This window comes from Aulonocara stuartgranti (assembly GCF_965226115.1).
Source record: "Aulonocara stuartgranti genome assembly, chromosome: 22".
NCBI lineage: Eukaryota > Metazoa > Chordata > Actinopteri > Cichliformes > Cichlidae > Aulonocara > Aulonocara stuartgranti.
Genome location: NC_138957.1, coordinates 35379418 through 35451506, shown reverse-complemented (window position 1 = coordinate 35451506; position 72089 = coordinate 35379418). Strand labels below are relative to the sequence as shown.

Sequence of the window (72089 nt, the reverse complement as noted above, 5' to 3'; positions counted from 1 at the left end):
CCCCTGGCTTCTGCTCCGCAGCTGCTGAGTGAGCCCTCACCTGGGACTCTCCTCAGCTCTTACTGGAACAGTGGCGCGGCTGCCCCTCTGTTGGTCTTCCTTGGTCTCTTGTGTTCTGGGGGCCTCTGGATGTCTGGAGTTTTGATCTCCTCCATACCTGCTTCATGCCCTGGAGGACGGGGCTGTGGCTCCCCACACTCTCTAGCAGATCGTTACATGGAGAAACCTTTGGAATGCAAGCATGCTGATCCACACAGGTATGCACACAGGTGTACACATGGGTATTCACAGACGCGGACTACAGCTTTATTGGCTGCTGCCTCAAAGCACACTGTGCGCTGTCTATCTTGCGTGCTGCACAATATCGTTTATTATTTAGTATCTACTGATATCTACTGCTAGCTAGTTAATTGTGATGGTGCCGTTTTTTTTATTTTATTATGTTGCTCTTTGTTGTTTGCTTTCTCTTCTGTTTTTTTTCCTCCATACAGGTGACCCAGGTGTTTTGTTTTTTTGTTTGTTTTTTTTTCTTTCTTCCCCCCTTCTCACCGTCTCTTCTCCCCTTTGGTTTTCTTTCTCTCCCTCTCTTTCTTTCATTCTCTCTCCCTGTCCTATCTCCCAGTCATGTCTGTCCCATTTGTAGCAACTGAAAATAAAATAAATTCATAATTATAATAAAGGTCAATCAAATGGACCAATATGGCAAGGCCATGATGATCCACTTGGTAAAATGAATCCGCTTGGCATCTTTCTTGGCCTTAAGACAACAATTCTGATGGCTAAAGATCCAAACGGAACACACAAAAAAAAAACCTGTAAAAATGATTGATCTACTGATAAAGACACAAATTATTTCAAGTCCCAGTTGGATTCAGAGCATTTCCATAGAGAGTGTCTGTACATTAGTAGCACCAGAGTCCTGGTCACCACGACTCAGTCTGGAGCAGTGAGCTCTGCTCTGGGGAACACTGTCACCATCAAATGGACCAGTCATAAGGTCTAATTATCAGACTGTTTAGCCTAGCCTCAACAGAGGGATTGAATATCCTCCTAAACTTTCCATTTGTTACACTAGCACTAAAACATCAGGGATTCCAGCTCGTTTTACATCAAACTCTGACTTCACTCTGACTGTCAGTGGAGTCCGGGCTGAAGAGGAAGCAATGGTAAATGGTACATGGACTGCTTCTTATATAACACTTTTCTACTCTGCTTGAGCAATCAAATTCAGCATTTTACTCTCACCAGTCACAGAGTCTAAAATATTTGAAACTGTAGCCTTTTGTGTTTGTCACTGATCAATATCTGAGTAATATTATTCATAATTAGGCACTAACACACATGGTGTCTTGATGCACGCTCAATCATCCAGGTAATTAAAACCCACAAAGTAGTGTTGGACGTAATGTTTTCAGGGGGAGAAACGTTTCGTCACTCATCCAGGTGACTTCTTCAGTCTCAGCTGACTGCAGGTTTCTCCAACCTTAGAAACAGTGCATTTGCATAATGACTGAAACCAGCCCACTGAAGGAACAATGGGCTGGGAGGTCAGTTCCTTGATCATTAATATGCAAATTGTCATGACCATTAATCAACAGCCACTGATCAATGGCCATGAGTAACACACATGGTCTGGTGCAAAGATTCAGCATAAGTTCTGATGATGTGCTGCTTATGTTTTTATGCTGTAATCTTTATAGTGTAGTACAGAGCACGATGAAGAAATGATGACTTTTCTTCGTGCAAATATTTACCAACTGTATTACCAGATTTTAAGTACGTCACACAATAGCCTGCCCAATCCTCACAACCAAAGCTTGCTCAGCATAAGATGCACAATGTAAAACTTTTAAAAAATGCTTTTAAAAATAATCAACAAAACACAAATTGCTGATTTTATGAATAACTCAATGGATTAATTAAAAAGAGAAAGAGGGAAAAAAAGATGAAATTACAGCAGACAGAAATACCAAATCACTGATTCTTGAACACAGAGTAAACCTTTTATAATGGACAAGGGCATTTCCATGATTTCCATAGAGAGGCACTTTGCATCAGCAGCACCATGCTCCAGTGCTCTGGGAGAGTTTATAGTCCTGAGAGTTGAACACTGGATGACTGACAGCTGTCCTTCATCACAACAGAAGCCACAGAAATCATCCTCATCAAAAACATGACTTTGATCTGCGTCCTCATCTGGACTCTCCTCTGCTGCTGCTTCACAGGTAAAGTCCAGAGAATCAAACTCCTCTCCTCTATCAACATCTGTCCCTCTGAAATGAAGCCCACAAAACCATGAAGCTGCTTTATGTTTTTGTCTCTGTGTCCTCAGAGTCCAGAGGACAGATCACAGTGACTCAGCCTGGAGCAGTGAGCTCTGCTGTGGGAGCAACTGTGAGCATCAAGTGTACGACCAGTCAGGATGTTTATAACAACAACTACTTACACTGGTACCAACAGAAAGATGGAGGAGTTCCTAAACTGCTCATTTATACTACTAGCAGTCGAGTATCAGGGATTCCAGCTCGTTTTACAGGCAGTGGATCAAACTCTGACTTCACTCTGACCATCAGTGGAGTCCAGGCTGAAGATGCAGCAGTTTATTACTGTCAGAGTGCTCACTATATCAACAGTCAGTGGGTGTTCACACAGTGAAAAACAGTCGTACAAAAACCTCCCTCAGTCAGACTGAACAGAAACTGAAGTGACTGCTGCAGCTGGAAGATACTGCAGAGACTGATACAGTTCACTGAGGACACACACACACACACACACACACACACACACACACACACACACACACACACACACACACGCACACTTATCTAAGACAAAGTGAGACAATGTGTGATATGTAACATGTAATTCTAATGACTTTCTACCTCACCTACACCGCTTCTCTGAGATTTTAAGCACTTTCGGTCCCTAGTTATAACAAATAGTTATTAAAGTTAAATAATTTTCTCAAAGATCAGTAAACCTTTTGGCTGACGAAAACAAAAAATGTGCATGCTTGCACTCTCTGTAATGTACAGATTTCTGTACACAGTTTGGGAACAGGAATCAGTCAACCCAACCACTCAGCAGGCACCTGTGAGGGACGAGAGAGAAACACCCACACATACATCCTCTGATGGGAAGAGTCTGTCACGGCGGGGTGCGCCGGTGTGAAGAATGAGGTAGACCCAGATGCAGACACGGTGGAGACAAAACGTAGTTTCAAAAATAAAGCGAGCCTTTATTGCAGAAGAAAAAACATCAAACTAGGGAAACTAAGGAGACGATGAACACTGTGTTAACAGAAGGCTGTGACACTCAGTGAAAGAACTACAACAAAACTATGAACACTGAGTAAACTCGGACACACAGCGAAACAATGAGGTAAACCTATGAATACTGTGGTGAGGTTAACAGACGATCTGACACCGACTGAGCAGAAACACACGGATTAAGTACACATAAGGAATGATCAGGGGAAGCGGAATCACATGGGAAACAGCTGACAACAATTAACATAATGACAGGACAGGGGACGTGAAGCTAAATACAATAAACACAAAACACAAGGATCCTTCAAAATAAAACGGGAAACATAACGAGACCCAGACATGACTGGAACTAGACAAACAAAGAAAACTTGGACATGAAACATGACAGATAAACACACGAAGACTTAACACAGAAAACTTCACACAGGGATGAGACAAATGGGGAGCTTGAAAAATCATGAATTAAAACTGTAACCCAGGCGTGACAGAATGTAACTCGATAAACTGAAATGAAACTAGACTGAAAGGAAAAAGAAAACATCAAGAAACTCAGAATACTGGGTCACATGACCCAGGACCATGACAGAGTCACCCAAATAAACACACACACATATGACCCACATGATTTTCGATCATAAGAGGGGTAGAAACGTGAAGGCCACAAGTTCAGTCTGTGGATTTTACCTTCAAATCCAACAGTATTAATTACTATTAATTACTCTCAGTACAGTCAGGCTGACACAGCTGATGACTTGGACTCGGGGCTTCCCAGAATCCCGGGATGGAATGAAACTAACAGCTGGTCCGTTGTCCGAATCGAGTGGGTACATGCAACATACAGTGCCACAGCTCGGACGGGCCACAGAGCCAACAGCCTCTTAGTCCAAACCTTCAGTGGGAGCTGAGTGCAGCTCAACTGAATGAGAGAGGTGGAAGTCCGAGAGGGCTTTCTTCAAGAAGGCAGGGTTGGGCCGGAGGACCACCCCCTTCCCATCTGGCAGCCACCTACAACAGTCACTGTGGACCGACAGCGCCTCCAGCTCACTAATTCATCTGGTGGAAGTTAGGGCCAGAAAGAAGGCAGTCTTAAGCGATAGCCACTTCAACTCAGCACTTTCCAGGGGCTCAAATGGAGGGCCCCAAGGACAAAGTCCAGGTCCCAAGGGGGAACTGAGGACCCTGGCCTTGAAGCTGTTAGGTGCAAAGCAGTGTCAGCGTCACTGAGTGCTGAGCGACCAAGGCGAACTGCATCCAAGTTTTCCAAGGGAATGTTTTTTTTTCTTAACTAAGCATTCTGTCGTTATCAGTTTTAGTTTTCTTCTGTGGTTTTTCAGGCCTTTTTAGTATCGTGCTGTCCAATGCATTTATTCCTTTTACGAATGAACCAGGTGGTTGATTCGGACAGTCCTAAAGTTTCTGCTCTTATGTTTATTTTGTTATTTCCTGTGGTGATGATCTCTTTGGACCTCATATGGAGAGTAATTAATTATCAATACATGCAATTATTTTACTTAAAATCAATCAATCATCTGTTTAATTAACAGGTCTTATCTGTCCATGAACTGGCTTTAAAAAACAAAGACGTATCCTTGTGGCAGTCTGTTCAAACACATTCCAGATTTTAGAAAACTGACTTTGAGACCTTTATTCAGTGGTATGTTAATTTGATCGATCCATTATTAAACAGCATTATGAGACTGGTCCAAGTCTGTGTTGGAGTCAGTCTAGGAAAAAAGTCACACCAAAAGGTTCATTGCCTCAATGGTGTCATTGATCACTTTTATAGCAGTAGCTGAATGAATGTTTAATTCTGCTTTTAATCCACATTACCAGATTGTGTATCAGGAGAAGGCTTAAAGGTCCTGGATAAAGTAATAAATAGAATAATAAAAAGCTACCAACCCAATTACATCTCAAAACATGTTGGAAACCTGTGAATTCACATCGCAAAGACTAATTATGCAGTTTTGCTGGAGTCAGTTCATTTCCATAGAGAGGCACTTTGCATCAGCAGCACCATGCTCCAGTGCTCTGGGAGAGTTTATAGTCCTGAGAGTTGAACACTGGATGACTGACAGCTGTCCTTCATCACAACAGAAGCCACAGAAATCCTCCTCATCAAAAACATGACTTTGATCTGCGTCCTCATCTGGACTCTCCTCTGCTGCTGCTTCACAGGTAAAGTCCAGAGAATCAAACTCCTCTCCTCTATCAACATCTGTCCCTCTGAAATGAAGCCCACAAAACCATGAAGCTGCTTTATGTTGTTGTCTCTGTGTCCTCAGAGTCCAGAGGACAGATCACAGTGACTCAGCCTGGAGCAGTGAGCTCTGCTGTGGGAGGATCTGTGAGCATCAAGTGTACGACCAGTCAGGATGTTTTTGTTTCTGGCAGCTCTCACTGTTTAGCCTGGTACCAACAGAAAGATGGAGGAGTTCCTAAACGTCTCATTTACTACGCTAGCACTCGACAATCAGGGATTCCAGCTCGTTTTACAGGCAGTGGATCAAACTCTGACTTCACTCTGACCATCAGTGGAGTCCAGGCTGAAGATGCAGCAGTTTATTACTGTCAGAGTTATCACTGGCTGAACAGTCAGCGTGTGTTCACACAGTGAAAAACAGTTGTACAAAAACCTCCCTCAGTCAGACTGAACAGAAACTCGATGTAGTTTCTTTAAAAACATTATAATCTTACTTCCAACTTGCAGTCTGGTTCCTCCACCAAAAGTCCACCACAGTGATACAAACTCACTGAGCCGCTGCACAAAAACCTCTGACTGTAGAGAGACACGGCTCTCTGACTCTAACAGACTAAATTAAAACCAAAAGCTCTCAAGAGTTAACCAGACATATATATATCTCAATAATCCTCAAGTCAACTCTGATGTTTTATATTATTTGTTAATATTGATTTTAACATTTATTCTGAAGCTAACTTTGTGTCTTCATGAAAATTGATCTAAAAACTATTTTAATGATTTTTGTTTTCTGGCACACTGAACAGAAAAGTCAAGATAACCACAAGAAAGAAATCTGATACAATAAATGAGGTTTAAGTTCGACTTACTTCCAACATCCAGTCTGGTTCCTCCACCAAAAGTCCACCACAGTGATACAAACTCACTGAGTCGCTGTAGAAAAATCTCTGAGACACGGCTCTCTGACTCTGAAACAAACAAACTCAACCATATGAATTGTTTTTATCATAGCTTTATAACATATTAATAGTATAATTTTAAAATAAAATAAACACAATAAAATAAAGTTCCAAAATTATAATTTGAGAATTTACATTTTATAGTTGTTAAGATACATCACTACAAAAGCTCCCTGTCACAGCTGCGGGTTTTATTGGAAGGACCCAAACGCAGACTCAGATTCAGGGAGTGAGTTTTATTTAACGTAAGCGAAGCACATAACAGGAACGGGTATGGCGTGAACAAATGTCACTGGAAAATGCCTTTCATTGTTAATAAACTTGCTCACAGCTACGCTGTCGTCCGTGCTTGCGTTTGGGTCCAAATCCTCCTCCAGACGATCTGCCTCCCAGATTGTGACATGCTACCTCTATCAGCAGTAACATTATCAGTAAATACCAGTGGCCCAGCTACACTTACAGCCAAAACCATCAGTGCCATAACTTTGTCTCCACCATCTTTGACAGATGTTGTGATTTGCATCAGATCAGTTTTTCTCCTTTTAATTTTCTCTTCCAGTCATGCTGAAAAAAGTTCATCTTTTAACTGTTTTTGACCTTTTAAATGTTTTACTGGCAAAGTCTAATCCAGTCTTCCAGTTCTTGAGTGTAACTTGACAGTAATAAAGTTTTTTTTCTCTATGTTTGATTTAGTTTGTCAGCTGATTGATGATTTCCTGGACCTCATGCTGATACATGCAAGCTCACCTCTTGAACTCAAAATACTTTGTTTCCTCATTATTCCAAGATGAATTACAAAGATAATCTTGTTTCCCCATGAAATGGTTTGTAGTAGACAGTCGTTCAATTACTTTGCACCATTTCCCAGCATCCAGTGTTTATTTCAGAATCCAGCTATCCTCTGTTTCCATTTGAAATTGTAGTTAACACCTTCAATCAGTAGCTCTTCTGTGTTGTTTTAAGTGCAGTACTGTACAAATGGCTGGTGAAATTCTCCAAGAGCTTTGCTGTTTTCAACATAATGTGTAATAACAACCTCATTATAATATATATTGTCATACCAAGAGTTACCTGGGTTGCCACTCTGACCAAAGAACACGTGTTGTAAATTTAAGCATTTGCTTCAAACGTCATTAATTCATCATCTCATAGCATATGGCTACTTTTCCCTCTGTGGATCAATCTTCTGACAGACGTTTTCCTAGAAATAACTCCATTACATAAGCAGTCTGATTTGTTGTACTTCTTTAAGTAATAAAGCTTTTTATGAATCTCAATAAAAATATAAATATTTTTATTAATTCAATGCTTTCATTCAATGAAGGCAGATGTTTTTGTGTTATTTATTTTAAAGAACTCAACTATTCTTCATCCCAGATAATCTATAAATTCTTCCTCTTTTACCAACTCTGCGTCATTATAAATTAAACAACATAATATGTTTTCAATCAAAATAGCTTTCATTGGTCTGTGACCAAGTGTTCTGTGTTTAATTTATATTTCTTGATTATTGTTATTCATGGTTTTAGTTCTCTTGATGATAATTTGTTTTTCTTTTCAGAAGAGTGACCTTGTGTTAAGATGGACACTACGGATAATATTCATTACAGTTGATCATTTACTATTGACATTAATAAATGAATAAGCCGTTCTGTTAAACACTGAATGACTGATCATTCAGTTATGAGTCACCGATATAATTTCCTAAATTAGCTGTTGGGCCAACAAATTTATATATAAAAAAAAGCATCAAATGAAAGTTATAAAAATATTGATGATGTCACACTTTCTATTTCAATCTGTGATCTTATCTGACAGGATTCTGGAGAGGCTGGAGCTTTACCCAGCTGTCCCAGGGTAAGGGGCAGGTTACACATTAAGTGTAACTGTAATCCATAAACTGCAAATTAAATTTTGAGTAATTTTTAATATCAATTAATAGGAAACTAAGCAAAAACAGAAAAGACATCATTAATTCAGACAGAAAAAGCACGAAGGATTTCATTGTGTCAGTCAGATGATTTCCATAGAGAGGCACTTTGCATCAGCAGCACCATGCTCCAGTGCTCTGGGAGAGTTTATAGTCCTGAGAGTTGAACACTGGATGACTGACAGCTGTCCTTCATCACAACAGAAGCCACAGAAATCCTCCTCATCAAAAACATGACTTTGATCTGCGTCCTCATCTGGACTCTCCTCTGCTGCTGCTTCACAGGTAAAGTCCAGAGAATCAAACTCCTCTCCTCTATCAACATCTGTCCCTCTGAAATGAAGCCCACAAAACCATGAAGCTGCTTTATGTTTTTGTCTCTGTGTCCTCAGAGTCCAGAGGACAATATACAATGACTCAGCCTGGAGCAGTGAGCTCTGCTGTGGGAGCAACTGTGAGCATCAAGTGCACGACCAGTCAGGATGTTTATAACAACGACTTTTTATCCTGGTACCAACAGAAAGATGGAGGAGTTCCTAAACTGCTCATTTATCGTGCTAGCACTCGATATTCAGGGATTCCAGCTCGTTTTAAAGGCAGTGGATCAAACTCTGACTTCACTCTGACCATCAGTGGAGTCCAGGCTGAAGATGCAGCAGTTTATTACTGTCAGAGTCAGCACTATCCTAACAGTCAGTGGGTGTTCACACAGTGAAAAACAGTCGTACAAAAACCTCCCTCAGTCAGACTGAACAGAAACTGAAGTGACTGCTGCAGCTGGAAGATACTGCAGAGACTGATACAGTTCACTGAAGATAAAGGCAGAGGTGGAAGAAGAACAGCACATAAGCAGCAGTATCTACAGAACAGTGTGGAATATTCCAAGGGACACAGGATAGATGTATCTTCTTCCATGAAATAATCTTCTTTTGTCATTTCTTAGTATTTGAACAAAAAGATAACAAAATGAACAAAGAACAAGACTGGATGTGCCTATAACTGAAGAAGAGGTCAGAGCTGCCATCTCATCAATGAAAAATGGGAAATCGCCAGGCTTGGATGGCTTCCCGATTGAGTACTATAAGAAATATATTGATATTTTAGCTCCAGTCTTGCATAAAGTTGACCTTGAGGCACTAAAAATAAGCTCCTTACCGAGTACATTTAATGATGCACTAATCTCCCTTATTCCTAAAAAGGATAGGGATATATCAGAGCAAGGGCAGAGTTTTGGTTTTGGCATTGGTGGGGACGAATAATTCAACCACTGAACTCTGCCCCGTTTCTTTTTTTCTCCTTTTTGTCTTTGCTTCTTCATAAAAAAAGGAGAAATATACTTGCCTACATATCCTATTCTGCATGCTTTTAAACCATTTAAAATTACAATTCATAGTTTTATATGTGAATTATATAATGTTAAATTACTATTAGACAAATGACTAAGTATTTTAGACTTTAGTTATTTCAGCCATATAACGTCTCTTATACATTAGCACTGTATAGGAATTTCTTTTACTTATGTATTAATCACATTATTTTATTGTATGATGCCTTGGCGCCACTAGATTTTAACAAGTCTCACACTCATACAGTAAGACAAATGGTGGGGGTCTAGTAAGGAAGTTGGGGGAAGCAGACACTCCACAGGAAGAATCTTTTGTCTCTTTGGGAGGCAGCAAGGGAGTGTGAACCTTAAGGTGCGAAACAGCTGTGTACTGCCTTTTGTTCCTGGAGAAGGCATTTAACTGAGAGCCATGCTGGGCTCAGGGAGACTCTGCTGACCGTCTGCCCCGCGGTCATGCAGGGACTTCATCAAACTTGGTTGTGTGTTCTTTGTGTGTTTGGATTATAGAATGTTAGCTACCGCTCACCGCTCGTCTGCAGGCTTTATTTAATGGGAAACTTCCACAACAGCACTAAGGGAACACTGAATGACCTGCTGGTTTTTGTCCATAAAACTACTCATCTAAGATTATCACAAAGTAAAAGATCTCTCAGCAAAATAACGCAACGTTTTAGGCACTATTGCCCCGATCAAATCAGTGAGCTGGGATTTTCTAAACATGAACTACTGTTACAGCAACAGACATGGACTACTGGTCCCCCACACAACAACTCAATGTCCACTATGTGAAGGAGCCAAACACATGTTTTCTCCTCTCGTTAAAGTTAAATGTCACCACTATTATTGTCTGTCCGGAAACAGGCCGGGGGTGTCCAAATTCAAAGACTGCGTCCACCTGAGGACCCGGTGTTGTGTCTAGAAGTAACTGTCTGCCAAAAACTGACTTCTGGTATTTGCCAAAAAGTGATTGCTTGTATTTAAACTGCTATAAATAACTTGTTGGTCTATAATATGTGAAACATAAGTCAAATGTATCCCTCATGAATGATATCAAGTCATCTTTAGCAACAAACAACATTCCTGTAACAAGGTAGAAGCTGCATTCAGTTTTTGGCAGTGACTTTTATGTATCCTTTATTTATGCAGTTCAAAAAATTCTTGTTGACTTTAAAAATGTCTCTTTTAAGAGTAATCTGGCCAAGATGCTGAAATTGCAGTAAATGCAAAAATAGTTCTGTAAACATAATTTAAGTGGACAAAAGGAAGCTGATTCATTATAATGTAAGTAAAATAACACAGTTACAAATATACTTGAGAAACAGGTATTTTTTTCATTTTATATATAACCCCTTTGTAATACCTGTTCATCAAAGTCTATTTAGCAACATACGTAACAACATTACATTCTTTCTATCGGGTTTGTTTTTCTTTACTCGAAGAGATCAAATTATTGGTGGGGACAATTCAATAATCGCTGGATATTGGTGGGGACATGTCCCTTCCGTCCATGCCAAATCTACGCCCTTGTATCAGACCCAGCAAATTACCAGCCAGTAAGCCTTTTAGGAGTTGATTGCAAAATTTTGACAAAGGTTTTGGCCTTCCACTTAGATCAAATGTTACCAGATATCATCAACGCTGATCAGGTTGGTTTTATTAAGAATAGGTCTTCAGGTGATAACATTACAAGACTTCTATTATTATTTCAAGCTAGCCCCGGTTGCGGCCTTGTCGCTCGATGTCGAGAAGGCTTTTGACCGGGTAGAACGGGGCTTCCTTATGACAACCCTTGCAAGGTTTAGGTTTGGGCCTGGATTTTGTAACTGGGTCAAAACTGTATATTCAAGTCCAAGGGCAGCAGTTTTGACAAATGGATTGGTGTCAGAGTTTTTCCATCTCACTCGCAGGACCCAGCAGGGGTGTTCTTTGTCCCCGCTGCTCTTCATGATATTTCTGGAACCACTGGCCTTAGCTATTCGAGCTAACAGGGGTATCAGAGGTATTCACGCAGGGGGTATGGAGCACAAGTTATTTCTATATGCTGACGACATCTTAGCAGTATTAACGGATCCCATCCAGTCACTACAAGCGCTACTCGCATGCGTTGAGTCATTTTCAAGGTTGTCAGGTTACAAGATAAATTGGTACAAATTGGAAGGCACGCCACTATCAGCATCATGTCACTCTAGATCCATTACTGCATTCAATTTTAAGCATGCACCTTCAGGTATGAATTATTTATGAATATTATCAAACCCCAAATTAGAGGATATTATGCTTATGTGTTTATGTCTAACAATCTAAAAACAGAGATATGTGAAAACTTGAGGACTACATGGCAGAGATATATATATATATTTTTTTGCGCCTGTCCCGTTTGATTCTTTTGCCATCAGAATTATTGTCTAAAGGCAAAGAAAGATGCCCAATGGATTCACTTTACCAAATGGACCATCCCAGCCTTACAGTATTGGTCCATTTGATTGACCTTTGTTTTTATTATTTATTTTATTTTATTTTCACTTGCTGCACACGGGACAGACATGACTGGGGGAAAGAAAAGGGAGAAAGAGAGAGGTAGGGAAAGAAAAACAGCGGGGAAGAGGAACGGTGATAAAGGGCAAAAAACAAAAACCAACAAAACAGACAAAATACATCTATCAATCACCTGGATCACCTGTTGAGAGAGAAAAAAGAGAAAACAAGCACAAAAAGAGAGAGCTATATAATAAACAACATCATCGCGATGATCTATGGGAATATAACAGTAAGTACTAAATATTAAACATTATTGTGCAGCACGTAAGATCGACAGCGCACAGTGTGCTTTGAGGTAGGAGCCAAAAAGGGTGTAGTTTGTATGTGTGAGCACCTGTGAGCGTGAGCGCGGCAGAGATATTTCAGTCATGTAATTTGTAAAGAAGATTGGTGTAGAATTTTGTCATTCTCTGATAAATATATAAGAGAGGCCAGGGGTAAATTTACTCAGTACAAATTAATAGATGCATGGTACTTCACTCCTTCTAAACTTTATAGAATGGGAATCAGTCCCAATAATATATGCTGGAAATGTAGCTCAGATCCAGGGACATTTATGCATGTTATTTGGGAATGTGGGAAAGTTGAGAGTGGAGTATCGGAGCCCCTCGTGGCCTCACAGGTCACAGAGCCCACCTTCTCCCACTGGTCTGCAGGCAGCATCAGGGTGCTGCTCCAGCTGTAGAGCCTGTCTGTCTGCAGCGCCCCGGGGCTCCTGCTCACTTCCCAACCAATGCCGCTGCATCTGCGGCCGTCAACGATCCAGGACAGACTCCAGCCTGAGGAGAAGCCCTTGTTGGCCAGACATGTGAGTGTGGCATTCCCCTGCTCCAGCTCCTTACTCGAGCACTGTCAGGGTGGGACAGACATCACCTAGGAGACACCAATCAGCTTAGAGAACGGGTAACAGGTAGTTTCTGTCAGATGTTTTTCTGCTCCAACAGTCACTCACACATTGTTTCACTTCCCTTTAAGAAACCTCTCAGCACAGAAATATGTCCAAACCACATACAGAAGCAATAAGTGCAACATTTTACAAACCAGTGTCAAAGTCACAAAAATGCAACTCACACATGATTTTAAGTGTTACATGAGTTTAGAAAAATAATTAATCACTAAAACTATATACTTGATAAACAGAGATATTTACTATACATTTAACTTTAATCTGAATATGTCTTTAAGTTTAGTCTGTTTAATTTTATTTGAAGAATTTTTATTCAAGTAAAGTTGTGTTTATCCACAACTTACTATGAAGAACATTGAGAAAAAATCATTGAAGGAACTGTTTTATTGACAGGAAGTAGGTAAAAATTTCAAACATAAATTTAGACGCAAATTTCTGTCAGCCTCCTTGATATATCAGGAAAAACAACAAAAAAAAGTTTTGATGTTTTTCTCTCACCCAACAGTCAACAATTGAAGCAAACAAAAGGTATAAACTTGCATCCAACATCCAGTCTGGTTCCTCCACCAAAAGTCCACCACAGTGATACAAACTCACTGAGTCGCTGTAGAAAAACCTCTGACTGTAGAGAGACACGGCTCTCTGACTCTGAAACAAACAAACTCAACAAATCATTCACTCCCTGTGTAATTCTGACAGCTGATGAATCATTCTTTAGTAAAATTACACAGCCTTTATTTTAATTTTTCCATATTGTTTACTCATTTTAATCCTACGTATAAAAAATGTTAACACGTGCAATATTGTAAAAAAAACAAAAAACCTGATCCATCGATCAACCATATGACAAAAGTAAGTAAGTCAGATTTTATTTATGTGGCACCTTTCAAGACAAGGATCACAAAGTGCTTCACAACAAAATAACAGAGCATTAAAGAACAAAGTTTACTAAATTCAAGTCTAATAACATGACATTTGGTTGCGTCTGCGTCCACAGATCTCAGACTCAGAGGGAGAGAGTTCCAGAGTCTGGGGTCACTGTGGTAAAAGCTCTGTCTCCTTTAGTTTTCAGCCTCGTACGATGTACAGTAAGCAGACCCTGATCACAAGAGCTCAGGGACCTGCTGTGGCTGTATGGCTGAACAGTTTAATGATGTAAGCTGCTGCTTGCCCAGGAAGAACTCATGAAGACAGAGTCCACTTCAAGAGTCTGATTCTGAGTTCAACAGGGAGCCTGTGCAGCTGGATGAACAACACTGTGGACATTGGAGCGACTTTATTCTTACAGAAGTGAACAATTAATTACAGTGATGAAATAAATGAATAACAATTTCCAGTTCAGGGGATGACATAACGGTCCTTAACTTAGCAATTTAAGGGAAGAAACAAGACAGAACGAGAGATTTGAGATTTTAAACTAAATCAATGCAGAGTCAAGAGTTACCCCAAGAGTCCAGACTAGTGATGGTAAGTTTGATTCTTTTTACTGAATCGAGCTTGAATGAGTCACTCACCAAAATGAATCGGGTTTTTTGAGTCACTGAGTCAGTTGCCCAAAGAGTGCAAAAAATGTACATTTTCACTCAAACTTAATTTGTTTCTCTTTTCATGTAAATCCTACTGCTAAGATGAGTGACTGAAAAAGAAAAACAACTATTTTTATAGAGCAAAAAAGAGCAAAAAAAATTAAGATTTCTAAAGGGAACATTTATTTTATTTATTTTTATTTTATTTTATTTTATTAGTATTTTATTAGTGTCAAATAGCTATGGAGAGCATCCTCACACAGAACATCACATCCTGGTTCGGGAACAGCTGTGTGAAGGACCAAAAAGCTCTCCAGAGAGTGATCCGTACAGCAGAACGCCGCTGCAGGATTGCTCTCCCCCCGCTTCAGGACACCTACACCAGGAGATGCCGGACTAGAGCAGCGCAGATACTGAAGGACCCGTCCCATCCTGGCAACAAACTGTTCCAACTTCTGCAATCTGGAAGAAGGTTCTGCATCATCCAGGCAAGGCCAGAGAGACTCAAGAGGAGCTTCTATCCCTAAGCCATCCGGGCCCTAAACCATAACTGGCTGTTGTTTTTTTCCAACAATTTTAATTATAAGCTAGATATATTTCTACTAATGAAATTAGTTTGCAAACAGCAACAGGGATGAGTCAGTGAGTCAGTTGGGGTTGTGAATCATGATTCACGAGGCAGTAAAGTGATTCTCGAGTATTGAACGATTCGTTCATGATTCGCACATCACTAGTCCAGACACACGATTTAAATGTGATTAAATGGTGCAAAGGACTTTCATTTCACTGGGCACAAATCTGTCCAGGTTAAGTTAAGTTCAACCCCAAACCATTCTTCAAAAAATACTTATATTCAATAACATGTGAGCTGATAGATCCAAGTCCCTGTGTGAGTCAGTCAGTTCATTTCCATAGAGAGGCACTTTGCATCAGCAGCACCATGCTCCAGTGCTCTGGGAGAGTTTATAGTCCTGAGAGTTGAACACTGGATGACTGACAGCTGTCCTTCATCACAACAGAAGCCACAGAAATCCTCCTCATCAAAAACATGACTTTGATCTGCGTCCTCATCTGGACTCTCCTCTGCTGCTGCTTCACAGGTAAAGTCCAGAGAATCAAACTCCTCTCCTCTATCAACATCTGTCCCTCTGAAATGAAGCCCACAAAACCATGAAGCTGCTTTATGTTTTTGTCTCTGTATCCTCAGAGTCCAGAGGACAATATACAGTGACTCAGCCTGGAGCAGTGAGCTCTGCTGTGGGAGCAACTGTGAGCATCAAGTGTAGGACCAGTCAGGATGTTTTTGTTTGGAACAACAATCACCGTTTACACTGGTACCAACAGAAAGATGGAGGAGTTCCTAAACTGCTCATTCACTCTACTAGCATTCGAGTATCAGGGATTCCAGCTCGTTTTACAGGCAGTGGATCAAACTCTGACTTCACTCTGACCATCAGTGGAGTCCAGGCTGAAGATGCAGCAGTTTATTACTGTCAGAGTCTTCACTATCCTAACAGTCAGTGGGTGTTCACACAGTGAAAAACAGTCGTACAAAAACCTCCCTCAGTCAGACTGAACAGAAACTGAAGTGACTGCTGCAGCTGGAAGATACTGCAGAGACTGATACAGTTCACTGAGGACACACACACACACACACACACACACACACACACACACACACACACACACACACACACACACACACACAAAATGAAGTGATTCATCACAATTTTGTGTCCTACATCGCATGTATGTTGTGTTCAACTTTCAAATATATATTTAACTAAAGAACAAACGTGGGCCATTAACAGATACCAGGATAAGTCCTGTTCATGACCTTTGACCTTAGAGCAAACACTGAATCTATATCAAGATAAAATAATCTGAATCCAAAAAGCTGAAAATGTTCCTGATCAGTGAGGCTCAAAATAAAAACAACACACCTGTGAATTTAAGTGTAAACATATCATCAAACATGAACATGAGTGAAAAAGCTGTTATTGAACCGAAGGTGTTTTTTCATATTTTGTTCATGTCATCATTCATTTAATCTTCTCCGTGTTCGTCAATGAAATTAAAACTTTGTTCTTCAGATTCTTTCTAAGCACTCCTTGCATTCGTTGACTCTCCTGTCTGTGAGTTCTCCTCAGAACAAACAGCTCATTAGAGACACTAAAGACTCTTTCTTCTTTAGACTTGCTTTGTAGTCTGGTGAGACTGTTTCCGTGGTAACCAGGTCCCAGCATTGCTTCATGAACCAGTTTGTCTGGTACAGGTGAGCAACACCACCAACAACCTACCACACACATTTAAATAAACATAAAAATAACCTGTACAACTTTAAAACTCCTTTTTCAGCTTTTGCCAAAATGCAGATCTCCTTAATGGTTCTTTCAGCCTCTGTTTTATTTTACCAGTGTAAAATAAAGACATCATGTTGGAGTGCAGAGTTGGTCTGAATTCTTCTAAATGAAACATATATTCATCAAGTGCAGGTTTGTAGATTTGAATAAAATTAAATGTCTGATTCAACCAAAATTCACTTTGCAAAACATCTTTATTACCTAAAACATGAATGTTGTCATTATGAGAAAGAAAATAACAGTTTTAGTCTTTATTTGTTCTTCAAAAAGAAAGATGGAGAGACAGTTACAGAGTTGAGAATGAGAGCATTAAACCAGTATCAGGTTGAGTCAGGTCAGGACTGGGGACACTGGTCTCTCATCAGTGGCTCTGAGACCAGAGCCTGGCAGCCCTGGGTGGCCTCACAGGTCACAGAGCCCACCTTCATCCAGCGGTCTGCAGGGAGCCTCAGGGTGCTGCTCCAGCTGTAGAGGCCGTCGTTCTGCAGCACCACGGGGCTCCTGCTCTCCTCCCAGCTGATGCTGCCACTGCCATCCACCTTCCAGGACAGACTCCAGTCTGAGGGGAAGCCCTTGTTGGCCAGACATGTGATTGTTGCAGTCCCCTGCTGTAGCTCCTCACTGGAGGGGGGCAACACTGTCAGGACGGGACGGGCATCACCTAGGAGACACCAATCAGCTTAGAGCACAGGGAGCACACAGCTGTCAATCAAACCACAGACAGTCGGACACCTTTACTGTAAGAGCTGATTTTCTCCGTTAAGAAGTTTCTGTCAGGTGTTTTTTCTGCTCCACCAGTCATTCACTCACACATTGTTTCACTTCCCTTTAAGAAACCTCTCATGCATATCAGCACAGAGAGAATCATCACACAGTTTGAGCTGAAATATGTTCAAACTACACTGGAAATAAAAGAAGCAGATGTGGAAACATTTACAAAACAAGTTTAAAATCATCAATATTGTACATGACTGACATTAATATTAACTGGAAACAAATAAATAGAATAAATTAATTAATTCAGCGAAACGAAATGCTCTTCCTGTATATCTAAAACAATTTTTAAAATTCACACAAACTCAAAGTAATTTCAAACAATACTTGAAAGTTTTTCTTCTTTATATTATTGTTAGATTTTTTTTCAGTTTAATTTGACTGAAATGTAGACATAATATTTTGACAGAGCAGATCTGAATTATCCTCCACGACACAAGAGGATGATAAAAAATTCCAGCATCAAACTTATTGTAAAGCTACGTGCTTTTCTCTTAAAATCAGAAGAGAAATTGTTAAATGCACTTTAATAAAAAGACAGTATTTGATAGTAAACCAGAATAAACTTACGTCCAACATCCAGTCTGGTTCCTCCACCAAAAGTCCACCACAGTGATACAAACTCATTGAGGCGCCGTACAAAAACCTCTGACTGTAGAGAGACACGGCTCTCTGACTCTGAAACAAACAAACTCAACAAAATCATTCACTGTTTGCACAGCAGCCACGACTCAGCTGATGTGACTTCTTCAAATACCATCATACAATGTTAGTTTAAATACAGTTCAATCCATGAGCTTTTGGACGATCACATTTTTTTGTCCTGTCCCGTTCGGCACTGAAGCAATCAGAATTATTGTCTGAAGGCCAAGAAAAATTCTCAACAGATTTATTTTCTCAAGTGAATCAGTGCCATACTGGTCCACTTGATTGATCTTCATTATTTTTTATTTTTTATTTTTTTAAATGATTAGAATTGGAACAGATATAACCGGGGGATCGTAAAGACAAAGACAGATAAGAGAAGTTTAAGAAAAGGAGAGGGAAAGAAAAACAGAGGGGAAGAGGGACAGTGAGAAAAGACAATGAAAACCCATGAGATCACCTGCTGGAAGAAAAAGAAGAAAACAAGCAAAAAGAGAACAACACAGTAGGGAGACCACAGCAACAACCTAGATAAGCATAAGTAAGAGTAAATAATAAAGACTGAATGCTACTGAGCAGCACAAAAGACCGACAGCAGACGATATGCTTAGAGGCAGCATCCAAGGAAGACGGTGAGTGTCTGTGCACACCTGTGTGCGTGAGTGCGCTTGTTTCCAAAAGGTTTCTCCATGTAACTATCTAATAGTAATTGTGGGGAACCATAGCACTGCCCCCCAGGACATGGAGCAAGCACGGAGGACATCCAGGACCCAGATATCCAGATTCCCCCCAGAGCACAAGAGCCCAAGCAGGACCACTGGAGGGACAGCCGCCTCCCTCCTAGAAACAAGCTGGGGAGAGCCCCAGACGGGTGTGTGTGGGGGGGCGGTGAGATGGAGTCTAAGACCCAACCAGACATATAAACATAGACAAAGCTCTTCATAAAACATGCCTCATCCACAGACATTCGTATAAACACTAAATCCTATGCCTGAGTGCTTTCTATCTAGCATTGAGACAAATGTTCAGCATTTTACTCTCACCAGTCAGAGAGTCTAAAATATTTGAAACTGTAGCCTTTTGTGTTTGTCACTGATCAATATCTGAGTAATATTATTCATAATTAGGCACTAACGCACATGGTGTCTTGATGCACGCTCAATCATCCAGGTAATTAAAACCCACAAGGTTGATTCTGTTCATCTGGACGCAGCGTTTTCAGGGGGAGAAACGTTTCGTCACTCATCCAGGTGACTTCTTCAGTCTCAGCTGACTGCAGGTTTCTCCAACCTTAGAAACAGTGCATTTGCATAATGACTGAAACCAGCCCACTGAAGGAACAATGGGCTGGGAGGTCAGTTCCTTGATCATTAATATGCAAATTCTCATGACCATTAATGAACAGCCACTGATCAATGGCCATGAGTAACACACATGGTCTGGTGCAAAGATTCAGTATAAGTTCTGACGATGTGCTGCTTATGTTTTTAAGCTGTAATCTTTATAGTGTAGTACAGAGCACGATGAAGAAATGATGACTTTTCTTTGTGCAAATATTTACCATCTGTATTACCAGATTTTAAGTACGTCACAGAATAGCCTGCCCAATCCTCACAACCAAAGCTTGCTCAGCATAAGATGCACAATGTAAAACTTTAAAAAAATGCTTTTAAAAATAATCAACAAAACACAAATTGTTGAGTTTATGAATAACTCAATGGATTAATTAAAAAGAGAAAGAGGAAAAAAAGATGAAATTACAGCAGACAGGAATACCAAATCACTGATTCTTGAACACAGAGTAAACCTTTTATAATGGACAAGGGCATTTCCATGATTTCCATAGAGAGGCACTTTGCATCAGCAGCACCATGCTCCAGTGCTCTGGGAGAGTTTATAGTCCTGAGAGTTGAACACTGGATGACTGACAGCTGTCCTTCATCACAACAGAAGCCACAGAAATCCTCCTCATCAAAAACATGACTTTGATCTGCGTCCTCATCTGGACTCTCCTCTGCTGCTGCTTCACAGGTAAAGTCCAGAGAATCAAACTCCTCTCCTCTATCAACATCTGTCCCTCTGAAATGAAGCCCACAAAACCATGAAGCTGCTTTATGTTTTTGTCTCTGTGTCCTCAGAGTCCAGAGGACAGATCACAGTGACTCAGCCTGGAGCAGTGAGCTCTGCTGTGGGAGCAACTGTGAGCATCAAGTGTAGGACCAGTCAGAATGTTTATGTTTCTGGCAACAACCACTTTTTAGCCTGGTACCAACAGAGAGATGGAATCCCCCCCAAACGTCTCATTTACCATGCTAGCACTCGAGCATCAGGGATTCCAGCTCGTTTTACAGGCAGTGGATCAAACTCTGACTTCACTCTGACCATCAGTGGAGTCCAGGCTGAAGATGCAGCAGTTTATTACTGTCAGAGTCTTCACTATCCTAACAGTCAGTGGGTGTTCACACAGTGAAAAACAGTCGTACAAAAACCTCCCTCAGTCAGACTGAACAGAAACTGAAGTGACTGCTGCAGCTGGAAGATACTGCAGAGACTGATACAGTTCACTGAGGACACACACACACACACACACACACACACACACACACACACACACACACACACACACACACACACACACACAAATAAATGCTTTTTATACCTTAGTGAGGACATCTAGTTGACATAATGCTTTCCCCAGCCTCTTACCCTAACCTTAAAAATGAATCCTGAACTCTAACACCTAGCTTAAATCTTAAATTAACTGTATCCCTTACACTAAACCCACATTTTGAGCCTTGTGGCTATTTAATAATAGGAGACCAAAAAAAAGGTGACTTGACCATGTCTTCACCCGAGAAAGTCTTGGGTTGTCAGTGTTCTTTGGGTCATTATCTATTTGCACTGTGAAGTGCTGTCCAATGACTTTCCAACTACTCCAATGAGTAACATTGGCTCCAACATCTTTGACAGATGATGTGATATGCTTCAGATCAGTTTTCCTTCTTCATCATTTTCTTTTCCAATTATGCTGATAAAATTTCATCTTGGAACTGTTCCTGATTTTTCTGTGTTTTTCTGGCAAAGTCTAATCCAGTCTTCCAGTTCTTGAGTGTAACCAGCAGTTTGTAACTGGTAAGAGTTTCCTTTCATGAAGATGACTCTTGATCTCTTGGTAGTAGACTTAGACTATGATACAGCCACCTGGGGCTACTGTAGCTCAGAAGCATCCATCCAATGCATCCATCTCAGTCTAAATGTGTTTGAATGTTGTATAGAAAGCATTCCAGTAGGAAAAGCATACAAAAATGTTCTTGTATTTCTTTATGGGTGAATGAGCAGAAAAGCACTATAGAAAAACCAGTCCATTTCCCCCTTAGAGAGTATTTTAGACTAATGAATATGACGTGTAAAGTACTCAAAATTAAGCTGTGGTAGAGTTTTTTCCCTTAAACTATGAATTCTGTCCTCATTCGTCCTCAATTGCTCAGTTATTTTTGAGCCTCTGAAAAAAATAAGTAAAAAGAGGAGTATCCTTGTGGCAAAGACGTCCACATGTTATCTGCTCCAATATAGGACCAAATTTAGAGAACTTACTTTGAATTTCAGTAAAATGTTAATTTGATCGATCCATTACTAAACAGCATTATTTGACTGATACAAGTCTGTGCTGACTTAGAGTCACAGCAACCAAAACAAAACTAGACCAGGGGATGTTAAAATATACTTTTCTGAATAAATATGAATCATATCATTTAGATGATTTTACAAATGACTCTCAAACCATGTTGACTGATCGAAATGACACCTGTGAATTCACATTGTGATGACTGCTTGTGATGAAATCCTGTTGAAGTCAGTCAGATGATTTCCATAGAGGCACTTTGCATCAGCAGCACCATGCTCCAGTGCTCTGGGAGAGTTTATAGTCCTGAGAGTTGAACACTGGATGACTGACAGCTGTCCTTCATCACAACAGAAGCCACAGAAATCCTCCTCATCAAAAACATGACTTTGATCTGCGTCCTCATCTGGACTCTCCTCTGCTGCTGCTTCACAGGTAAAGTCCAGAGAATCAAACTCCTCTCCTCTATCAACATCTGTCCCTCTGAAATGAAGCCCACAAAACCATGAAGCTGCTTTATGTTTTTGTCTCTGTGTCCTCAGAGTCCAGAGGACAGATCACAGTGACTCAGCCTGGAGCAGTGAGCTCTGCTGTGGGAGGAACTGTGAGCATCAAGTGTACGACCAGTCAGAATATTAATAGCAATAATTTATCCTGGTACCAACAGAAAGATGGAGGAGTTCCTAAACTGCTCATTTACTACACTAGCAGTCGATATTCAGGGATTCCAGCTCGTTTTACAGGCAGTGGATCAAACTTTGACTTCACTCTGACCATCAGTGGAGTCCAGGCTGAAGATGCAGCAGTTTATTACTGTCAGAGTCTTCACTATCCTAACAGTCAGTATGTGTTCACACAGTGAAAAACAGTCGTACAAAAACCTCCCTCAGTCAGACTGAACAGAAACTGAAGTGACTGCTGCAGCTGGAAGATACTGCAGAGACTGATACAGTTCACTGAGGACACACACACACACACACACACACACACACACACACACACACACACACACACACACACACACACACACAAAATGAAGTGATTCATCACAAATTTGTGTCCTACATCGCATGTATGTTGTGTTCAACTTTCAAATATATATTTAACTAAAGAACAAATGTGGGCCATTAACAGATACTAGGATAAGTCCTGTTCATGACCTTTGACCTTAGAGCAAACACTGAATCTATATCAAGATAAAATAATCTGAATCCAAAAAGCTGAAAATGTTCCTGATCAGTGAGGTTCAAAATAAAAACAACACACCTGTGAATTTAAGTGTAAACATATCATCAAACATGAACATGAGTGAAAAAGCTGTTATTGAACCGAAGGTGTTTTTTCATAGTTTGTTCATGTCATCATTCATTTAATCTTCTCCGTGTTCGTCAGTGAAATTAAAACTTTGTTCTTCAGATTCTTTCTAAGCACTCCTTGCATTCGTTGACTCTCCTGTCTGTGAGTTCTCCTCAGAACAAACAGCTCATTAGAGACACTAAAGACTCTTTCTTCTTTAGACTTGCTTTGTAGTCTGGTGAGACTGTTTCCGTGGTAACCGGGTCCCAGCATTGCTTCATGAACCAGTCTGTCTGGTTCAGGTGAGCAACACCACCAACAACCTACCACACACATTTAAATAAACATAAAAATAACCTGAACAACTTTAAAACTCCTTTTTGCCAAAATGCAGATCTCCTCAGTGGTTCTTTCAGCCTGTGTTTTATTTTACCAGTGTAAAATAAAGACATCATGTTGGAGTGCAGAGTTGGTCTGAATTCTTCTAAATGAAACATATATTCATCAAGTGCAGGTTTGTAGATTTGAATAAAATTAAATGTCTGATTCAACCAAAATTCACTTTGCAAAACATCTTTATTACCTAAAACATGAATGTTGTCATTATGAGAAAGAAAATAACAGTTTTAGTCTTTATTTGTTCTTCAAAAAGAAAGATGGAGAGACAGTTACAGAGTTGAGAATGAGAGCATTAAACCAGTATCAGGTTGAGTCAGGTCAGGACTGGGAACACTGGTCTCTCCTCAGTGGCTCTGAGACCAGAGCCTGGCAGCCCTGGGTGGCCTCACAGGTCACAGAGCCCACCTTCATCCAGCGGTCTGCAGGGAGCCTCAGGGTGCTGCTCCAGCTGTAGAGGCCGTCGTTCTGCAGCACCACGGGGCTCCTGCTCTCCTCCCAGCTGATGCTGCCACTGCCATCCACCTTCCAGGACAGACTCCAGTCTGAGGGGAAGCCCTTGTTGGCCAGACATGTGATTGTTGCAGTCCCCTGCTGTAGCTCCTCACTGGAGGGGGGCAACACTGTCAGGACGGGACGGGCATCACCTAGGAGACACCAATCAGCTTAGAGCACAGGGAGCACACAGCTGTCAATCAAACCACAGACAGTCGGACACCTTTACTGTAAGAGCTGATTTTCTCCGTTAAGAAGTTTCTGTCAGGTGTTTTTTCTGCTCCACCAGTCATTCACTCACACATTGTTTCACTTCCCTTTAAGAAACCTCTCATGCATATCAGCACAGAGAGAATCATCACACAGTTTGAGCTGAAATATGTTCAAACTACACTGGAAATAAAAGAAGCAGATGTGGAAACATTTACAAAACAAGTTTAAAATCACCAATATTGTTGTCAGATTTTTTTTTCGGTTTTAATTTGACTGAAATGTAGACATAATATTTTGACAGAGCAGATCTGAATTATCCTTCACGACACAAGAGGATGATAAAAAATTCCAGCATCAAACTTATTGTAAAGCTACGTGCTTTTCTCTTAAAATCAGAAGAGAAATTGTTAAATGCACTTTAATAAAAAGACAGTATTTGATAGTAAACCAGAATAAACTTACGTCCAACATCCAGTCTGGTTCCTCCACCAAAAGTCCACCACAGTGATACAAACTCATTGAGGCGCCGTACAAAAACCTCTGACTGTAGAGAGACACGGCTCTCTGACTCTGAAACAAACAAACTCAACAAAATCATTCACTGTTTGCACAGCAGCCATGACTCAGCTGATGTGACTTCTTCAAATACCATCATACAATGTTAGTTTAAATACAGTTCAATCCGTGAGCTTTTGGACGATCACATTTTTTTGTCCTGTCCCGTTCGGCACTGAAGCAATCAGAATTATTGTCTGAAGGCCAAGAAAAATTCTCAACAGATTTATTTTCTCAAGTGAATCAGTGCCATACTGGTCCACTTGATTGATCTTCATTATTTTTTATTTTTTATTTTTTTAAATGATTAGAATTGGAACAGATATAACCCGGGGATCGTAAAGACAAAGACAGATAAGAGAAGTTTAAGAAAAGTAGAGGGAAAGAAAAACAGAGGGGAAGAGGGACAGTGAGAAAAGACAATGAAAACCCATGAGATCACCTGCTGGAAGAAAAAGAAGAAAACAAGCAAAAAGAGAACAACACAGTAGGGAGACCACAGCAACAACCTAGATAAGCATAAGTAAGAGTAAATAATAAAGACTGAATGCTACTGAGCAGCACAAAAGACCGACAGCAGACGATATGCTTAGAGGCAGCATCCAAGGAAGACGGTGAGTGTCTGTGCACACCTGTGTGCGTGAGTGCGCTTGTTTCCAAAAGGTTTCTCCATGTAACTATCTAATAGTAATTGTGGGGAACCATAGCACTGCCCCCCAGGACATGGAGCAAGCACGGAGGACATCCAGGACCCAGATATCCAGATTCCCCCCAGAGCACAAGAGCCCAAGCAGGACCACTGGAGGGACAGCCGCCTCCCTCCTAGAAACAAGCTGGGGAGAGCCCCAGACGGGTGTGTGTGGGGGGGCGGTGAGATGGAGTCTAAGACCCAACCAGACATATAAACATAGACAAAGCTCTTCATAAAACATGCCTCATCCACAGACATTCGTATAAACACTAAATCCTATGCCTGAGTGCTTTCTATCTAGCATTGAGACAAATGTTCAGCATTTTACTCTCACCAGTCAGAGAGTCTAAAATATTTGAAACTGTAGCCTTTTGTGTTTGTCACTGATCAATATCTGAGTAATATTATTCATAATTAGGCACTAACGCACATGGTGTCTTGATGCACGCTCAATCATCCAGGTAAGTAAAACCCACAAGGTTGATTCTGTTCATCTGGACGCAGCGTTTTCAGGGGGAGAAACGTTTCGTCACTCATCCAGGTGACTTCTTCAGTCTCAGCTGACTGCAGGTTTCTCCAACCTTAGAAACAGTGCATTTGCATAATGACTGAAACCAGCCCACTGAAGGAACAATGGGCTGGGAGGTCAGTTCCTTGATCATTAATATGCAAATTCTCATGACCATTAATCAACAGACACTGATCAACGGCCATGAGTAACACACATGGTCTGGTGCAAAGATTCAGCATAAGTTCTGATGATGTGCTGCTTATGTTTTTAAGCTGTAATCTTTATAGTGTAGTACAGAGCACGATGAAGAAATGATGACTTTTCTTCGTGCAAATATTTACCAACTGTATTACCAGATTTTAAGTACGTCACAGAATAGCCTGCCCAATCCTCACAACCAAAGCTTGCTCAGCATAAGATGCACAATGTAAAACTTTAAAAAAATGCTTTTAAAAATAATCAACAAAACACAAATTGTTGAGTTTATGAATAACTCAATGGATTAATTAAAAAGAGAAAGAGGAAAAAAAGATGAAATTACAGCAGACAGGAATACCAAATCACTGATTCTTGAACACAGAGTAAACCTTTTATAATGGACAAGGGCATTTCCATGATTTCCATAGAGAGGCACTTTGCATCAGCAGCACCATGCTCCAGTGCTCTGGGAGAGTTTATAGTCCTGAGAGTTGAACACTGGATGACTGACAGCTGTCCTTCATCACAACAGAAGCCACAGAAATCCTCCTCATCAAAAACATGACTTTGATCTGCGTCCTCATCTGGACTCTCCTCTGCTGCTGCTTCACAGGTAAAGTCCAGAGAATCAAACTCCTCTCCTCTATCAACATCTGTCCCTCTGAAATGAAGCCCACAAAACCATGAAGCTGCTTTATGTTTTTGTCTCTGTGTCCTCAGAGTCCAGAGGACAGATCACAGTGACTCAGCCTGGAGCAGTGAGCTCTGCTGTGGGAGGAACTGTGAGCATCAAGTGTAGGACCAGTCAGAATATTTATAGTAATTGGTTATCCTGGTACCAACAGAAAGATGGAGGAGTTCCTAAACGTCTCATTCACTCTGCTAGCAGTCGAGAATCAGGGATTCCAGCTCGTTTTACAGGCAGTGGATCAAACTCTGACTTCACTCTGACCATCAGTGGAGTCCAGGCTGAAGATGCAGCAGTTTATTACTGTCAGAGTGAACACTACATTAACAGCCAGTATGTGTTCACACAGTGAAAAGCCATCATACAAAAACCTCTCTCAAGTGCAGAGACTGATACAGTTGACTGAGTACACACACTCAAAGAAATACACTGGTTTTCATATCTTAGTGAGGATATCTAATTGACATAATGCTTTTCCTAACTGCTTACTATAACCTTAACCATCAAAAGTGAATGCCTAACCATAACCTAACTGTAACCCTGACACTAAAACCACTTTTTGAGACTCAAATGCCTTTAAACTCGTTTGGGACGAGCGTTTTTCCCCATAAGTGACTGTTGTTCTCCACAGTATAGTGGCATGCCACACGTGTAACGCACATTACAAAAAAAATCAAAAAAACAAAAAACAAAACATGTGGGGAACCTCCTCTAGATGTCACTGTTGGTGTTTCTGGAGTCAACAAACATAGTGTGTATTATTTCATCAAAAGAAGTTTATTGGTCTCCATCACCCTCAGATTTACAACCAATCATGGGGTAGATGAAGGTAATGACACGTTCTGTTACCAACAGAAAAATGGTGAAACTCCTAAAAAGCTAACTTATAATGCTGACACTTGAGCTTCATGACCTTTGACCTCACTCACACTTCACAGAGGTTTTAAGTTTCTTGGAACCTTATCCCAACTTCACATAAATAGGATTGTTAGAAAGGTGTAAAAGTACACAACACACACGATGATTGTGCTCACTATTATTGCGTTTTACTGACAGTTATGAACTCAAGGAACACAGTCTGTTCCAGTCCAGCTCTCCCCGTCCCCGCTCGACTCTGTCTTCACTATATAGAGAAACAGAAAGAGACAGCGTCATCAGTCAGTCGCCACCACCTGTGGCTCACCTGCCTCCCGGTACCGCCCCCTTGAGCTCACTGTACCACTCCTCCCCTGCAGATGAGCCAAGGACCACACCTCCGCCACAGAAGGCAAATCAAATACACCCATTTTGTCTCTCTCTGTTATGGACACAGATGTACAGATTTGTATACAGAGTAGCATGAAAGACTCAAATGTAAGCACTCAGTAAGGTGCAGAAAAGTGCTGAACAATCATAAATTCTAAACAATCAGTTGTTTGTTTCTGCTCATTAAATTCTGTAAGAATTAGAAATGTGAAGGTCCCAAGTTCAGTCTGAGGATTTTACCTCCAACAGCAGCTTTTATCCAGGTACATGTTCTTGAACTTAAAGTGTCCGTGATGATAACAGAGATTCTATCATGATGGGTTTTATTACTTAATTTTATTCATTTGAATAAAGCTGGAATTCAGTTGTGTAATTGTTTGTAATTCGTGATTAAAAAAACATCAACAGCAGTGAACAACGATGCTTGATCTGCCCCGCTGTTACATGTCACATGGTTGTGATCATAGCTACAGAAAGAGGTGTTATAGGTATTGCTGTCAGAGATAACAGCCTCGTTTAAAAGATACTGATTGTGTCTGTTTGTGTTTTATAAGAAGTCCTTTGAAGCAAAGAGCAGTGACTGTACCTCCACATGTCTGAGCTCCTCACTCTCTGAGACTAAGCTCAGCTACTCTACAGGATGAACCTGTGACCTCGTTAATTCATATTTTAAATTAATCCAGATATATTCTTACTAAATATTATGATAAACATGTGAATCCATCAATGAACCATAAAACAAAACATTTAAATAATAGAAAAAATTTTGGAATAAGAATATTCTGAAGAACAAACTGATATATCTGCTCAATACTACGATGGATTGAATCATTCCTGATATACAGCATCGTCAGACTGATCCAAGTCAGTCAGTTCATTTCCATAGAGAGGCACTTTGCATCAGCAGCACCATGCTCCAGTGCTCTGGGAGAGTTTATAGTCCTGAGAGTTGAACACTGGATGACTGACAGCTGTCCTTCATCACAACAGAAGCCACAGAAATCCTCCTCATCAAAAACATGACTTTGATCTGCGTCCTCATCTGGACTCTCCTCTGCTGCTGCTTCACAGGTAAAGTCCAGAGAATCAAACTCCTCTCCTCTATCAACATCTGTCCCTCTGAAATGAAGCCCACAAAACCATGAAGCTGCTTTATGTTTTTGTCTCTGTGTCCTCAGAGTCCAGAGGACAGATCACAGTGACTCAGCCTGGAGCAGTGAGCTCTGCTGTGGGAGGATCTGTGAGCATCAAGTGTACGACCAGTCAGGATGTTTATGTTCATAGCAACTATCAGCGTTTAGCCTGGTATCAACAAAAAAATGGAGGAGTTCCCAAACTGCTCATTTACTTTGCTAGCACTCGACAATCAGGGATTCCAGCTCGTTTTACAGGCAGTGGATCAAACTCTGACTTCACTCTGACCATCAGTGGAGTCCAGGCTGGAGATGCAGCAGTTTATTACTGTCAGAGTTATCACTGGCTGAACAGTCAGAATGTGTTCACACAGTGAAAAACAGTCGTACAAAAACCTCCCTCAGTCAGACTGAACAGAAACTGAAGTGACTGCTGCAGCTGGAAGATACTGCAGAGACTGATACAGTTCACTGAGGACACACACACACACACACACACACACACACACGCAACATAAAGTGATTCGTCAAAAATGTCCTACACACCTGTGAATTAAAGATTTTATTGTAAACATATCATCAAACATGAACATGAGTGAAAAAGCTGTTATTGAACCGAAGGTGTTTTTTCATAGTTTGTTCATGTCATCATTCATTTAATCTTCTCCGTGTTCGTCAGTGAAATTAAAACTTTGTTCTTCAGATTCTTTCTAAGCACTCCTTGCATTCGTTGACTCTCCTGTCTGTGAGTTCTCCTCAGAACAAACAGCTCATTAGAGACACTAAAGACTCTTTCTTCTTTAGACTTGCTTTGTAGTCTGGTGAGACTGTTTCCGTGGTAACCAGGTCCCAGCATTGCTTCATGAACCAGTTTGTCTGGTACAGGTGAGCAACACCACCAACAACCTACCACACACATTTAAATAAACATAAAAATAACCTGAACAACTTTAAAACTCCTTTTTGCCAAAATGCAGATCTCCTTAGTGGTTCTTTCAGCCTGTGTTTTATTTTACCAGTGTAAAATAAAGACATCATGTTGGAGTGCAGAGTTGGTCTGAATTCTTGTAAATGAAAAATATATTCATCAAGTGCAGGTTTGTAGATTTGAATAAAATTAAATGTCTGATTCAACCAAAATTCACTTTGCAAAACATCTTTATTACCTAAAACATGAATGTTGTCATTATGAGAAAGAAAATAACAGTTTTAGTCTTTATTTGTTCTTCAAAAAGAAAGATGGAGAGACAGTTACAGAGTTGAGAATGAGAGCATTAAACCAGTATCAGGTTGAGTCAGGTCAGGACTGGGGACACTGGTCTCTCCTCAGTGGCTCTGAGACCAGAGTCTGGCAGCCCTGGGTGGCCTCACAGGTCACAGAGCCCACCTTCATCCAGCGGTCTGCAGGGAGCCTCAGGGTGCTGCTCCAGCTGTAGAGGCCGTCGTTCTGCAGCACCACGGGGCTCCTGCTCTCCTCCCAGCTGATGCTGCCACTGCCATCCACCTTCCAGGACAGACTCCAGTCTGAGGGGAAGCCCTTGTTGGCCAGACATGTGATTGTTGCAGTCCCCTGCTGTAGCTCCTCACTGGAGGGGGGCAACACTGTCAGGACGGGACGGGTATCACCTAGGAGACACCAATCAGCTTAGAGCACAGGGAGCACACAGCTGTCAATCAAACCACAGACAGTGGGACACCTTTACTGTAAGAGCTGATTTTCTCCGTTAAGAAGTTTCTGTCAGGTGTTTTTTCTGCTCCACCAGTCATTCACTCACACATTGTTTCACTTCCCTTTAAGAAACCTCTCATGCATATCAGCACAGAGAGAATCATCACACAGTTTGAGCTGAAATATGTTCAAACTACACTGGAAATAAAAGAAGCAGATGTGGAAACATTTACAAAACAAGTTTAAAATCATCAATATTGTACATGACTGACATTAATATTAACTGGAAACAAATAAATAGAATAAATTAATTAATTCAGCGACACAAAATCCACTTCATGTATATCTAAAACAATTTTTAAAATTCACACAAACTCAAAGTAATTTCAAACAATACTTGAAAGTTTTTCTTCTTTATATTATTGTCAGATTTTTTTTCAGTTTAATTTGACTGAAATGTAGACATAATATTTTGACAGAGCAGATCTGAATTATCCTCCACGACACAAGAGGATGATAAAAAATTCCAGCATCAAACTTATTGTAAAGCTACGTGCTTTTCTCTTAAAATCAGAAGAGAAATTGTTAAATGCACTTTAATAAAAAGACAGTATTTGATAGTAAACCAGAATAAACTTACGTCCAACTTGCAGTCTGGTTCCTCCACCAAAAGTCCACCACAGTGATACAAACTCATTGAGGCGCCGTACAAAAACCTCTGACTGTAGAGAGACACGGCTCTCTGACTCTGAAACAAACAAACTCAACTAAATCATTCACTGTTTGCACAGCAGCCATGACTCAGCTGATGTGACTTCTTCAAATACCATCATACAATCTTAGTTTAAATACAGTTCAATCCATGAGCTTTTGGACGATCACATTTTTTTGTCCTGTCCCGTTCGGCAATGAAGCAATCAGAATTATTGTCTGAAGGCCAAGAAAAATTCTCAACAGATTTATTTTCTCAAGTGTATCATTATGGCTTTGCCATACTGGTCCACTTGATTGATCTTCATTATTTTTTAATTTTTTAATTTTTTTAAATGATTAGAATTGGAACAGATATAACCGGGGGATCGTAAAGAGAAAGACAGATAAGAGAAGTTTAAGAAAAGGAGAGGGAAAGAAAAACAGAGGGGAAGAGGGACAGTGAGAAAAGACAATGAAAACCCATGAGATCACCTGCTGGAAGAAAAAGAAGAAAACAAGCAAAAAGAGAACAACACAGTAGGGAGACCACAGCAACAACCTAGATAAGCATAAGTAAGAGTAAATAATAAAGACTGAATGCTACTGAGCAGCACAAAAGACCGACAGCAGACGATATGCTTAGAGGCAGCATCCAAGGAAGACGGTGAGTGTCTGTGCACACCTGTGTGCGTGAGTGCGCTTGTTTTCAAAAGGTTTCTCCATGTAACTATCTAATAGTAATTGCGGGGAGCCATAGCACTGCCCCCCAGGACATGGAGCAAGCACGGAGGACATCCAGGACCCAGACATCCAGATTCCCCCCAGAGCACAAGAGCCCAAGCAGGACCACTGGAGGGACAGCCGCCTCCCTCCTAGAAACAAGCTGGGGAGAGCCCCAGACGGGTGTGTGTGGGGGGGCGGTGAGATGGAGTCTAAGACCCAACCAGACATATAAACATAGACAAAGCTCTTCATAAAACATGCCTCATCCACAGACATTCGTATAAACACTAAATCCTATGCCTGAGTGCTTTCTATCTAGCATTGAGACAAATGTTCAGCATTTTACTCTCACCAGTCAGAGAGTCTAAAATATTTGAAACTGTAGCCTTTTGTGTTTGTCACTGATCAATATCTGAGTAATATTATTCATAATTAGGCACTAACGCACATGGTGTCTTGATGCACGCTCAATCATCCAGGTAAGTAAAACCCACAAGGTTGATTCTGTTCATCTGGACGCAGCGTTTTCAGGGGGAGAAACGTTTCGTCACTCATCCAGGTGACTTCTTCAGTCTCAGCTGACTGCAGGTTTCTCCAACCTTAGAAACAGGACATTTGCATAATAACTGAAACCAGCCCACTGAAGGACCAATGGGCTGGGAGGTCAGTTCCTTGATCATTAATATGCAAATTCTCATGACCATTAATGAACAGACACTGATCAACGGCCATGAGTAACACACATGGTCTGGTGCAAAGATTCAGTATAAGTTCTGATGATGTGCTGCTTATGTTTTTATGCTGTAATCTTTATAGTGTAGTACAGAGCACGATGAAGAAATGATGACTTTTCTTCGTGCAAATATTTACCAACTGTATTACCAGATTTTAAGTACGTCACAGAATAGCCCGCCCAATCCTCACAACCAAAGCTTGCTCAGCATAAGATGCACAATGTAAAACTTTAAAAAAATGCTTTTAAAAATAATCAACAAAACACAAATTGCTGATTTTATGAATAACTCAATGGATTAATTAAAAAGAGAAAGAGGAAAAAAAAGATGAAATTACAGCAGACAGAAATACCAAATCACTGATTCTTGAACACAGAGTAAACCTTTTATAATGGACAAGGGCATTTCCATGATTTCCATAGAGAGGCACTTTGCATCAGCACACACACACACACACACACACACACACACACACACACACACACACACACAGAGTGAAAATGTCATTGTTGCTAAAGGAAAAGAAAGTTGGAAATATATCATTTATTTTTAACAAATCATTTATGACCTTTGACTTCTGCTTCATACCAGCTCAAATAAATCTCAATTTCTAAATATTGATCATTATCAAAAATCATATTTCTGTAAGAAAAAAAATCTAACACTAAATGAACTCAGCAAAAGTCAGTGAGTCATAATTATCTGCACAATTTAGCAAATACTTCAAATAGAAACTTTAAGTCCAAATCAGTCAAATGATCAAATTTCCATCTTTTCTTTCTCAGGTTTTTAGATTTTCTCTTTTTTGCTCTTCAACACTTCCATGGTACAAAGACCTGTTGACTTCCTATTCATGTTTTTGATTATTAATATGATTCGTTTCATTTATTTTCTGTTTTCCAGTCGCATCTCTTCGTCCCTCTGTTCCTTATGTTCTGTCAACCCGTGTCTCAGAGCTATTCTCTGGTTCCCTGTTTTATTTGGATTCTGCGTTCTGTGTGAGTGTATTCGTCATGTCTGATGAGGTTCAGCTGTGTCTGCCTTCTGTGGTGTATTCCCTCGTTACCCTCTGTGCATATTAGTATGTGTTCTAATAATAGCACTGACACATGTTCACATTCCTCAAATTGAGTTATTAATATTTAAACAGGTTATAGTCAAAGGTCAGCTGCCCATCTCAGAGTTAACCAACTCTGACTTTAAACTTAGGAGTTAAAACTGCTTTGTTCCTGAAAGCAGTTGAACAAATTGAGTTGAGATGGAATCTTGAGCTCTCAGTTTGAGAACAGATGAAGGTAAATTTATTGAACTGTTTACCTCGACTTAAGCACATACCTGTGTACTGAACAGCCCTCGTCAGTGGATCCCAACACCAGTATTTGACAGTAACAGGTGAGCCTCAACTTTAATTGGTAAAGAGACACCATGAGAACTGACATTACAATACTTTTATTTTACAAAAGTCAGCGTCTTTCAGTTCAAAGTTTGTTAGGCAGCTATTGCACATTTAAAACAACAACACAAACACAACGCAGCAACAAGAAACTATGCAGTATATTATAACCGAATACTTAAACATGACTGCACAACAACCTTTCAAAAGAACATTTGTAGATGAATTGTTATTTTCCTTCCAATACTTGAAGCATTTTCTGAACATCACTTTTTGGTGCATGGCTTGTTGCATGCATACCCCACCTGTCTCAACGGGACTATGAATACAACTATATACAGTCACATTTGTAAAAACAAACAACTTTTATACTAAACACTTTTAAAATGTACAATTTTGAAGAAGCCCAGGAGCAATCCCATTTCAGAACACTTAGAATAACACAACTTCCTCCCAAAAGGCCACAGGTTTCAACCACAGCTTTCCAGCATCAGTTCATGTAAATGCAGCTACAGCTTTCCAAATCCCAGGAATGCTTTTAATGCAGTGTTCATAAGATCTTTAAATTGATCCTCGTATGCAACACGTCTCAGAAGATACAGGGATAAGCTGCACATCAATGCGTATCCCTGACTCCTGATCATAAAAGTCTATGTTGCAGGACCCCATGTCACGGTTCTGGGTCCGTTGGACCCAGTATTTTGTGTCTATTATATTTCGGTTTAATTCTGCTTCATGGATTGTTTTCTTATTCTCGTAGTGATGATTATTATTTCTTGTTTCTGTTTATCCGTGCTTAAGGATTTGTTCTCAGTTATATCTCACGTTTAGTTTAGTTCAGGTTCCATGTGTCATTCTCTGTCTCTCAGTGTAAAGTCTGCATGCTTGTTTAATAATTCATGTTTCCTGTTTTATTGTGAAAGTCAGCGTCTTATGTTAGTGTGTGCAGCTTGGCTCCCCCCGTCTCGTTAACCCTGATCTCTCCCAGCTGTGTCTCCCTCCTGTTGCCCATTCACTGATTACCACCCTGTGTATATAAGCCCTGTGTTTTCCTGTGCTCAGTGTTGCATCGTACCCTCAGATTATGCCTGTGTGTTTCTGTTCTCCATATTCCGTGTTCACTTCAGGTTTTGTTTTCGTACCAGCAATAAAGCTGAGGTTTTTTAGTTTCACGTTTGTGTCTTAGTCCTGCGTTTAGATCCTCCTCTTCGCCTGCCCGCACACAGAGCCCTGACACCCCAGTGGTGGAAGTAAGTCAGCCCCAGTTATAAAGACCAGCAGCTCTTCAAACGTGTGGTCCACCTCTTGCTCTGTTAAAATACATACAACTAGTAAATAAAGCGTAATGTGTAGGTTCATGAATAAAAGATTTATAATCAGTTACACTGACTGTTATGTAGAGCGGTTGCATTAATGACAATTTAGGAGTCAAAAACAGGTTGTTAGGCAAAACTAATATTGCGAAGCATCGTATAAAGAAAAAGCAAAGCAATCCTGCCCTCCTAAGACACAGGACATTAATTTTTGTCCTCCGAGTCGGAGACCTGTATGTCAAGGACCCTTGACAGGTATTCATATACCTAAATGCCAAGAGAAAGAAAATATGTGTGTCGTCGTTAGGATAGGGATTTATGTTGGTGTGAGAGACTGTAGCCTACAAGTTCATATTGTTCAATGACAGTTATGACATGTTGTGTTTCAGGTGATTTTACAGAAACAAAAACAGCAAAATAACGTACTGAATACTTTTAACAAAAAAACTCTGTATATTAAATTACTTCTAAAATACCTACCCCAACACTGATCACGAGAATAGACTCATTCTTATACAGCGCTTTTCTGCTCCACCTGCGCAGTGTTTCATACAACAAACTGCAACATGCTGAAACATTTCATTACACAGCATGCAATGAATTTGCATAAATGTAATGTCTTTAATATCCTGCTTAGTAATGGCAGTGTCTCTCAATTCCCCTTCGCACTTACTCTTTAACATAAACTTTGCTTTACTTCATGTATTGAAAGTGGCTTAATTCTACTGACTCATATTGACTACAGATAGCACACTGGTTTCCAATTAGAACCCTGGAAATCATTATTTAGAGTTTAATATTGACATCACCACAAAAGTAAGACAAAGACTCGGTTCTTATTTAATATAGATATTTTTTTATTCTTTAAAACTTTAAACAAACTTTAAACTTTAAACAAAGCAATGAAAAATGAGAGAAGAAATTAGATTTTTTTTTTTAAAGCTACAGAGTGCAGACTGAAAGTAAGACCAGCATGAAAGTCACAGTTAGTCAGGTCAGGACTGGGGACACTGGTCTCTCATCAGTGGCTCTGAGACCACAGTGTGGGAGCCCTGGGTGGCCTCACAGGTCACAGAGCCCACCTTCATCCAGTGGTCTGCAGGGAGCCTCAGGGTGCTGCTCCAGCTGTAGAGGCCGTCGTTCTCCTGCACCACGGGGCTCCTGCTCTCCTCCCAGCTGATGCTGCCACTGCCATCCACCTTCCAGGACAGACTCCAGTCTGAGGGGAAGCCCTTTTTGGCCACACACATGACTGTAGCCTTCCCCTGTTTCAGCTCCTCACTAGAGGGCGCCAGCATGGTCAGGGAGGGGGGGACTCGGCCCACTGCAGAGAGAGAGAGAGAGATGTTAGAGAAACTGGGAGTTTGGGTGAAACTGATCTCCAGATGTTTCACTTCCCTCTCTGAGCTTGGTAACCATGGTAACAGACAGGCTTCACTGCTGAACCATGGCAACAGACGAGTTTCAGTACCAAAGATAAAAATATTAAACCGTTTCTTTGACTTCTGATGTCCTCGTGTGTGTTATGTTTGAATAATTTATTAGTTTTACAATTAGAAAACAAATAAAATATTAAAATGTGAGAATTTTGTCAAAAAATTGTCAAAAAAACAATTTATTATGTAAAAAAGAAAGAAGCATAGACCTGTTTTGCTCTATTTTGGAACAATAAAGATAACTGTACTTACTCACACTTTAAAATTCATAAACTCAGCAAATCTCAGACAGCAAACTGTTAATGTGTCGTTAATAATGTTAAATCGTTTAGAACTATTAATTTTAGATGGATGGCACATTATTTGCAGCAAAAGGTTGAAGACAAAACTTTTATGGAAATGTAAAATATATAAACGTTTTCTACTTTCCTTCAAGAAAAAAAAACTTTTAAAAGTTTAATTTCCAGTAAAAATAAATACACAAGACGATTTTCGTCTAAATTCAAAATTTACACTGATATTAAATTTTATATTCATGAGAAACATGAAGTATTTATGTAGAAGGAAATGAAATTCACCTTAATGATACAAGTTTGAGCTTCATAAATAAGTGAAATGTACTTACAGTTAACATCCAGTCTGGTTCCTCCACCGAACGTGTACCACAGTGATACAAACTCATTGAGGCGCCGTACAAAAACCTCTGACTGTAGAGAGACGCGGCTCTCTGACTCTGAAACAAACAAACTCAACAAAATAATTCACTGTTTGTATCATTTTGTCAGCTCATGTGAAAACTGAAAATATTACAGTGCATCACATTTAAATAATGAATAATTTATTTGGAATGTAAAACTTTTGACTTTGATTTCTTGGGACTTTTTCTGATATCAAAATCTGAGAATAACACAGTGGATCCAATTTACAGAAATGTAAATGTTAATTAATATGCATCAGTGTAAATGAAGACTTTGTTGATTTCCTACATTTTTAGAGACTATATTCATAAATATAGAAAAATCAGATATATTTGTGTTTGATGCTCTGATAAACTGGCTGATCCACTCCATACAAAGATGCATATATATTGACAAAGGACACAAACATACACTACTGAGCCAGCACTGAACAGCAAGACTAAGGCTACGTTCACACTGCAGGCGAAAGTGCATCAAATCCAACTTTTCTGACCCTAAGCGACTCATATCCGATCATGGTATGACAGAAAGCACAAATCCAATATTTTCCAAATCCGACCTAGTTCACTTTCGTATGTGGTACTGAATCCGATACATATCTGACGTTTTAGAAAGCGACTGCTGTGTGAATGGTCATTGGTCACATGGAAGGGTAATACAGTTGGAAGCTGGAGGATCACTATATAAATATCAGATAAGCTTCATACAAGCTAGGTCGCTTAACGATAGCTGTTGAAAGCATAAAGTTGTGGTATACCAGCAGTCAGAACTTCCACTGCTTTTCTAGTACGCCAGTTATCTTAACCACAGTTTCTATTGAATGAACATCATGTTTCCATGTGTAGTTTGACATTTGTGGGAAGTTTTTTCCTTTTATCATTATTGTTATCTTTTGCATATAGAAGTTTAGGCTATGAGGACGATTGGAGATGAACAAAAGGGTGGAGAGGAGAATAGTGAAGTGAGGATGCACATAGTGAAATCTCTTTGAGTGTACAATGGTGTTGATGTGATATACAGAATGTCAGAAAAGAAAAGTCTGTTATTGATGTGATTAGCAGAGTAATCCAAAGAGTGGAAATGTGCTGGAAATTTCTTTTATTTTATGAATTTGTCACATGTTTTAGTAATATCACTCTTGGGTCACTTCAAGGTTCACATGTGGGGAAGCATTCAGCTTTTACTCTATTGCACAAAGTCAGGCATCGTTAGAAAGTTGGTGACACCCAGAGGGGGAGAATTCAACAGGTGGTGAAGTCTTTTGTTAATCAGGTCTTTGAGGATGGGGAGAAGAGGCAAGGAGCAGTCTCTATGTGACACTGGAAGAGGAGACAAGGTTGTAAACTCTCTCGGACGGGACAAGGGTGAGAACAACAACTGTTTGACTGTATTTAAAGAGGGCTGTGCCATTCATCTTCAGGCTACGTCCACACTAGCCCAGATAGCCCAGATAAAACTGCGTTTTCATCTGAAAACACTCTGCGTCCGCACTAGGGTTTTCAGTTGTTTTCACAGAGTTGCGGGTCCACGCATGTGTGAAACGCAGGAAGATTCGACCTGCTTCATTTCTGTTTGTCATGGTCCTGGGCCATGTTGGCCCAGTATTCTTAGTTTTTGTGTGTTTTGTATTTTGTTCCCTATTTATGCCTTGGTTCCTAGGTTATTTAGTTAAGATGTTCCTTATTTGGTTACCTCCTGTGTGCCCCTGTGTATCTGTGAGCCGTCGTCTCTCCTTGTGTTTTATTCCATGTTTTCCCCAGCCCGTTATGTCTGTGTTCTCCCCGTGCTCTCTCTCCTCCTGTCTGAACCTCCGTGTACTTCCTGTTTTACTTTGACAATCTCTCGTCAGTATGCGTCATGTTGTGTTCACTCCTGCCCTGTCTCGTTATGGTTATCTGTGTCAGCTGTGTTCCCCGTGTGCTCCCACTTCCCTCGTTAACCCTCTGTGTATTTATGTCTGCGTCTTCCTCAGTTCGGTGTCGCCTTCTCCCTCATGCTGTGTGTGATTCTCCCTGTGTTTCTTGGTGAGCTTTATATTTAGTTTTTCCCAGTTTAGTTTTGTATTACCCGTGATCTGCCTTTCCAGCAATAAAGCTGTGCTCTCTGAGTTTATTCCCCGTGTCCCCGTGAGTGTGCGTTTGGGTCCTCTCCTGCCTGCCACACAGCCGAATCATGACACTGTCTGGCACATATTTACTTTCCAGCTCTTTAAACGTCGCGGCAAAATGTTGAGGAAAAGCACCGAGTTTTTTAAATGGACTAACAATGAGGTGGAGTTGTTGCTGCGAGTAACACAAAAGTACAAAGTTGCAAAAGCGAGTAAGAGTTAAAGAATTTGAAGAAAAGCAATCTGGAGCATGTACAGACTGATATTAGTCTTAATAGAGCAAACAAAACAACTGCTGTATAATGCCCTCCGCTATCTTAGTTTAATTGGTCAAATGACTGCATCACATGACTAACATGCGTCATCGTTTTAGAAAGTCTCCGTTTTCACGGTCCACACTGCGACGCGAAAGCACCATTTTCAAATGTATGCGTTTTCGAGAGCACAGCATTTTCCTTGAGCGAAAACGCTGTCTCAGTGTAGACGGGACGCCAAAACAGAGAGAAAACGATGTGTTTTCCAATGAAAACGCATTAGTGAGGAGATGTGTGTGTGTGTGTGCTCTCGAGAAGATCTGCATGGAGGAATGGGCCAAAATACCAGCTACTGTGTGTGCAAACCTGGTAAAGACCTATAGTAAACGTTTGACCTCTGTTATTGCCAACAAAGGTTATGTTACAAAGTATTGAATTGTATTTTTGTTATTGACCAAATACTTATTTTCCACCCTGATTTACCAATAAATTCTTTACAAATCCTACCATGTGGATTCATGGATTATTTTTTCACATTCTGTCTCTCACAGTTGAAGTGTACCTCTGGTGCAAATTACTGACCTCTGTCATCATTTTAAGTGGGGGAACTTGCACAATCGGTGGCTGACTAAATACTTTTTTGCCCCACTGTAGCACTTTAAAAACACACCTGGTAGACCAAAGTGCTGTACAATACTAATATGCACATAGTAATAAAACCAGACATAGCAATAAAGTTAAAAAACAATAAAAAATGTCAGTTACCCACAGAGTTAAAAGCCAGGGAATAAAAAGTCTTATAATTATGATTATGTCCCCTCATTCAGTGTCAATGATGGTGATGATACAGGAGGATAAAGGTGAGCTCTAACACATCTGTTCAAATTCATACAGCGTTCACATCCCCTCACTGTAGGGGTCGAGTTATATTTTTCCCTAACACCAGAAAAAGTCGCCAGACTTGTTGCTAGTGGCTTTTTAGAAAAAAAGTCGCTAAGGGGGTCTGAAAACTTGCTAAAAACACGACTACAAAGTCGCTAAGTTGGCAAAACTGGACTGACGTTTAGTCCGTTTACAGCATCCTGCCATGCGATTGCATTTGCCCCTAACCATTGGGAACCCTCACATTAACTTTTATCGAGTGGAAAAAAGTCCTCCGTTAGCGTTCGTCCTCCAGCTTCACTGTTTATGTTATGCTAACATAGCTTTGTCGTGCTAGCGATCACGTAGCACATCATTATATACCAGGTAGTCCAACTTCAGTAACCCTACAAACGTCACTGCTGTTTACTTTCCTGTCTTTGTTTATGTAGGAAGTGATAGCAGAGCTGTACATTTTAATTTGTTTCATAAATCTCTCAGTCAGAACATGGTGTAATATATTTAGATGGAAGCCTAAATATAAGTTCTGTTTTCATGGATGCCCGGATGTTAAATTTAATTGTTATACCTGGTAGAGCAGCCACACTGATCATTTTATTAAAGATGAAAGAATTTATAAAGTTTTTCAACTCTCAGTAATACTGCAGTGATCATTTGACTTAAGGACCTGCAGCGGAGTTTGGGCCCAGACATGGCTAACGACATCAGACTTAAAGAACGGATACACAACATGAGGCGAGAGAAGGAGAAAAAAGCTCCACCCAGACTGAGCTCCTGATGGGAATGATCCTCCCCCCTTTCCTCAGGCAGCGCTTCCTGTAGATGTCCTGGGAGGGACGGAAGATCACCTCCAATTATCTGTTCAGAGCACCGCACTACTCTCTGGAGAGCTTTACGGTTGTAAGCGGTGCTGTTGCCGTACCAGTTGGTGATGCATCCAGTGAGGATGCTCTCAATGGCACAGTGATAGAAGGTCCTGAGGATGCGGGGGCTCATGCCGAATCTTTTCAGTCTCCTGAGAAAGAAGAGGCGCTGCTGCGCCTTCTTCACTGTTTTGTTTGTGTGTACTGACCACGTAAGATCCTCAGCCAGATGTACTCCAAGGAACTGGAAGCTGCTCACTCTCTCCACAGCAGCGCCGTTGATGGTGATGGGGGTGTGTACTTCTCTGCACCTCCGGAAGTCCGCTATCAACTCCTTTGTCTTTGCGACGTTGAGGGTGAGATGGTTGTCTTGACACCAGCGGGTCAGGGCGCTGACCTCCTCCCTGTAAGCCGTCTCATCACACAAGTCCTGCTGGAGTCAGATGATTTCCATAGAGAGGCACTTTGCATCAGCAGCACCATGCTCCAGTGCTCTGGGAGAGTTTATAGTCCTGAGAGTTGAACACTGGATGACTGACAGCTGTCCTTCATCACAACAGAAGCCACAGAAATCCTCCTCATCAAAAACATGACTTTGATCTGCGTCCTCATCTGGACTCTCCTCTGCTGCTGCTTCACAGGTAAAGTCCAGAGAATCAAACTCCTCTCCTCTATCAACATCTGTCCCTCTGAAATGAAGCCCACAAAACCATGAAGCTGCTTTATGTTTTTGTCTCTGTGTCCTCAGAGTCCAGAGGACAGATCACAGTGACTCAGCCTGGAGCAGTGAGCTCTGCTGTGGGAGGATCTGTGAGCATCAAGTGTACGACCAGTCAGGATGTTAATTTTTGGAAGAACAACCACTATTTGCACTGGTACCAACAGAAAGATGGAGGAGTTCCTAAACTGCTCATTTACTATGCTAGCAATCTACATTCAGGGATTCCAGCTCGTTTTACAGGCAGTGGATCAAACTCTGACTTCACTCTGACCATCAGTGGAGTCCAGGCTGAAGATGCAGCAGTTTATTACTGTAAGAGTGCTCACTGGTTGAACAGTCAGTATGTGTTCACACAGTGAAAAACAGTCGTACAAAAACCTCCCTCAGTCAGACTGAACAGAAACTGAAGTGACTGCTGCAGCTGGAAGATACTGCAGAGACTGATACAGTTCACTGAGGACACACACACACACACACACAGACAGACAGACAGACACACACACACACACACACACACACACACACACACACACACACACACACACACACACACACACACACACAGTAATGTTAATGTGGGTTTGACTCAAGACATCAGACTTGTGTCCATCCTGACGAGCTCGCACAGAAGAACATGTGAAACACAAAACAGTTGATACTGTGAGTCAGATCTGTGATGAAGAAACTCTCCTGTAAATATTCAAACTGGGAAGTAGTTATTAAATGAGAATATTTTAGTAAACTGCAGTACTGATATATGTATGTATGTAGATTGCTCAGCTACATTCTTGGTCACAGAAATATTTCACATGATTTGATCTGAAGATTTAAAGTTTAGTTCATCAAGTCTTTAACTTCATCTTTGTGACATAAATTATTCTGACATTTACACTTTTTAACCTGCACTGATGTTCTGAAAGAGACATTTTTAGTGTCTCCTATGTTGATAAAGAAAGTTTAGTTTTTCTTTGGGTTATTTTATCAATTCTGACTTTGAAGAAAACCAGGACGGGTCTCATCATGGGTCACATGCAGGTTACAATAATCTGTCACCATGTTTTCTACTTCTTCTACACCCAACAGCAAAGATCATCACAAAATCCAACATGATGGAAAATAATGCAGCTGCAAAAGACTTTAAAACTATTTATAACAGGGAGCAGCTGTTGGCTGTGATTCTATTTTTAACTTATTGCTTTTTCTTTTCTTTTTTTTAGTTGTTTTCATTTTTTTACATTTACACTCTGATGTGATACAGCACATGTGATTCTCTCAGTCAAAGTTACTGAAGCAGAGATTTTCAGTGTATGGAAGCATCACTGCTGAACCTGAAGGATGATTATCAGACAGAAGAGCAGCTGAATGGAAACACATGAAAACCACTATTTGAAGACCTCAGTTTTTATTTGAAGTATTAAAACCATCAACAGTGCCACAAGCATGAAAACATGAAAACTATCAAAGCAATACAGACACAGAGGGAGCAGACTGAGAGAAGCTGCAGACTAAAGCCAGTATCAGAGTCCCAGTGAGTCAGCTCAGGACTGGGAACACTGGTCTGTCATCAGAGTCTCTGAGAGTGGAGTGTGGGAGCCCTGGGTGGCCTCACAGGTCACAGAGCCCACCTTCTCCCACTGGTCTGCAGGGAGCCTCAGGGTGCTGCTCCAGCTGTAGTGGCCGTCATTCTGCAGCGCCCCGGGGCTCCTGCTCTCCTCCCAGCTGATGCTGCCACTGCCATCCACCTTCCAGGACAGCCTCCAGTCTGAGGGGAAGCCCTTGTTGGCCACACACATGACTGTAGCCTTCCCCTGCTGCAGCTCCTCACTAGAGGGCGCCAGCACGGTCAGGGAGGGGGGGACTCGACCCACTGCAGAGAGAGAGAGAATAGATGTTAGAGAAACTGGGAGTTTGGGTGAAACTGATCTCCAGATGTTTCACTTCCCTCTCTGAGCTTGGTAACCATGGTAACAGACAGGCTTCACTGCTGAACCATGGCAACAGACGAGTTTCAGTACCAAAGATGAAAATATTAAAGTGTTTCTTTGACTTCTGATGTTCTCGTCTGTAATCTGTGAACTATTTCTTAGTTCTACAATTACAATTAAAATAATCAGAAAAATAAATTTGTCAGAATTTTATCAAAACTCAAAAATTAAACAATTTTGTATGTAAAAATGGAAAAAAACAAACCAACTTATTTTTGGTATATTTGGGAAAAATAACTTAATTACAAATTAAATCTCATAAACTGAGCCCAACGTGGTCAGCATGCTTTTAGAGCAGGGGTGGGCAACTTCAGGCCTCGAGGGCCGGTGTCCCTGCAGGTTTTAGATGTGTCCTTGAACCAACACAGCTGATTTAAATGGCTAAATTAGCTCCTCAACATGTCCTGAGGTTCTCCAGAGGCTTGGTAACGAACTAATTATGTGATTCAGGTGTGTTGACCCAAGGTGAGATCTTAAACCCGCAGGACACCGGCACCCGAGGCCTGGAATTGCCCACCCCTGTTTTAGAGTATGGTTAAATGGTAACCATATGGCAGTATAGTAATTTTAAATCTTCATCAAAGGCGAAATGAAATGGATGACAAATTATTTGCAGATACTTTGGCAAAAGGTTAAAACATAGAAACAAAAATGTGCCATCTACGAACTGTTTTTGAAGAAAAAATTCAAAAAAAAAGTTTTAAAAATTTAAGTTTCATTGAAAGAAAATGCTCAAAAAGATTTTAGTGTGAAATAATAACGGCATCATAATTGCATAATTTGTAGAAAACTTTGCACTTTTCTGTTGCACTGTCTTGTGTCTGTATCACTCTGTTCTGTTTTTGTAGTTGTAGCCCAGCTAGAAAAAAAAGAGCAGTGGAAAGTAGTTTTTTTTCATGTATAATGTAAAGAATTTAGTCATTTCTTTTTTTTCTTTTATGTTTAAAGGAAGATGTGGACCAATAAGATTATCTGTTGTCATTTAACTTGGCCAATCATTAATGAGCTCCCAGTGACCCTTGCTGTTGACCTTGATCACATGATTTCCTGTGTTGCCATTTCGTTCCTGTTCATATAATGCCATGTGCCAGAGAAACTAATGTTCCCGAAGTCAAATCGCTAGGAGTTAAAAGCAAGTCTGCTGCAGTTGTTTTTGGTTGTTCAGAGTTTCACCCTGTCAACGGTCAGGGTTTTTTGTTATCTGGTAAAAGGATGACTCGACAGACGGACCCAGTCTGAAGCAAGCCCCATCGAGGAGCAGTGATTCCACAGTTCCAGTTAACTGGATGGCGAGCCAACCCGAAATTGAAAAGGATTTGCCAAGGTTTTATTGAAGCCAAAGTTTCGTTCCCATTGAAGCTTCAGATACCTGCAGGACTACAAACTTTCTTCCTTCATCGGAGTGTGGTAGGACAAACATTAAACAAACTGAACGGGCCCCAACGATCCATCAGTTATCAGACATTATCCACTCATATAATTGACTCAGAGAAAGCTGTATGCGCGCACTTTTATTTAGTTTGTTATTTTGGGGGAAATATTTTGTATTTTATTTTATTGTTTTTTCATTACATTGTTGCAGCTGCTGTGTGTCAAATATAACAAATTTGTGAACAGTATATTGTGGTGTGGTCTCTTCTTATTGGTGTTTATACCTTGGGCTCCTGCCGATCCTAGATCTTCTGATACTGGCTAGTGGGAGTTCGGTCATTCTCAATAATAATTCACAAGTTGGGTTACATAAGTGGCGAGCCAGCCAGGAGCCTAAGAATTTTTAAACATCAGTAATGAGAAATTGTGTCTGACATGGATTTTGTCCAGCGCTCAGGTGTAAAAATTCCCAATGCAGTTATTGTGAGTGGGATCACGAAATCAGAGAAAGATGAAGAAGTTTTAGAGTTTTTGAAAAAGTATGGTGGTGTTAAAACCCTTTTGCCAGTGGATGATGCTACCTCAGAGTTTCATCAAAACCTGATTGTTGAGTACTCAAGTGGCTCAGCTGTAGAAGCTTTAGAGCCTCTTATGCCATACAAGTATGTTGCAGAGGGTGAACCAAATGTCTCTTACTGTGTGAGGGCCTTGGCAAGCGTTTACACTGCTAAGGTGGGTGAAGGTGTCACGAAGTCATACTTGGCTGAATTAAAGGGCTTGGCTAAGCTCAGTGGCAAAACCTATGAGGAAGTATTGAAAGAGATGATATCACAAATCTGTGAGACAACTGAGAATACAGATGAGGCACCTTCTGTCTTACATGATAGCATTGTTGATGAGACACCAATACCACAGCCCCAGTTGCTTTCAGGTCCCTCAAGGGTAAGCAGTGACCAAGGTGTCTCAACTCCAGTTCCACCCTTGCGTGTACAGAAGCCTTCAATAGTGATTAGTGATGTAAATCCCCCTGAAGTTCAGAAGGTCGTTGTTGAGCATATTTTAAGGAAGGATGACATTGGATCACAGATCCATTCTTCAATGCGCATCCGTTCCTTCTCAGGGAAAACTCCCAGGCCTAACAATGAGACAGACTATGAGACTTGGCGCTCACACATTGAGCTGCTTTTAAGTGACCCCAGTATGACCCATCTGCAGGTGTCCAGGAAGATTTTAGAGAATTTGCTTCCACCTGCAGTTGATGTGGTGAAGTGCTTGAGTCCCAGCGCACCCCCAGTAGCCTATCTGCAGTTGCTCGATTCAGCCTTCGGCGCTGTAGAGGATGGTGAGGAGCTTTTTGCTCAGTTCATGAATACCCTTCAGGACCCAGGCGAGAAACCATCAGCTTTCCTCCATCGTTTACAGCTAGCACTAAATTTAGCAGTAAAAAGGGGGGGTATTCCACCTGATGATGTAGACAAACATCTCCTCAAGCAGTTTTGTAGGGGGTGTTGGGATAGTGGATTGCTCTCCAGTCTGCAACTTGAACACAAGAAAAACTGTCCACCGTCATTTTCAGAGCTCTTGCTAATGTTGCGTACCGAAGAAGATAGACAAGCTGCAAAGGTTGATAGGATGAAAAAGCACATTGGTTCATCAAAACGAGTATCTGTCCATGCTCAGAGTTCCTGTGTTTGTGCAGGCGTAAGAGAAAGCCCACAGTGTGGTCCGAAAGCTATTGAGGAACTTCAAAAGCAGATAGCTAGCTTGCAGAGTCAGCTAGCCTCATTTGCATCACAGGAAAAGCTAAGTGAGCGTGCCAACAAGAAACCGGTTAAAAAGACAACCTGTAAATCGAAAATGGACAACACACATCAAGAAGTGCATCGATTAGCCGGAGTAAAACAGACAGGCAGGCCCAGGCCTTGGTATTGTTTTCACTGTGGGGAAGATGGGCATATTGCCACTTCTTGTACAAACCCTGCAAATTCTGCACTAGTTATTGAAAAGAAGAAGCAGTTGGAGAGGAGGCAGCACGCGTGGGAAAGTCAAAGTTGTCCCAGCGACTCCAGTTCACCTTTAAACTAGATCCAGTCTCTGTTGTGGGACAGACAGAGGCTGAAGAACATGCGCAGCGTCCCACAGACGTAAAGATTGTCAGCAAAGCAGGCAAGTGTGTGGATCTAGAGCACTCCAGTAGTGAAAAGCAATCCTTCAGGCTTCCAAAGGGTCTGATTGGTACCAGGAGCACTGCTGAAGTGATAATTGAAGGTAAAACATTTAGTTGTCTGCTAGATACCGGCTCGCAAGTGACTACTATCCCCCAATCCTTTTATGAACAACACATGTCAGTGCAGGACATCAAGCCTCTCTATGACCTCTTGGAGGTTGAAGGGGCGAATGGACAGGCTGTACCTTATTTGGGCTACATAGTTCTTGTATACTTGCACTTTATTATAGTCCTATGTTGATTTACTGTTATATGTAGCACCAGGGTCTTGGAGGAACGCTGTCTCATTTCACTGTGTACTGCACCACTGTATATGGCTGAAATGACAATAAAGCCACTTGAACATGTTACATGTCAGTCGTGACTTGAGTGTGTTCAAAGCAAAAGGAGATAAAAGACCACAAATAAGCTGATTATCAGTAAACCGCCTGACATAACACAACACTCATCCACAAGAAAAACTGGCAAACAACAACAACAACTGGTAAGCTGCCTGAGTCGCACACAGTGGAGTGCCCGCGGAAACATAAAATGTCTCTGTTATGGGTCGAATATTTCACATTTCTATCAAGTAAATTATTCCATGCTGTGTTTCAAATTAAACTGAAGAGTCGTGAGTTCATTAGTCTTTGGTGAATAAATAATGACAGAGTCTAATATGCCATGTGTCGTTGTTTCTCTCAAGCTATATTTACCAAATTTGGACTCTTTTAACTCTAACACATCGATCCAAATTCACGCACAGATGTTCAACTGTCTTAAAGTCTGAAGGACTTGAAGGACACTTTATATGATTTATGTCAAAGAACAAGTGGTGTCATGAAACGGCTGAGCAGGCAGGCAGGAAAAGACTCAAATGCAGACTCCCAGAAACAGGACGTAAAATCAAAAACCAGCTTTATTTGCTGAATGGAAATACAAAACAAAACTAGACTGGGGGAAGTATAAACTACAAACACAAAGAGGCACACAGGGAAACACAGCCATGAGGGAGGACGCAACACAGGACTGAGGGAGACGCTGACCTAAATACACAGAGGGATAACGAGAACACACGAGGAACCCAGCTAACACGAATAACCACAACGAGACAAAACGACCATGGAAACACAAGACCTTCACAATAAAACAGGAAACATGATGCGGGAGCGGAGAAGAGGCAGACGAAAGGGAGTGAGGGAACACGAGGGAGAGAGCAGACACGACGGGCTGGGAAACATAGATAAACATGATGGAATGAAACACACGGAGGAGAAACAAGGCACAAGAACTCACACCACAATATAAACACAGACACACAGAGGGAGACACAAAGGGCAACGACACAAGGGGAAGTCTAATAACCAAATCTAAACAGAACAATGCAGGCATTAAAGAATGATCCTTAACATAAACAAGTAGACTGAACATAATACAAAAAAATGACAAAAACACAGGAAACGCAAACCGCTTGGTCGAATGAACCAGGACAATGACAAGTGGTCTTGAATCATTTCAGCAAAATGCCCCTGCAGGAGAAAAGCCTTCACATCTCCTCACTGCACGAGTAAATTTTGACAAAATTTCTCATCTGTCTATAAATCATGAAGGGTTCATGTGAGTCACATGCCAAATATGCCATGACAACTCTTTTTAGACACATCACATTGATCCAAGTCTCTGCTGGAGTCAGTCAGATGATTTCCATAGAGAGGCACTTTGCATCAGCAGCACCATGCTCCAGTGCTCTGGGAGAGTTTATAGTCCTGAGAGTTGAACACTGGATGACTGACAGCTGTCCTTCATCACAACAGAAGCCACAGAAATCCTCCTCATCAAAAACATGACTTTGATCTGCGTCCTCATCTGGACTCTCCTCTGCTGCTGCTTCACAGGTAAAGTCCAAAGAATCAAACTCCTCTCCTCTATCAACATCTGTCCCTCTGAAATGAAGCCCACAAAACCATGAAGCTGCTTTATGTTTTTGTCTCTGTGTCCTCAGAGTCCAGAGGACAGATCACAGTGACTCAGCCTGGAGCAGTGAGCTCTGCTGTGGGAGCATCTGTGAGCATCAAGTGTACGACCAGTCAGAATGTTTATGTTTATAGCAACAATCAGCATTTAGCCTGGTACCAACAGAAAGATGGAGGAGTTCCCAAACGTCTCATTCACTCTGCTAGCACTCGAGAATCAGGGATTCCAGCTCGTTTTACAGGCAGTGGATCAAACTCTGACTTCACTCTGACCATCAGTGGAGTCCAGGCTGAAGATGCAGCAGTTTATTACTGTCAGAGTTTTCACTATCCTAACAGTCAGCATGTGTTCACACAGTGAAAAACAGTCGTACAAAAACCTCCCTCAGTCAGACTGAACAGAAACTGAAGTGACTGCTGCAGCTGGAAGATACTGCAGAGACTGATACAGTTCACTGAGGACACACACACACACGCACACACACACACACACACACACACACACACACACGCGCACGCACGCACACACACACACACACACACACACACACACACACACACACACACACTTATCTAAGACAAAGTGAGTCAATGTGTGATATGTAACATGTAATCCTAATGACTTTCTACCTCACCTACACCGCTTCTCTGAGATTTTAAGCACTTTCGGTCCCTAGTTATAACAAATAGTTATTAAAGTTAAATAATTTTCTCAAAGATCAGTAAACCTTTTGGCTGACAAAAACGAAAAATGTGCATGCTTGCACTCTCTGTAATGTACAGATTTCTGTACACAGTTTGGGAACAGGAATCAGTCAACCCAACCACTCAGCAGGCACCTGTGAGGGACGAGAGAGAAACACCCACACATACATCCTCTGATGGGAAGAGTCTGTCACGGCGGGGTGCGCCGGTGTGAAGAATGAGGTAGACCCAGATGCAGACACGGTGCAGACAAAACGTAGTTTCAAAAATAAAGCGAGCCTTTATTGCAGAAGAAAAAACATCAAACTAGGGAAACTAAGGAGACGATGAACACTGTGTTAACAGAAGGCTGTGACACTCAGTGAAAGAACTACAACAAAACTATGAACACTGAGTAAACTAGGACACACAGCGAAACAATGAAGTAAACCTATGAATACTGTGGTGAGGTTAACAGACCATCTGACACCGACTGAGCAGAAACACACGGATTAAGTACACATAAGGAATGATCAGGGGAAGCGGAATCACATGGGGAAACAGCTGACAACAATTAACATAATGACAGGACAGGGGACGTGAAGCTAAATACAATAAACACAAAACACAAGGATCCTTCAAAATAAAACGGGAAACATAACGAGACCCAGACATGACTGGAACTAGACAAACAAAGAAAACTTGGACATGAAACATGACAGATAAACACACGAAGACTTAACACAGAAAACTTCACACAGGGATGAGACAAATGGGGAGCTTTAAAAATCATGAATTAAAACTGTAACCCAGGCGTGACAGAATGTAACTCGATAAACTGAAATGAAACTAGACTGAAAGGAAAAAGAAAACATCAAGAAACTCAGAATACTGGGTCACATGACCCAGGACCATGACAGAGTCACCCAAATAAACACACACACATATGACCCACATGATTTTCGATCATAAGAGGGGTAGAAACGTGAAGGCCACAAGTTCAGTCTGTGGATTTTACCTTCAAATCCAACAGTATTAATTACTATTAATTACTCTCAGTACAGTCAGGCTGACACAGCTGATGACTTGGACTCGGGGCTTCCCAGAATCCCGGGATGGAATGAAACTAACAGCTGGTCCGTTGTCCGAATCGAGTGGGTACATGCAACATACAGTGCCGCAGCTCGGACGGGCCACAGAGCCAGCAGCCTCTTAGTCCAAACCTTCAGTGGGAGCTGAGTGCAGCTCAGTGGTTTTTCAGGCCTTTTTAGTATCGTGCTGTCCAATGCATTTATTCCTTTTACGAATGAACCAGGTGGTTGATTCGGACGGTCCTAAAGTTTCTGCTCTTATGTTTATTTTGTTATTTCCTGTGGTGATGATCTCTTTGGACCTCATATGGAGAGTAATTAATTATCAATACATGCAATTATTTTACTTAAAATCAATCAATGATCTGTTTAATTAACAGGTCTTATCTGTCCATGAACTGGCTCTAAAAAACAAAGACGTATCCTTGTGGCAGTCTGTTCAAACACATTCCAGATTTTAGAAAACTGACTTTGAGACCTTTATTCAGTGGTATGTTAATTTGATTGATCCATTATTAAACAGCATTATGAGACTGGTCCAAGTCTGTGTTGGAGTCAGTCTAGGAAAAAAGTCACACCAAAAGGTTCATTGCCTCAATGGTGTCATTGATCACTTTTATAGCAGTAGCTGAATGAATGTTTAATTCTGCTTTTAATCCACATTACCAGATTGTGTACCAGGAGAAGGCTTAAAGGTCCTGGATAAAGTAATAAATAGAATAATAAAAAGCTACCAACCCAATTACATCTCAAAACATGTTGAAAACCTGTGAATTCACATTGCAAAGACTAATTATGCAGTCCTGCTGGAGTCAGTCAGATGATTTCCATAGAGAGGCACTTTGCATCAGCAGCACCATGCTCCAGTGCTCTGGGAGAGTTTATAGTCCTGAGAGTTGAACACTGGATGACTGACAGCTGTCCTTCATCACAACAGAAGCCACAGAAATCCTCCTCATCAAAAACATGACTTTGATCTGCGTCCTCATCTGGACTCTCCTCTGCTGCTGCTTCACAGGTAAAGTCCAGAGAATCAAACTCCTCTCCTCTATCAACATCTGTCCCTCTGAAATGAAGCCCACAAAACCATGAAGCTGCTTTATGTTTTTGTCTCTGTGTCCTCAGAGTCCAGAGGACAGATCACAGTGACTCAGCCTGGAGCAGTGAGCTCTGCTGTGGGAGGAACTGTGAGCATCAAGTGTACGACCAGTCAGGATGTTTATGTTCATAGCAACAATCACTGTTTAGCCTGGTACCAACAGAAAGCTGGAGAAACTCCCAAACGTCTTATTTACTACGCTAGCACTCGACAATCAGGGATTCCAGCTCGTTTTACAGGCAGTGGATCAAACTCTGACTTCACTCTGACCATCAGTGGAGTCCAGGCTGAAGATGCAGCAGTTTATTACTGTCAGAGTCAGCACTATCCTAACAGTCAGTGGGTGTTCACACAGTGAAAAACAGTCGTACAAAAACCTCCCTCAGTCAGGCTGAACAGAAACTGAAGTGACTGCTGTAGGTGGAAGATACTGCAGAGACTGATACAGTTCACTGAGGACACACACACACACACACACACACACACACACACACACACACACACACACACACACACACACACACACACACACAAAATGAAGTGATTCATCACAATTTTGTGTCCTACATCGCATGTATGTTGTGTTCAACTTTCAAATATATATTTAACTAAAGAACAAACGTGGGCCATTAACAGATACCAGGATAAGTCTTGTTCATGACCTTTGACCTTAGAGCAAACACTGAATCTATATCAAGATAAAATAATCTGAATCCAAAAATCTGAAAATGTTCCTGATCAGTGAGGCTCAAAATAAAAACAACACACCTGTGAATTTAAGTGTAAACATATCATCAAACATGAACATGAGTGAAAAAGCTGTTATTGAACCGAAGGTGTTTTTTCACATTTTGTTCATGTCATCATTCATTTAATCTTCTCCGTGTTTGTCAGTGAAATTTAAACTTTGTTCTTCAGATTCTTTCTAATCACTCCTTGCATTCGTTGACTCTCCTGTCTGTGAGTTCTCCTCAGAACAAACAGCTCATTAGAGACACTAAAGACTCTTTCTTCTTTAGACTTGCTTTGTAGTCTGGTGAGACTGTTTCCGTGGCAACCAGGTCCCAGCATTGCTTCATGAACCAGTCTGTCTGGTACAGGTGAGCAACACCACCAACAACCTACCACACACATTTAAATAAACATAAAAATAATCTGAACAACTTTAAAACTCCTTTTTCAGCTTTTGCCAAAATGCAGATCTCCTTAGTGGTTCTTTCAGCCTGTGTTTTATTTTACCAGTGTAAAATAAAGACATCATGTTGGAGTGCAGAGTTGGTCTGAATTCTTCTAAATGAAACATATATTCATCAAGTGCAGGTTTGTAGATTTGAATAAAATTAAATGTCTGATTCAACCAAAATTCACTTTGCAAAACATCTTTATTACCTAAAACATGAATGTTGTCATTATGAGAAAGAAAAGAACAGTTTTAGTCTTTATTTGTTCTTAAAAAAGAAAGATGGAGAGACAGTTACAGAGTTGAGAATGAGAGCATTAAACCAGTATCAGGTTGAGTCAGGTCAGGACTGGGAACACTGGTCTCTCCTCAGTGGCTCTGAGACCAGAGCCTGGCAGCCCTGGGTGGCCTCACAGGTCACAGAGCCCACCTTCATCCAGCGGTCTGCAGGGAGCCTCAGAGTGCTGCTCCAGCTGTAGAGGCCGTCGTTCTGCAGCACTACGGGGCTCCTGCTCTCCTCCCAGCTGATGCTGCCACTGCCATCCACCTTCCAGGACAGACTCCAGTCTGAGGGGAAGCCCTTGTTGGCCAGACATGTGATTGTTGCAGTCCCCTGCTGTAGCTCCTCACTGGAGGGGGGCAACACTGTCAGGACGGGACGGGCATCACCTAGGAGACACCAATCAGCTTAGAGCACAGGGAGCACACAGCTGTCAATCAAACCACAGACAGTGGGACACCTTTACTGTAAGAGCTGATTTTCTCCGTTAAGAAGTTTCTGTCAGGTGTTTTTTCTGCTCCACCAGTCATTCACTCACACATTGTTTCACTTCCCTTTAAGAAACCTCTCATGCATATCAGCACAGAGAGAATCATCACACAGTTTGAGCTGAAATATGTTCAAACTACACTGGAAATAAAAGAAGCAGATGTGGAAACATTTACAAAACAAGTTTAAAATCATCAATATTGTACATGACTGACATTAATATTAACTGGAAACAAATAAATAGAATAAATTAATTAATTCAGCGAAACGAAATGCTCTTCCTGTATATCTAAAACAATTTTTAAAATTCACACAAACTCAAAGTAATTTCAAACAATACTTGAAAGTTTTTCTTCTTTATATTATTGTTAGATTTTTTTTCAGTTTAATTTGACTGAAATGTAGACATAATATTTTGACAGAGCAGATCTGAATTATCCTCCACGACACAAGAGGATGATAAAAAATTCCAGCATCAAACTTATTGTAAAGCTACGTGCTTTTCTCTTAAAATCAGAAGAGAAATTGTTAAATGCACTTTAATAAAAAGACAGTATTTGATAGTAAACCAGAATAAACTTACGTCCAACATCCAGTCTGGTTCCTCCACCGAGCGTGTACCACAGTGATACAAACTCATTGAGGCGCCGTACAAAAACCTCTGACTGTAGAGAGACGCGGCTCTCTGACTCTGTCAGACTGAACTAAAACTACAAAACCTCAAAATTTAGCCATTAAAACTGTTAATTAAGAAAAATCATCCTGTGGATTATTGTAATGTTTTAAATGATTCAAATGTAAGTTTCATATACATTTATAAAGCACACTGTATTCCACTGTGACTACAGTAAATCTTCACAATTATATTTAACAAATTAAAATTTCACACCCAGACAAGTAAAACAAAATTAGGAGGAAACAGCTAGTAAAAAAAAACAGGTTTAAATGCGACTTACGTCCAACATCCAGTCTGGTTCCTCCACCAAAAGTCCACCACAGTGATACAAACTCATTGAGGCGCCGTACAAAAACCTCTGACTGTAGAGAGACGCGGCTCTCTGACTCTGAGACAAACAAACTCAACTAAATCATTCACTGTTTGCACAGCAGCCATGACTCAGCTGATGTGACTTCTTCAAATATCATCATACAATGTTAGTTTAAATACAGTTCAATCCATGAGCTTTTGGACGATCACATTTTTTTGTCCTGTCCCGTTCGGCACTGAAGCAATCAGAATTATTGTCTGAAGGCCAAGAAAAATTCTCAACAGATTTATTTTCTCAAGTGAATCAGTGCCATACTGGTCCACTTGATTGATCTTCATTATTTTTTATTTTTTATTTTTTTTAAATGATTAGAATTGGAACAGATATAACCCGGGGATCGTAAAGACAAAGACAGATAAGAGAAGTTTAAGAAAAGGAGAGGGAAAGAAAAACAGAGGGGAAGAGGGACAGTGAGAAAAGACAATGAAAACCCATGAGATCACCTGCTGGAAGAAAAAGAAGAAAACAAGCAAAAAGAGAACAACACAGTAGGGAGACCACAGCAACAACCTAGATGAGCATAAGTAAGAGTAAATAATAAAGACTGAATGCTACTGAGCAGCACAAAAGACCGACAGCAGACGATATGCTTAGAGGCAGCATCCAAGGAAGACGGTGAGTGTCTGTGCACACCTGTGTGCGTGAGTGCGCTTGTTTCCAAAAGGTTTCTCCATGTAACTATCTAATAGTAATTGTGGGGAACCATAGCACTGCCCCCCAGGACATGGAGCAAGCACGGAGGACATCCAGGACCCAGACATCTAGATTCCCCCCAGAGCACAAGAGCCCAAGCAGGACTGCTGGAGGGACAGCCGCCTCCCTCCTAGAAACAAGCTGGGGAGAGCCACAGACGGGTGTGTGTGGGGGGGCGGTGAGATGGAGTCTAAGACCCAACCAGACATATAAACATAGACAAAGCTCTTCATAAAACATGCCTCATCCACAGACATTCGTATAAACACTAAATCCTATGCCTGAGTGCTTTCTATCTAGCATTGAGACAAATGTTCAGCATTTTACTCTCACCAGTCAGAGAGTCTAAAATATTTGAAACTGTAGCCTTTTGTGTTTGTCACTGATCAATATCTGAGTAATATTATTCATAATTAGGCACTAACGCACATGGTGTCTTGATGCACGCTCAATCATCCAGGTAAGTAAAACCCACAAGGTTGATTCTGTTCATCTGGACGCAGCGTTTTCAGGGGGAGAAACGTTTCGTCACTCATCCAGGTGACTTCTTCAGTCTCAGCTGACTGCAGGTTTCTCCAACCTTAGAAACAGTGCATTTGCATAATGACTGAAACCAGCCCACTGAAGGACCAATGGGCTGGGAGGTCAGTTCCTTGATCATTAATATGCAAATTCTCATGACCATTAATCAACAGCCACTGATCAATGGCCATGAGTAACACACATGGTCTGGTGCAAAGATTCAGTATAAGTTCTGACGATGTGCTGCTTATGTTTTTATGCTGTAATCTTTATAGTGTAGTACAGAGCACGATGAAGAAATGATGACTTTTCTTCGTGCAAATATTTACCAACTGTATTACCAGATTTTAAGTACGTCACAGAATAGCCTGCCCAATCCTCACAACCAAAGCTTGCTCAGCATAAGATGCACAATGTAAAACTTTAAAAAAATGCTTTTAAAAATAATCAACAAAACACAAATTGTTGATTTTATGAATAACTCAATGGATTAATTAAAAAGAGAAAGAGGAAAAAAAGATTAAATTAAAGCAGACAGAAATACCAAATCACTGATTCTTGAACACAGAGTAAACCTTTTATAATGGACAAGGGCATTTCCATGATTTCCATAGAGAGGCACTTTGCATCAGCAGCACCATGCTCCAGTGCTCTGGGAGAGTTTATAGTCCTGAGAGTTGAACACTGGATGACTGACAGCTGTCCTTCATCACAACAGAAGCCACAGAAATCCTCCTCATCAAAAACATGACTTTGATCTGCGTCCTCATCTGGACTCTCCTCTGCTGCTGCTTCACAGGTAAAGTCCAGAGAATCAAACTCCTCTCCTCTATCAACATCTGTCCCTCTGAAATGAAGCCCACAAAACCATGAAGCTGCTTTATGTTTTTGTCTCTGTGTCCTCAGAGTCCAGAGGACAGATCACAGTGACTCAGCCTGGAGCAGTGAGCTCTGCTGTGGGAGCAACTGTGAACATCAAGTGTACGACCAGTCAGAATGTTCGTGTTTGGAGCAACTACCATCTTTTAGCCTGGTACCAACAGAAAGATGGAGGAGTTCCTAAACTGCTCATTTACTATGCTAGCACTCGACAATCAGGGATTCCAGCTCGTTTTACAGGCAGTGGATCAAACTCTGACTTCACTCTGACCATCAGTGGAGTCCAGGCTGAAGATGCAGCAGTTTATTACTGTCAGAGTGAACACTACATTAACAGCCAGCATGTGTTCACACAGTGAAAAGCCATCATACAAAAACCTCTCTCAAGTGCAGAGACTGATACAGTTGACTGAGTACACACACTCAAAGAAATACACTGGGTTTCATATCTTAGTGAGGATATCTAATTGACATAATGCTTTTCCTAACTGCTTACTATAACCTTAACCATCAAAAGTGAATGCCTAACTATAACCTAACTGTAACCCTGACACTAAAACCACTTTTTGAGACTCAAATGCCTTTAAACTCGTTTGGGACGAGCGTTTTTCCCCATAAGTGACTGTTGTTCTCCACAGTATAGTGGCATGCCCCACGTGTAACGCACATTACAAAAAACCCCCAAAAAAATAAAACATGTGGGGAACCTCCTCCAGATGTCACTGTTGGTGTTTCTGGAGTCAACAAACATAGTGTGTATTATTTCATCAAAAGAAGTTAATTGGTCTCCATCACCCTCAGATTTACAACAGATCCTGGGGTAGATGAAGGTAATGACGTGTTCTGTTACCAACAGAAAAATGGTGAAACTCCTAAAAAGCTAACTTACAATGCTGACACTTGAGCTTCATGACCTTTGACCTCACTCACACTTCACAGAGGTTTTAAGTTTCTTGGAACCTTATCCCAACTTCACATAAATAGGATTGTTAGAAAGGTGTAAAAGTACACAACACACACGATGATTGTGCTCACTATTATTGCGTTTTACTGACAGTTATGAACTCAAGGAACACAGTCTGTTCCAGTCCAGCTCTCCCCGTCCCCGCTCGACTCTGTCTTCACTATATAGAGAAACAGAAAGAGACAGCGTCATCAGTCAGTCGCCACCACCTGTGGCTCACCTGCCTCCCGGTACCGCCCCCTTGAGCTCACTGTACCACTCCTCCCCTGCAGATGAGCCAAGGACCACACCTCCGCCACAGAAGGCAAATCAAACATACCCATTTTGGCTCTCTCTGTTATGGACACAGATGTACAGATTTGTATACAGAGTAGCATGAAAGACTCAAATGTAAGCACTCAGTAAGGTGCAGAAAAGTGCTGAACAATCATAAATTCTAAACAATCAGTTGTTTGTTTCTGCTCATTAAATTCTGTAAGAATTAGAAATGTGAAGGTCCCAAGTTCAGTCTGAGGATTTTACCTCCAACAGCAGCTTTTATCCAGGTACATGTTCTTGAACTTAAAGTGTCCGTGATGATAACAGAGATTCTATCATGATGGGTTTTATTACTTAATTTTATTCATTTGAATAAAGCTGGAATTCAGTTGTGTAATTGTTTGTAATTCGTGATTAAAAAAACATCAACAGCAGTGAACAACGATGCTTGATCTGCCCCGCTGTTACATGTCACATGGTTGTGATCATAGCTACAGAAAGAGGTGTTATAGGTATTGCTGTCAGAGATAACAGCCTCGTTTAAAAGATACTGATTGTGTCTGTTTGTGTTTTATAAGAAGTCCTTTGAAGCAAAGAGCAGTGACTGTACCTCCACATGTCTGAGCTCCTCACTCTCTGAGACTAAGCTCAGCTACTCTACAGCATGAACCTGTGACCTCGTTAATTCATATTTTAAATTAATCCAGATATATCCTTACTAAATATTATGATAAACATGTGAATCCATCAATGAACCATAAAACAAAACATTTAAATAATAGAAAAAATTTTGGAATAAGAATATTCTGAAGAACAAACTGATATATCTGCTCAATACTACGATGGATTGAATCATTCCTGATAAACAGCATCGTCAGATTGATTCAAGTCAGTCAGTTCATTTCCATAGAGAGGCACTTTGCATCAGCAGCACCATGCTCCAGTGCTCTGGGAGAGTTTATAGTCCTGAGAGTTGAACACTGGATGACTGACAGCTGTCCTTCATCACAACAGAAGCCACAGAAATCCTCCTCATCAAAAACATGACTTTGATCTGCGTCCTCATCTGGACTCTCCTCTGCTGCTGCTTCACAGGTAAAGTCCAGAGAATCAAACTCCTCTCCTCTATCAACATCTGTCCCTCTGAAATGAAGCCCACAAAACCATGAAGCTGCTTTATGTTTTTGTCTCTGTGTCCTCAGAGTCCAGAGGACAGATCACAGTGACTCAGCCTGGAGCAGTGAGCTCTGCTGTGGGAGGATCTGTGAGCATCAAGTGTACGACCAGTCAGGATGTTCGTGTTTGGAGCAACTACCATCTTTTAGCCTGGTACCAACAGAAAGATGGAGGAGTTCCCAAACGTCTCATTCACTCTGCTAGCACTCGAGAATCAGGGATTCCAGCTCGTTTTACAGGCAGTGGATCAAACTCTGACTTCACTCTGACCATCAGTGGAGTCCAGGCTGAAGATGCAGCAGTTTATTACTGTCAGAGTTTTCATGTTATCAACGGTCAGTATGTGTTCACACAGTGAAAAACAGTCGTACAAAAACCTCCCTCAGTCAGACTGAACAGAAACTGAAGTGACTGCTGCAGCTGGAAGATACTGCAGAGACTGATACAGTTCACTGAGGACACACACACACACACACACACACACACACACACACACACACACACACACACACAGAGGGAAAATGTCATTGTTGCTAAAGGAAAAGAAAGTTGGAAATATATCATTTATTTTTAACAAATCATTTATGACCTTTGACCTCTGCTTCATTCCAGCTCAAATAAATCTCAATTTCTAAATATCGATCATTATCAAAAATCATATTTCTGTAAGAAAAAAAATCTAACACTAAATGAACTCACCAAAAGTCAGTGAGTCATAATTATCTGCACAATTTAGCAAATACTTCAAATAGAAACTTTAAGTCCAAATCAGTCAAATGATCAAATTTCCATCTTTTCTTTCTCAGGTTTTTAGATTTTCTCTTTTTTGCTCTTCAACACTGCCATGGTCCAAAGACCTGTTGACTTCCTATTCATGTTTTTGATTATTAATATGATTCGTTTCATTTATTTTCTGTTTTCCAGTCGCATCTCTTCGTCCCTCTGTTCCTTATGTTCTGTCAACCCGTGTCTCAGAGCTATTCTCTGGTTCCCTGTTTTATTTGGATTCTGCGTTCTGTGTGAGTGTATTCGTCATGTCTGATGAGGTTCAGCTGTGTCTGCCTTCTGTGGTGTATTCCCTCGTTACCCTCTGTGCATATTAGTATGTGTTCTAATAATAGCACTGACACATGTTCACATTCCTCAAATTGAGTTATTAATATTTAAACAGGTTATAGTCAAAGGTCAGCTGCCAATCTCAGAGTTAACCAACTCTGACTTTAAACTTAGGAGTTAAAACTGCTTTGTTCCTGAAAGCAGTTGAACAAATTGAGTTGAGATGGAATCTTGAGCTCTCAGTTTGAGAACAGATGAAGGTAAATTTATTGAACCGTTTACCTCGACTTAAGCACTTACCTGTGTACTGAACAGCCCTCGTCAGTGGATCCCAACACCAGTATTTGACAGTAACAGGTGAGCCTCAACTTTAATTTGTAAAGAGACACCATGAGAACTGACATTACAATACTTTTATTTTACAAAAGTCAGCGTCTTTCAGTTCAAAGTTTGTTAGGCAGCTATTGCACATTTAAAACAACAACACAAACACAACGCAGCATCAAGAAACTATGCAGTATATTATAACCGAATACTTAAACATGACTGCACAACAACCTTTCAAAAGAACATTTGTAGATGAATTGTTATTTTCCTTCCAATACTTGAAGCATTTTCTGAACATCACTTTTTGGTGCATGGCTTGTTGCATGCATACCCCACCTGTCTCAACGGGACTATAAATACAACTATATACAGTCACATTTGTAAGAACAAAAAACCTTTATACTAAACACTTTTAAAATGTACAATTTTGAAGAAGCCCAGGAGCAATCCCATTTCAGAACACTTAGAATAACACAACTTCATCCCAAAAGGCCACAGGTTTTAACCACAGCTTTCCAGCATCAGTTCATGTAAATGCAGCTACAGCTTTCCAAATCCCAGGAATGCTTTTAATGCAGTGTTCATAAGATCTTTAAATTGATCCTCGTATGCAACACGTCTCAGAAGATACAGGGATAAGCTGCACATCAATGCGTATCCCTGACTCCTGATCATAAAAGTCTATGTTGCAGGACCCCATGTCACGGTTCTGGGTCCGTTGGACCCAGTATTTTGTGTCTATTATATTTCGGTTTAATTCTGCTTCATGGATTGTTTTCTTATTCTCGTAGTGATGATTATTATTTCTTGTTTCTGTTTATCCGTGCTTAAGGATTTGTTCTCAGTTATATCTCACGTTTAGTTTAGTTCAGGTTCCATGTGTCATTCTCTGTCTCTCAGTGTAAAGTCTGCATGCTTGTTTAATAATTCATGTTTCCTGTTTTATTGTGAAAGTCAGCGTCTTATGTTAGTGTGTGCAGCTTGGCTCCCCCCGTCTCGTTAACCCTGATCTCTCCCAGCTGTGTCTCCCTCCTGTTGCCCATTCACTGATTACCACCCTGTGTATATAAGCCCTGTGTTTTCCTGTGCTCAGTGTTGCGTCGTACCCTCAGATTATGCCTGTGTGTTTCTGTTCTCCATATTCCGTGTGCACTTCAGGTTTTGTTTTCGTACCAGCAATAAAGCTGAGGTTTTTTAGTTTCACGTTTGTGTCTTAGTCCTGCGTTTAGATCCTCCTCTTCGCCTGCCCGCACACAGAGCCCTGACACCCCAGTGGTGGAAGTAAGTCAGCCCCAGTTATAAAGACCAGCAGCTCTTCAAACGTGTGGTCCACCTCTTGCTCTGTTAAAATACATACAACTAGTAAATAAAGCGTAATGTGTAGGTTCATGAATAAAAGATTTATAATCAGTTACACTGACTGTTATGTAGAGCGGTTGCATTAATGACAATTTAGGAGTCAAAAACAGGTTGTTAGGCAAAACGAATACTGCGAAGCATCGTATAATGAAAAAACAAAGCAATCCTGCCCTCCTAAGACACAGGACATTAATTTTTGTCCTCCGAGTCGGAGACCTGTATGTCAAGGACCCTTGACAGGTATTCATATACCTAAATGCCAAGAGAAAGAAAATATGTGTGTCGTCGTTAGGATAGGGATTTATGTTGGTGTGAGAGACTGTAGCCTACAAGTTCATATTGTTCAATGACAGTTATGACATGTTGTGTTTCAGGTGATTTTACAGAAAAAAAACACCAAAATAACGTACTGAATACTTTTAACAAAAAAACTCTGTATATTAAATTACTTCTTAAAATACCTACCCCAACACTGATCACGAGAATAGACTCATTCTTATACAGCGCTTTTCTGCTCCACCTGCTCAGTGTTTCATACAACAAACTGCAACATGCTGAAACATTTCATTACACAGCATGCAATGAATTTGCATAAATGTAATGTCTTTAATATCCTGCTTAGTAATGGCAGTGTCTCTCAATTCCCCTTCGCACTTACTCTTTAACATAAACTTTGCTTTACTTCATGTATCGAAAGTGGCTTAATTCTACCGACTCATATTGACTACAGATAGCACACTGGCTTCCAATTAGAACCCTGGAAATCATTATTTAGAGTTTAATATTGACATCACCACAAAAGTAAGACAAAGACTCGGTTCTTATTTAATATAGATATTTTTTTATTCTTTAAAACTTTAAACAAACTTTAAACTTTAAACAAAGCAATGAAAAATGAGAGAAGAAATTGGAAAAAAAGCTACAGAATGCAGTGTGAAAGTAAGACCAGCATAAAAGTCACATATAGTTCAGGACTGGGGACACTGGTCTCTCATCAGTGGCTCTGAGACCAGAGTCTGGGAGCCCTGGGTGGCCTCACAGGTCACAGAGCCCACCTTCTCCCACTGGTCTGCAGGGAGCCTCAGGGTGCTGCTCCAGCTGTAGAGGCCGTCGTTCTCCTGCACCACGGGGCTCCTGCTCTCCTCCCAGCTGATGCTGCCACTGCCATCCACCTTCCAGGACAGACTCCAGTCTGAGGGGAAGCCCTTGTTGGCCAAACACATGAGCGTGGCCTCCCCCTGTTTCAGCTCCTCACTGGAGGGACCCAGCACCTTCAGGGCGGGGCGGGCATCACCTAGGAAACACCAATCAGCTTAGAGGACAGGAACCACAATTTGATTTTCTCCGTTAAGAAGTTTCTGTCAGGTGTTTTTTCTGCTCCACCAGTCATTCACTCACACATTGTTTCACTTCCCTTTAAGAAACCTCTCATGCATATCAGCACAGAGAGAATCATCACACAGTTTGAGCTGAAATATGTTCAAACTACACTGGAAATAAAAAAACAAAACAAAACAAAGATGTGTCAACACTTTTAAAAGATGTTAAGCTTCAACATCATCAGTTCTTCATAATAAACAGCTTGTTCTGGATAAGAAAGTCAATACCACTACTTACCTCATGTGGTTTTTTTATTGCTTACATTGTTGTAAATGATATGATACAATAAGAACACCAGAGATCTTTATCTTCACTCTGTGCAGTTTAACTTTTTTCAGTGGAAATTGTCCTGAGTGTCTGAATATTCATTTCCAAAGCTGACTTTGTTTCTTAGGACAGAATTTATGAAAATAATAATTAATCAGTTACACAAAAAGTTTCCTAACCTTTCATATTAAATGAAATTAAAGAAAAGAAAATTACATTAAAAAAAAAAGCTCTAAGTCTGACTTACTTCCAACATCCAGTCTGGTTCCTCCACCAAAAGTCCACCACAGTGATACAAACTCATTGAGGCGCCGTACAAAAACCTCTGACTGTAGAGAGACACGGCTCTCTGACTCTGTCAGACTGGATTAAAACTAAAAGCTCTCTAGACTTAACCAGATGTATGTATATGTAAAATATCCTCAAGTCCACTCTGATGTTTTATATTGTGTTTAATATTCATTTTAACATTTATTCTGAAGCTAACTTTGTTTCTTCATGAAAATTTATCTAAAAACTATTTTCCTGAGGTTTTTTTAGGCACATTGAACAGAAAAGTTAAGATAACCACAAGAAAGAAATTTGCTAAAGTAAATGAGGTTTAAGTTTGACTTACTTCCAACTTGCAGTCTGGTTCCTCCACCGAACGTGTACCACAGTGATACAAACTCATTGAGGCGCCGTACAAAAACCTCTGACTGTAGAGAGACACGGCTCTCTGACTCTGTGTGACTGAACTAAACCTACAAGCCCTCAAAATACAACTTTACCATCAGAACTAGAAATAATAATGAATAATATGAAACATCCCAGATTTTCATTGGAAATTGTCCTGAGTGTCTGAATATTCATTTCCAAAGCTGACTTTGTTTCTTAGGACAGAATTTATGAATAAAATAATTAATCAGTTACATAAAAAGTTTCCTAGCCTTTCATATTAAATGAAATTAAAGAAAAGAAAATTACATTTAAAAAAAAAAAGCTCTACGGCTGACTTACTTCCAACTTGCAGTCTGGTTCCTCCACCGAACGTGTACCACAGTGATACAAACTCATTGAGGCGCCGTACAAAAACCTCTGACTGTAGAGAGACACGGCTCTCTGACTCTGAGACAAACAATCTCAACAATATGAATTCTTTAAATCATAATTTCATAACATATTAATATTATAATTTTTACATAAAAAACAACGAAACACAATAAAACTATATTCCAATAATCCAATTTGGTCATTTACATTTTACAACTGTTAAGATACATCACTTTAATGCTTCCACCTTCTTTCTCATAACTCTAAACATTAAAATTAATTTTCAAGCTACAATCACAAAACTTAAAACTCATCAGGTAAATCCTCACAAATGCATCAAAACAGTTTTATGTTCTCTCACAAACACTTAGTGTCTTCAGATCGCGCACAGAACCAGTTAAAATGATAATACTGCTGAGCATCGCACACTACGTCACAAAACAGAGCATGAAGCTCAAGTCTTTCCAGTCTCACAGTTTGTCCTGTTATTCTACAAAACATATAAAATGTCAACCTAAAACAGATGATGATTCTGAGCAGGGCCGTGCAGAGATGCTGGAAGGGACGGGTACTCAAAGTTCAAAAGGGCACATGGAACCAGGCTGAATAACAACAACACTGTTGCTGTTGAGGGGTTGCTGCTGCTCCTGCTGCAGATAGTGATGGAGGTCTGTGTTGCTTTGAGACTGTAGACAGTAAAAAGTCCACAGCAGAGATGGTAGCTGATTAAAGAAGTGTTATGAGATGATAATAAAATGCAAAGATTGGTGACAGCGCTCAGAAGCATTAAACCACAAAACTGTGGGAAATGAACTCGGCTCTGCCTGTGAGTCACTCTTCCATCTCCTCATCTCATCTGTCACTCTCCACTTGCTGTACATCTCAGAACAGGGCACACTCTGGTGTTTCATTAATCTATTATTTAATTATCCGTACTTAAAAGCTCATGCACCTAATCCAAAATAAAGTAATGATAGAAAAATGTTATAGAACCAAAGCATTGTGTTTATTATTGTTTTTATACTTGAGCACCTCTGCTATACAACAACTGGTACAGGCGTTATTGTTACCTGTTGTGACGGAGTTACACCGTCCCGAGACACATTTTTGGCTTCTAGAGATTTTGCAACTGGCTTTTGGGCTGTGTGGGGTCTCTCTCTTCTGGAAGATGATTGAATAAAGAATTATAAATGTTTGGACCACTCCTGAGTTGGGTTTTCTCTGTTCTATCATGGGGATGAAAAAATCAGGTTTAATAGACAGTAATATATGATGCGTAATAATTTAAAAAATCCATACACATAAAACACACACACACATACGGTGACATTTTATACCTTCTCCAGAATACTGTATATACTACGGCCACAAGTTTTCATCATGATGCTGATCCAGAATCCTTCCCTTATTATTTAATTCTAGTGCTATAAGTGTCATGGTCCTGGGTCATGTGACCCAGTGTTTTGTGTTAATTATTATTATCTTATGCTTTAGGTTATTCTGGTTATGTCTTTTGCTATGATTTCTAGTTCCTAGGTTTGGTTCCCATGCTCCCTCTGTTCCAGTTCAGTCAGGTCTCTGTGTAAAGCCCGTGGCTGTGTCCCAATTCAGGGTCTGCACGCTTGAAGTACGCGCACTACGGTGCGTACTATGAGTACGAGAAGTGCGGAAGTGAGAGGCTTGTGAAATGGGACGGTCTAGCCTGCGTCGCGCTGTTCAGGTTGCCTAGCAACCATGATACTAACCGCGAGAAACGTTTCATACAGCTTTGTGTGACAGAAATGAAGGAGGAAAAATGTCTTGTTGGTCATTCATTTCTTCACTCAAAGACAAGTATGACAGTGTGACAGTGTATATATAGATGTATTATATACAAGAGACAAATATTGTTCATTTAATATGTTGGCATTATTACATTTGGCTCAATGCTTACATATATGTGTAAAAAGAAAATGTACGAGCTGTGATAACTGTGTCTGATAGAATGAAGAGTAGACTGATATAGTAAATATGACTATCCACTCTGTGCATAAGAAATGTTTAAACTGTAGAGATACAATCATTTTGCTGCTGTAAGATCAGCATTTTGTCATGTTTGAAATATTAATCTAATATAATGTGTTTCTGGCACTTCTCCCCTGCAACTTTGTGTCTTTGTCTCATTTTCTCTGTATCTCTTTGTACAACTTTATAGTGACAAAAAAAGGCTTTCTATTCTATTCTAACTTGCATGTTTCTGTCAGTCAGATGATTTCCATAGAGAGGCACTTTGCATCAGCAGCACCATGCTCCAGTGCTCTGGGAGAGTTTATAGTCCTGAGAGTTGAACACTGGATGACTGACAGCTGTCCTTCATCACAACAGAAGCCACAGAAATCCTCCTCATCAAAAACATGACTTTGATCTGCGTCCTCATCTGGACTCTCCTCTGCTGCTGCTTCACAGGTAAAGTCCAGAGAATCAAACTCCTCTCCTCTATCAACATCTGTCCCTCTGAAATGAAGCCCACAAAACCATGAAGCTGCTTTATGTTTTTGTCTCTGTGTCCTCAGAGTCCAGAGGACAGATCACAGTGACTCAGCCTGGAGCAGTGAGCTCTGCTGTGGGAGGAACTGTGAGCATCAAGTGTACGACCAGTCAGAATGTTTATAACAACAACTATTTATCCTGGTACCAACAGAAAGATGGAGGAGTTCCTAAACTGCTCATTAAGTATGCTAGCACTCGAGAATCAGGGATTCCAGATCGTTTTACAGGCAGTGGATCAAACTCTGACTTCACTCTGACCATCAGTGGAGTCCAGGCTGAAGATGCAGCAGTTTATTACTGTCAGGGTCGGCACTATCCTAACAGTCAGTGGGTGTTCACACAGTGAAAAACAGTCGTACAAAAACCTCCCTCAGTCAGACTGAACAGAAACTGAAGTGACTGCTGCAGCTGGAAGATACTGCAGAGACTGATACAGTTCACTGAGGACACACACACACACACACACACACACACACACACACACACACACACACACACACACACACAGTTAACTTTATTCAAACTTTGTTGAAAATTTCAAAACGGTTCTGTCAGGTTTATATTATCGGATTGTCATTTATGCGTAGAAATATTTGCTCATACATGCTTAGAGTTTTATAATCAATTGCATATGATAGAGGTTTGATCCTGAGCAGTCTGTAAAGACTCTGTGTGCCTTCCAGAGTGTTCTGGCATGCACACTCACATTCTGGGGGCACGAGAGAGGTCGTCCCTGCTCTTATTGTTTTATGGTATATCAAACACACCAATATACGTTTTAGTTCAAGTGCCTTTTGTTTAGATGAACTGCTTATGAGGTCACATCTTGACCCCCCCCCCCCCCCCCCCCACACACACACACACACACACACACACACACACTTATCTAAGACAAAGTGAGTCAATGTGTGATATGTAACATGTAATCCTAATGACTTTCTACCTCACCTACACCGCTTCTCTGAGATTTTAAGCACTTTCGGTCCCTAGTTAGAACATATAGTTATTAAAGTTACATAATTTTCTCAAAGATCAGTAAACCTTTTGGCTGACGAAAAGAAAAAATGTGCATGCTTGCACTCTCTGTAATGTACAGATTTCTGTACACAGAGTAGTGAGAAAGATTCAAATGCCAGCACTCAGTAAGGTGCAGTAAGTGCTGAATAATTGTACTTTTCCAATAGTAAGTGTTGTTTTTTGATGCTCACTAAATTATGTAAAAGTGTATTACGTCCTCGGTGTAACAAGAATTTGTCTCCCGACTCCAACTCCACCCAAGAATAAGCCAAAACCAAAAACAAGTGTAAATGCAGTACACCCACTTATTAACTTTGGCAGTGAGCTGTGCCAAAATATTGAAACAAAAGATTTCTAAACATCCCTAATCTGTTTGTTCAGTGGGGGAGGCCCAGGAGAGAGGGGTGATGTGGCTGTCAGTCATCTGGTATAAGAGCTCTCTGTCCATCCAGTTTTCCAGTTTGGGAACAGGAATCAGTCAACCGTTGGGTTGACTGATTCACTCAGCAGGCACCTGTGAGGGACGAGAGAGAAACACCCACACATACATCCTCTGATGGGAAGAGTCTGTCACGGCGGGGTGCGCCGGTGTGAAGAATGAAGTAGACCCAGATGCAGACACGGTGGAGACAAAACGTAGTTTCAAAAATAAAGCGAGCCTTTATTGCAGAAGAAAAAACATAAAACTAGGGAAACTAAGGAGACTATGAACACTGTGTTAACAGAAGGCCGTGACACTCAGTGAAAGAACTACAACAAAACTATGAACACTGAGTAAACTCGGACACACAGCGAAACAATGAAGTAAACCCATGAATACTGTGGTGAGGTTAACAGACCATCTGACACCGACTGAGCAGAAACACACGGATTAAGTACACATAAGGAATGATCAGGGGAAGCGGAATCACATGGGAAACAGCTGACAACAATTAACATAATGACAGGACAGGGGACGTGAAGCTAAATACAATAAAGACAAAACACAAGGATCCTTCAAAATAAAACGGGAAACATAACGAGACCCAGACATGACTGGAACTAGACAAACAAAGAAAACTTGGACATGAAACATGACAGATAAACACACGAAGACTTAACACAGAAAACTTCACACAGGGATGAGACAAATGGGGAGCTTTAAAAATCATGAATTAAAACTGTAACCCAGGCGTGACTGAATGTAACTCGATAAACTGAAATGAAACTAGACTGAAAGGAAAAAGAAAACATCAAGAAACTCAGAATACTGGGTCACATGACCCAGGACCATGACAGAGTCACCCAAATAAACACACACACATATGACCCACATGATTTTCGATCATAAGAGGGGTAGAAACGTGAAGGCCACAAGTTCAGTCTGTGGATTTTACCTTCAAATCCAACAGTATTAATTACTATTAATTACTCTCAGTACAGTCAGGCTGACACAGCTGATGACTTGGACTGGGGGCTTCCCAGAATCCCGGGATGGAATGAAACTAACAGCTGGTCCGTTGTCCGAATCGAGTGGGTACATGCAACATACAGTGCCGCAGCTCGGACGGGCCACAGAGCCAACAGCCTCTTAGTCCAAACCTTCAGTGGGAGCTGAGTGCAGCTCAGTGGTTTTTCAGGCCTTTTTAGTATCGTGCTGTCCAATGCATTTATTCCTTTTACGAATGAACCAGGTGGTTGATTCGGACGGTCCTAAAGTTTCTGCTCTTATGTTTATTTTGTTATTTCCTGTGGTGATGATCTCTTTGGACCTCATATGGATAGTAATTAATTAACAATACATGCAATTATTTTACTTAAAATCAATCAATCATCTGTTTAATTAACAGGTCTTATCTGTCCATGAACTGGCTTTAAAAAACAAAGACGTATCCTTGTGGCAGTCTGTTCAAACACATTCCAGATTTTAGAAAACTGACTTTGAGACCTTTATTCAGTGGTATGTTAATTTGATTGATCCATTATTAAACAGCATTATGAGCCTGGTCCAAGTCTGTGTTGGAGTCAGTCTAGGAAAAAAGTCACACCAAAAGGTTCATTGGCTCAATGGTGTCATTGATCACTTTTATAGCAGTAGCTGAATGAATGTTTAATTCTGCTTTTAATCCACATTACCAGATTGTGTACCAGGAGAAGGCTTAAAGGTCCTGGATAAAGTAATAAATAGAATAATAAAAAGCTACCAACCCAATTACATCTCAAAACATGTTGAAAACCTGTGAATTCACATTGCAAAGA

The 72089-nt window shown here is 40.7% G+C and overlaps 1 long non-coding RNA gene and 5 gene segments (V, D, J or C); all 6 read right to left on the bottom strand.

The window, feature by feature from the left end:
- Positions 1-17212: 17212 nt before the first annotated feature.
- On the bottom strand, positions 17213-20329 carry LOC309698164 (Ig kappa-b4 chain C region-like). The segment is given in 3 exons: positions 20311-20329; positions 18382-18489; positions 17213-17698 (listed from the first exon to the last, which is right to left on the bottom strand).
- A 3602-nt stretch (positions 20330-23931) lies between these two features.
- LOC309698163 (Ig kappa-b4 chain C region-like) lies at positions 23932-28407 on the bottom strand. The segment is given in 3 exons: positions 28305-28407; positions 24941-25048; positions 23932-24417 (listed from the first exon to the last, which is right to left on the bottom strand).
- Positions 28408-30639: 2232 nt separating this feature from the next.
- LOC309698162 (Ig kappa-b4 chain C region-like) lies at positions 30640-36758 on the bottom strand. The segment is given in 3 exons: positions 36755-36758; positions 31809-31916; positions 30640-31125 (listed from the first exon to the last, which is right to left on the bottom strand).
- A 99-nt stretch (positions 36759-36857) lies between these two features.
- Positions 36858-38512, bottom strand: LOC309698045. The gene is made up of 2 exons (XR_014273995.1): positions 38086-38512; positions 36858-37348 (listed from the first exon to the last, which is right to left on the bottom strand). It is a non-coding gene; the product is annotated as an uncharacterized lncRNA (long non-coding RNA).
- Positions 38513-44370: 5858 nt separating this feature from the next.
- On the bottom strand, positions 44371-66322 carry LOC309699553 (Ig kappa-b4 chain C region-like). The segment is given in 2 exons: positions 65890-66322; positions 44371-44852 (listed from the first exon to the last, which is right to left on the bottom strand).
- Positions 54821-56946, bottom strand: LOC309698296 (Ig kappa-b4 chain C region-like). The segment is given in 3 exons: positions 56300-56946; positions 55927-56047; positions 54821-55243 (listed from the first exon to the last, which is right to left on the bottom strand).
- Positions 66323-72089: the final 5767 nt, after the last annotated feature.